The 72,089-nt window shown below is 44.0% G+C and overlaps 2 protein-coding genes across 2 annotated transcripts in view; both read right to left on the bottom strand.

Annotated features, from left to right (window-relative positions):
- The window catches only part of LOC140065729 (nicotinamide N-methyltransferase-like), a 21,867-nt gene extending 1,388 nt beyond the window's left edge, over nucleotides 1-20,479 (bottom strand). The window contains exons 1-3 of the mRNA XM_072113302.1: nucleotides 20,329-20,479; nucleotides 7,260-7,467; nucleotides 1-55 (exon numbers count right to left, since the gene is read on the bottom strand). The exon at nucleotides 1-55 is cut by the window's left edge and continues 1,388 nt beyond it. Coding sequence (XP_071969403.1) covers nucleotides 1-55; nucleotides 7,260-7,467; nucleotides 20,329-20,479 — 414 coding nt within the window. The remainder of the gene's footprint in view (nucleotides 56-7,259; nucleotides 7,468-20,328) is intronic.
- A 21,419-nt stretch (nucleotides 20,480-41,898) lies between these two features.
- Nucleotides 41,899-57,317, bottom strand: LOC140065728 (nicotinamide N-methyltransferase-like). The gene is made up of 3 exons (XM_072113301.1): nucleotides 57,167-57,317; nucleotides 42,932-43,139; nucleotides 41,899-42,381 (listed from the first exon to the last, which is right to left on the bottom strand). Exons 1-3 carry the CDS (start codon nucleotides 57,315-57,317, stop codon nucleotides 41,958-41,960), a joined length of 783 nt encoding a protein of 260 aa, XP_071969402.1. The 3' UTR covers nucleotides 41,899-41,957.
- Between the last annotated feature and the right edge of the window lie 14,772 nt (nucleotides 57,318-72,089).

Raw genomic sequence — 72,089 nt, 5'->3', positions numbered from 1 at the left:
CACAACATGTTGAAGCGCAGATCGCACTTTTCCTTCTTTGTCTTCTAACTGCTTACTGAAAGGAATGGGAAAAAGTCATCACCTACCAGTCAACAACAATAGGAGAGCATGAAAGCTCAGCAGTTCCCTGTGGAAATTTGGTTTCTAGTAATGATGAAAAGTAGTATTTGAATTGAGACAGGGTTGGTTAATCAAAAGACATCTACCACCAGGATGAAGGATTGTAAACCAAACACATTAAAATACTGGACTTTGTCCCCTCTGGCAGGATCTGCCCCTGGTAGTAGATTTCTTTTAAGTTTTAAGCTTACATTATATCCATTCAAAATGCAATTTATTATAACATACAATAGAATGTTATAGATGAGAAGGTTAGGAGACACTTAACATTGCTTTTTTAACTTTTTGTGCCATTAAAAACGTTTTGTGTGTGACAAAATGTTGCATCTTGTTTTCCTCAACTTTTTTGAGGTCAAAAAGTTGCACAGGACCGTTCAATCGGCTTAAACAAGGAAGCATTAGCCAACTGATTTATGAATCATTCAGCTAGTGCACAGCTGGATTTATGATTTAAGACTTTTTAAAAAGTTGCATTAAAAAATCACAAAGTTGCTCCAATTGTGGGCGTGTCAACTTGAGCAATCTTCTCAGTTTGATAACTAGTATTGATTATGCCCCAAAGTGTACATTGTGATGTGCCAACATATTGGTCACCACGGCAGTGGACAGCTACCCATCCAGTAGGAATAACATCAGTGCCAGGCAGTGATTTGCTGATGATGATGTTCAGGTTGTCTCCTAGTGACCACAGTTGGACAGTTACATCACTAGGGCTCACCCACTTTGTACGTTAGTCTTAGGTTACTATGACTTTTTTTTAGTCTTCTACACCATTCCACCCTATGTTTCCTGCTGTATTCAACATATACTGAGCATACATAGTCAAAAAGGATACCTCTATCTGTCAGTATAATATATCTATGGAAGCATTCAGCGCAGGGGTGGATTAAGCTGACCATGGGCCCTGGGCTGTATGAAGACTGTGCCACCCAAAAAAAAAATACTCTTCAAGTATTGTGGCAATAACAGTTTTTTACTGTCATACAGAATCAGAACCATGTTTACAACATATATATGGTACCAGAACCAAATTTACTTTATAGATATGGAAACAAAAAACAAGCTTATTACATAGATACATCACCAAAAGCAAAATTACTGCATAGTTATGTTCTTAGAACCAAGATTGCTACATGTATGCGTTCCCAGAACTAAGATTACTATATGGATACAAGACCAGCACCAAGAATACTACATATTCTTGGTGAGTTAAGTTATCAGAACTAAGATTACTACATATAAAATACAAAAGAACAAAGCTTACTCCATACATACATTACCAGAACCAGATACAGTTACAGAGCCCAGCTTTCCAATTTCTGACATGGTTTGTGGGGGGAATTGTAGTGGTTATTTCTATAAGTTTGTAATAAACCACTATTAGAAAAAGTTATCAGGATTAATAAGTGAACGAGAGTGGGAGTAAAAAATGTTTTAATATATGGGAAATTAGAGAAAGTATACAATATTTGAAAAACAACTCTAAGATGGTTTAGGTAACTATTTGCAAGATTAGTGGAGGTCACAGAGCCACACTTCTGTAAGAGGGTGTCAATTTTTCAGATACAGATTTTGATGTCCAAATCAGGAGAGGAGTGAAAATAGAGGAAGAGTAGCTCCTCTTATTTATATGTCCTCACCCATTATCATCCACATTTGGCTTCAAAAACTGAATCTAAAAAAATAAACATGTGGCGCCTGCCTTGCGTTTAGGTGGGCGTGTCTGCGTTTGTTAACCAGCGCCAAGTGTCTTACATTGCTTAAATTCTAAACATTTTTAAACACAAAACAAACGTCACATGTGACCATAGCCTCAGGCTACGTGTACAGCCCGTTTGGGCGGAGCCCATACGAGCCAATGTTACCACAACATTCAATTCCCAAAGGAGGGAAATAAATTACTTGACCCAATTTTTTTATGTAGCACCAATAGCCGCACGGCTAGAGACCAAAACTACCCTATCCACCAGGGATTTGGTGACTGGTTAAAATATAACCTTTATTGTATTTACATTAAGTGCCGGGGCCCCAGGGAGCTGGAGGGGCCCACTCGGGCCCCCGGATCAATTGTACCAGTGTCGCTACAAGACACTGGTACAATTGATCACAATCCGGATCAATTAATTTTCTTCCTCTTCGCTTCACTTGTCGGGAGGGCAGCATAGAAGCAGAATCTAAAACTCACCTGTCCTGGTTTCCACGAAGCGGCGCTCAGCATGGTATGCGACGGCTCTGAAACCGGCGCACATGGTGATGTCTTCAGATTTCCCGGAAGGGGGGGTCAGTGTGTCCGCACAGGGAGGGGGGAGGGAGGGGGTCAGTGTGCCCGCAGGGGCAGGGAGGGGGTCAGTGTGCCTGCAGGGGGAGGGCGAAGGGAGGGGATCAGTGTGCCCGCGAGGGGGGGTTAGTGTGCCCGCAGGGGTAGCGGGGGTCAGTGTGCCTGCAGGGGGAGGGGGGAGGTCAGTGTGCCTACAGGCCCAGGCTGAAGACAGATCGCAGCTGCAGGCGCTGCTCCAGGGGAACCATAAAAGGTGAGTTCTTTTATCTTTCCCGGAAGGGGGGGGTCAGTGTGTCTGCACAGGGAGGGGGGAGGGAGGGGGTCAGTGTGCCCGCAGGGGGAGGGGGTCAGTGTGCCTGCAGGGGGAGGGGGGAGGGCGGAGGGAGGGGATCAGTGTGCCCGCGAGGGGGGGTGAGTGTGCCCGCAGGGGGAGGGGGGGTCAGTGTGCCTGCAGGGGGAGGTCAGTGTGCCTACAGGGGGAGGGGGGTCAGTGTGTACGCAGGGGGAGGAGGGGAAGTGTGGCCACTGGAGGGGGGCCCACTAAGGCTCTGTCGCCCAGGGGCCCACTAAAACCTGGAGCCGGCCCTGCAGACAGGAACTGAAAATGTTAGTAATTGGGAAGTGTAAGATTTTATCCTGTACAACACAATGGGCCATATTTATCATACGCCAACGCGAGTGCGCCGGTGTAGGGACAGTATTGGCCCACTCCCATCCGGCCATACCATCCCTCACGCCCCACTGCCGTGAAGGTGGCAGAGAGGGCAAAATAATGCAAGAGCTAGCAATAAACTAGCATTTGCGATTGTTTGACCTCTTAACGACCTGGCCCTTTTTTGTTTTTTCATTTCCATTTTTCACTCCCCATCTTTAAAAATCTATAACTTTATTTATTTTTATACTGCGTATCAAATGGCACTTCATAGTGAAGGTATTGAATATTCCATGCTGTGTACTGGGAAGCGGGAAAAAAATTCCAAATGCAGTGAAAATGGTGAAAAAGCGCATTTCTGCCGTTTGCAAATGCATTTGCGTAGAAAATGGCACTTTTTTGACATTTCGAAAACTATTAAAAATTCAATAAAAAGTGATCAAACGATCATACAGTTCTAAAAATGATAGCATTGAAAACATCATCAAAAGTTGCAAAGAATGACACCACTCACACCAAAGTATGAAAAAGTTATTAGCCCAGAAGATGGCAAAATCCAAAAATAAATTTTGTACAGGAGGTTTTCATTTTTTTTAATGTATGAAAACATAAAACCTATACAAATTTGGTATACCGGTGATCGTACCGAACCAAAGAATAAAGTAGACATGTAATTTGGGGCGCACAGTGAAGAAACGTCTGGCATCATAGTGAGTGCATGGCCAGCGTGCACATACCTGCCACTGCCGGAAGTAAGAAGAGGTCCTGCGGGGATCATTGGAAAGGTGAGTATTGAGCTTACTGTTTTATATACTGGGGCAGAGGATGGCTGTATACTGGGGACAGGCTAAATGAATATATACTGAGGGTGCACTAACCAGCTATATATTGGGGTGGGCTGGCTGGCTATATACTGGGGCAGGTGCCGTCTACATACTGGGGCAAAGGCTGGCTATATACTGGGGCAGGTGCTGGCTTTATACTGGGGCAGGCTAGCTGGCTATATACTGGAGGCAGTGTCTGGATATATACTGGGTGCAGGGGCTGACAATTCACTGGAGCAGGGGACTGGCTACATACTGGGGCAGAGGGCTGGCTACATACTGGGGGCTGGCTATATACTGGGGAAGGGGGTTGGCTATATCCTGGGGGCTGGCTATAAACTTGGGGTTGACTGGCTACATACTAGGGGCCTTGCTTTATAATGGGGGCAGGGGAAGGAGACCAGCTATATTCTGGAGCAGGGAACTGTCTAAATACTTGGGCAGGGGGCTGGCTATATATTGGGGGCATTGGCTGGCTATTTACTGGTGGCATGGGCTGGCTATATACTGGTGGCATGGGCTGGCTATATACTGATGGCATGGGCTGGCCATACACTGGTGGCATGAGTTAGCTATACACTGGTGGCATGAGCTGGCTGTACACTGGTGACATGGGCTGGCTATACAGTGGAGCAAGGGCTGGCTATACAATGGGGCAATGGCTGGCTTTATACTGGGGCAATGGATGGCTATATACTAAAAAGCAGAGGACTGGCTATCTATATACTGGTGGCAGGGGGCTGGCTAGCCATATCCTAGGGCAGGGGGTTGGACAGCTATATACTGGGCGGCAGGGGGCTGGATAGTTATACACTGGGGGGGCTTGCCATATCCTGGGGAAGGGGGCTGGATAGCTATACTGGCAGGGGGCAGTGGGCTGGCTAGATTTATACTGGGTGGCAGGGGCTGGCTAGCTATATACTGGGGGGCTGGCTAACATTATACTGGGGCAAGGAGCTGACTAGCTATATATTGGTGGCTTGGACTGGCTATTTACTGGGGCAGGGGCTGGCTATATACTGGGTCAGGGAGCTGGCTAGCTATATACTGGAGCAGGGGCTGGCTAGCTATATACGGGGGGAAAGGGCTGGCTATGTACTAGGAGCTGGCTGGCTATATGCTGGTGGCATGGACTGGCTGTACACTGGGGACATGGGCTGGCTAAACACAGGGGCAATGGCTACCATTTGATTTGATGCATTATGAACCAAACATACCTTGAGATCTTGTTAAATACACTGGGGGAAGGGCTGGTTATACACTGAGGCAGGGGATGCTGGGAGCTGCAGGGTTATATAGCAGAGCCGGAAATGCCAGCGCCAATTAGGAGGAAGCTGGCCCTTTAAATCACAGAGTACCGCCACACGCGCGCCCTATAGAACGGGGGCGCACGCGGGGCCTAGTCCTGGACGGGAGTGAGTGTCAGGACATAGAAGACCAGGACCAGAGCCAGACCAGGAGTGTGGAGAGGTAAGTGCGGGTCCGGGGCAGCTGAGCATGTACTCGTGTGTACTCGGGTGTACTCGCGATCTGCGACATGGATCACGGGGGCAGCCGTGACATAGGTCCGGACCGCGGGAGCTGCACGGCACAGCGGAACACAGGTGCACCCGCGATCCGAGACATGGATCCCAGGGTCACCTGTGACAGTACCCCCCTTTAGGGCCCCTCTTCTCTTCTTCTTCAGCTCCCTCTTCTTCTTAACACTAGCCCATGCATTATGAACCAAAGATACCTTGTGATGCAAAATCATATCTTGTTTAATACACTGGAGAAGGGCTAGCTATACACTGGGGCAAGGGCTGGCTATACACTGGGGCAAGAGCTGGCTATATACTAGGAAGCAGGGGGCTGGCTAGCTATATACTGGGGGCAGGGAGCTAGCCATATACTGGTGCATGGGCTAGCTATGCACTGGAACAAGGACTGGCTATACACTGGGGCAAGGGCTGGCTACATACTGGGTCAAGGGCTGACTATTTACTGTGGCAGGGGCTAGCTATATACTGGAGCAGGGGCTGGCTATATACTGGGGGCAAATGGCTGACTATATACTGGTGGCATGGGTTGGCTATATACTGGTGGCATGGACTGGCTATATACTGGTGACATGGGCTAGCTAAACACTGGAGGAAGGGCTGGCTACACACTGGGGCAAGAGCTGGCTATACACTGGGGCAAGGGCTTGCTATATAGTAGGGCAAGGGCTGTTGTGGCAGTATTCAGAATCATATATAATTATTATATAATTAACATTGTAAGGAACAAAGGTCGCATAGTGGGATAAACTTATTGTGCATTTTTTAAGATGTATTGTTCTGTAATTTTATGGTGTTGTGAATGATATAAAAGAGGCAGGACATGAGACGCCAGCAACACCCCGGAAGAAGCTCTGTAGGCGGAACCCAGGGTCGGGTGGACATGTGTGACTGGCGTCCTGCTTATGTCTAGATATGCGCATTTTTACAAATATTTTGTGAGTATACTTTTAAATAAAATTTTAAACTATAAAGAAAATACTACACTATCCATATTCTTATCAGAAATCTGTGGAGACGTGGAATATTCATTGAAAAGGATCGATGCATCAAGCAATATACTTTGTTGGATTCATAAAGAATTTATAAAGGATTGTCGGAGCTCCGGTCAGAGTAATTTCTCTCTTTCTTTTATTTTACTTGTAGGACTGTTTGTGAACCGGTCCTGAGCCGTTGTTAGCTCCTAGGAGCCAAGTGTGCAACACATTGGGGCAGATTTACTTACCCGGTCCGTTCGCGATCCAGCGATGCGTTCTCTGCGGTGGATTCGGGTCCGGCCGGGATTCATTAAGGCAGTTCCTCCGACGTCCACCAGGTGGCGCTGCTGCGCTGAAGAGCATCGGAATGCACTCAAATACACCGGCCTATCCTCCATGAAGGTAAGTGCAAGCTCCGCGACACTTTCGGTTTTTTAAATGCGGTGTTTTTTCCGAATCCGTCGGGTTTACGTTCGGCCACGCCCCCCTATTTCCGTTGCATGCATGCCAGCGCCGATGCGCCAAAATCCGATCGAGTGCGCCAAAAACCTGGGGCAATACACGGAAAATCTGCGCAAATCGGAAATATTCGGGTAACACGTCGGGAAATGCGAATCGGGCCCTTAGTAAAGACCCCCATTAAGATTGTTATATAGTATTCAGAATGTTGGAATTTTTAAAATCAGCATTACATAGGCTATTGGAATCTTCACCAGCTTAAAATTACATCCCTGATGACAGGTTTGTTTTAAATAGAAGTGAGAGAAGACTCTTCCTTAATATTTTCTTTAAATGCTTTCACATCATTGCACAATAAAGGCAATGACAAAAGTAAAGGGGTCTCTTCTATTATTTCCTAAAATACTTAACCATTTTCCTTCTATCTCTGCATGAAGTTGTGCAGCATGTCCCCAGTGAAATGCTCCTGTACGAGTGTCCACCCATCTCTTCAGCTCCAGGATGCATCTGTCTTGGACCTTCAAGACTATGATGTGTTTAAAAAACTCACAGGCTGCATACAGATGATGAACAATGGAGCTAATGCTGAGGTCTATCAAGATATCTCCTTTAATATGACCTGTACAAGAAAAAAAAATCACGCTAAAACATATAAGTACTGTACATGTTCTGTCACCATGGCTTAGAGAACAGTGCTATACATGTCTGCTGCTGGCACACCAGTGAGTAAATGAGTAAAAATAGCAAAATTTAAAGCTTATTTCATAAATTGTATAATGTATAGCACAGAATAAAAATGTGAATGTGATCATTTTAAAAGAACACTGATCAAATTAGAGAACAATGGGGCAGATTTACTTACCCGGTCCATTCGCGATCCAGCGGTGCGTTCTCTGCGGTGGATACGGGTCCGGCCGGGATTCACTAAGGCAGTTCCTCAACCGCCCACCAGGTGTCGCTGCTGCGCTGAAGAGCATCGGAACGCACTGGAGTTCACTGTCCTATCGTGGGTGAAGGTAAGCGTGTGTCGAGCGTCACTTTTTTTTTTAAATGCGGCAGTTTTTCCGAATCTGTCGGTTTTTTTTTACGGCCACGCCCCCCCGATTTCCGTTACGTGCATGCCGGCGCCGATGCGCCACAATACGATCGCGTGTACCGAAATCCCGGGGCAATACAGGGAAAATCGGCACAAAACGGAATCGGGCCCTTAGTAAATGACCCCCACTGTTATTGGTGTTATTCTGGCAGCTGGTGCTAATTTCCTTAAAGGGAACCTACCACCACGAATCTATCTATAAAGGTTGAACGGTTGGTAGGTGGATCAATAGGACGTGAGGATAGCACTTTTAAGGGCTAATCCTCACATCCCTGCACTTTTTTGGTAACTTTTATTATCAGTAATAGCTGAGGCTACATGGCGTTGCTACTCCACGCCCCAGCAGCATCTTTACTCCTCCTACCCACAATCTTCGGCGCGCAGCTCCTCATAGCTGCGTGCCCTCGTCCGACGAACCAGCCTTCTGCGCATGCCTGCACGATCAGTGCTCCGAAGCCGGAGCTGCACAGGCACGGGCCTGCCGTTCTGCGCATGTGTAAACGGCAGGTTCGTCGGACGAGGAAGATTGTGGGTAGGAGGAGTAAAGATGCTACTGGGGCGTGGAGTAGCCTCAGTAGCCGTATTACAAAATTTGCATATAAAGCTAATAAAAGCTATCAAAAAGTGCGGGGACGTGAGGATTAGCCCTTAAAAGGGCTATCCTCATATCCTATTGATCCACCTACCACCCGATCTACCTTTATAGGTAGATTTATGGTGGTAGGTTCCCTTTAAAAGGGTATTCCCATTAAAACAAGTTTCTTATATGTACTCAGGATAACAAAATAACACATTGGGGCAGACTTACTTACCCGGTCCTGTCGCTGTCCCCGAGGTGTGTTGTCCGACGAGGATGAAGTCTGGCGCGATTCTTCAAGATCGTGCGTCCATTTTCCTGCATGTGTCGTTTCCCCGCTGAGGTCCACCGGAGTTCACCTTCTTCTTCCCGGTGTATGTGAGTGCATTGTCTTGCGACACAATTTGAATAGTAAATCCCACGCTTAGTCCAAATCAGTCGGGTTGTCCATTGGCCACGCCCCCCAATTTGTGTTGCATGCAAGATTGCGCCAAAATCCCCACTTAAATGCGGCGCAAATCAGAAGTAGTCAGGAAACCTGATGAAAATGCGCCATGCGGATCCTTAGTAAATGTGCCTCATTCTCTAATTCACTGTTATTAACAAAAATACAGAATTTCAGAGATAAAAGTCCAACCTGTCTCTTTCAGTCCTGATGTACATTATTTCATTTGCCCCTAGACACAACCCTGTAACTTCTGACTTTAGGGCCGGGCCGCCATCTTGGATTTAAGTGTGAGGCCGTGCTTGCTGAGTTTCTGTGTCTTTCTGCTCTGGGCCTGTAGCCACGCCCCCTGCACAGAGCTCACAGACACACCCTGATCACTTCCTGCCAGCACATCGTGAGCAGAGAGAGTAGCTTCAAACTGCAAACTACAAGGAGATAAGTTATCAGGGGGAAGGGGAGGCAAGCACATATCTGTGAGAACACAGATGTAGCAGGGCTGGCAGTGTAAAAGTCGGTCAGCTTCTGTCTATCAGCCCCTGTCTGCCATGCTTCTGTGTAATAGGCATCTCATGCATCTCTCATCCATCTCATCTATCTCCATCTATGTGTAAGTGTGTTAGTACAATGTCAGAAGCCAGATGAAAGTGTATATACACCTGTACCCTGATAATCCAACTACATTGTCACCCCAACAGAACTAGATGGATCATAAAGTGTCTGTTTAGAGAGTCCCTGCCCACACTCTGGGATTCTCCACTGAGCAACATAGGGAGTGATAGGAGCTAAACAGCAATAAAACTGAGTCAAATTGTAAATTAAGGGGTTAAAATGACCTTTATTGTGTTAATATCACTAGGGGATTGAAATGTGTGAAATTTCTTTCATGGAAAAACCTGTTTAATAATCAAAAATATTTAATACCCTAACAACCTAACTTTCCAGTTTTTACTGACTTTGTAAAAATGGTGTGCCATTCCAAAGTGACTGACACACTTAGGCTCCCCAGATGAAGGCCAAAAGGGTGATCCTTTCAGCCATAGCAAGAGAAGTTGAAAGCAAGGAATTGATTGTAGAGACTGATATTTTCTGTCTCTAATGATGATTAGAGATGAGCGAGCACTAAAATGCTCGGGTACTCGTTATTCGAGACAAACTTTTCCCGATGCTCGAGTGCTCGTCTCGAATAACGAACCCCATTGAAGTCAATGGGAGACTCGAGCATTTTTCAAGGGGACCAAGGGTCTGCACAGGGAAGCCTGGCCAAACACCTGGGAACCTCAGAAAAGGATGGAAACACTACGGAAATGCACAGGAAACAGCAGGGGCAGCATGCATGGATGCCTCTGAGGCTGCTTAATCGCACCATTATGCCAAAATTATGGGCAACAGCATGGCCATGACAGAGTGACCGAATGAGGCTAGAAAGCATCTAAAACATCCAATAATTGACCCTGACACTATAGGGGACGGCACACAGAGGCAGCGGCAGCAGGCTAGAGAGTGTCATGGCGACATACCCTAAATGGACTCAGGTTTCACCAAAGGAGGTGAGCAAGAAGCGCTGAAATGATTTCCTATGTGAACAAAAGGTTGACGGTATATTTAGTCGATAACACAGCATGGTGGCGACATAGTGACCAAGTTCCATAACGTATCTGGTGAAACACCCGAAAAATTAGCCTGACACAGCTCTTTTGATAAAGGGACGACATGGGGAGGCAGCCATGGAGACGACTTCCATGATTAAGAGTGACTACTGGGGCATCCATATTGCTTCTATGATTGAAACTTCAGGTCTCCAGCATGGTGACAGATGGGCCGAGTTCCACTATGTATCTGGTGAAACACCTGAAAATTCTGCCTGACACAGCTCGTTTGATAAGGGGATGATGTGCTGCATATCCTCTCGTGCTACAGCGTCTGTGGTATAGACAGTTGAAAGTTGCACATGGAGACATTGGTGGACGCTGTGGAGGATCGTGGAGGCGAAATGGACAGGAAACAGCAGGGGCAGCATGCATGGATGCCTCTGAGGCTGCCTAATCTTGGGATGGAGCTGGCGGTCCGCTGCCAGGCGAGCTTTTGCCTGTCCAAGCCCCTGTCTCTCGACTCCTCCCCACCCAAAATGGGCCTGGGGGCCAGAAGCGTTTACTTTGAAAAAATTATAATTTTCAAAGCAGGCCGGGTCGTTTGAATATTTCACCTAGGAATAATGGAATAGCATAGTGGTTCTATTTTAATTGTTTTTACGGAAATGGTTCCATAATTAAGAGCGACAGTATGGGGCATCCATATTGCGCTGCTATGATTGCAACTTCAGGTCTCCAGCATGGCGGCGACAGATGGGCCGCGTTCCACTATGTATCTGGTGAAACACCTGAAAATTCTGCCTGACACAGCTTGTTTGATAAGGGGACCATGTATGGAGGCAGTGAACTAGTAGTAGATTAAAGGTGCTGCAGTTAAAACTATGTTAGTTGGATCTTGGGATGGAGCTGGCGCTCCGCTGCCAGGCGAGCTTTCGCCAATCCAAGCCCCTGTCTCTAGGCTACTCCCCAAACAGCACTTCTAAGAACCTTTTGTATAAGATCAAGTGTAGTAGCGTTCTTATAAGTTTGGGTTCTGGCGGGTGAGGGGAATGTAAACAGATGCGCAAGAAGCGCTGAAATAATATCGGTAAATGATAAAAGTTTGCCAGTATATTTTGTGGATTACACAGCAGGGTGGCGACAAAATTAACAAGTTTGATGTGGAAGCCATGAAAACAACCCAAAATTCTGCCTGACACAGCTCGTTTGATAAGGGGACCATGTATGGAGGCAGTGAACTAGTAGTAGTTTAAAGGTGCTGCAGTTAAAACTATGTTAGTTGGATCTTGGGATGGAGCTGGCGCTCTGCTGCCAGGCGAGCTTTCGCCAATCCAAGCCCCTGTCTCTAGGCTACTCCCCAAACAGCACTTCTAAGAACCTTTTGTATAAGATCAAGTGTAGTAGCGTTCTTATAAGTTTGGGATATGGCGGGTGAGGGGAATGTAAACAGATGCGCAAGAAGCGCTGAAATAATATCGGTAAATGATAAAAGTTTGCCAATATATTTTGTGGATTACACAGCAGGGTGGCGACAAAGTTAACAAGTTTGATGTGGAAGCCATGAAAACAACCCAAAATTCTGCCTGACACAGCTCGTTTGATAAGGGGACCATGTATGGAGGCAGTGAACTAGTAGTAGTTTAAAGGTGCTGCAGTTAAAACTATGTTAGTTGGATCTTGAGATGGAGCTGGCGCTCCGCTGCCAGGCGAGCTTTCGCCAATCCAAGCCCCTGTCTCTAGGCTACTCCCCAAACAGCACTTCTAAGAACCTTTTGTATAAGATCAAGTGTAGTAGCGTTCTTATAAGTTTGGGATATGGCGGGTGAGGGGAATGTAAACAGATGCGCAAGAAGCGCTGAAATAATATCGGTAAATGATAAAAGTTTGCCAGTATATTTTGTGGATTACACAGCAGGGTGGCGACAAAGTTAACAAGTTTGAGTGGGGTGTTTAGCATTCATATGCCTGCGCATACTGGTGGTAGTTAAGCTAGTAGTGGTGGAACCCCTGCTGATCCTGGTTTGGCAAAGGTTGCACACCACAGTCCGTCGGTCATCCGGTGTTTCTTTAAAGAACCTCCAGACTTCTGAAAATCTAGCCCTCGCCACGGGAGCTTGACTACGGGGAACATTTGGCGCTGATGCACCAGCTCTGGCCCTGCCTCTCCGTCTGGCCCCACCACTGCCTCTTCCAACCTGTTCTGCTATAGGACTCGCCTCCGTCTCAGAAGCACTGTGTTCACCCGGCCTATCAACCCAGCTTGGGTCTGTCACCTCATCATCCTCCGATCCCTCAGTCTGCTCCCCCCTTGGAATTCCTGCCCTGACAACAACTTCACCACTGTCTGACAACGGTGTCTCCTCATCGTCGGACACCTCTTTACACACTTCTTCCACTACGTCAAGAAGGTCATCATGACCCACAGACTGCGACCGGTGTAAAACCTGGGCATCAGAAAAGAGCTCAGCAGCAACCGGACAAGTGGTCTGTGACTCTGGGAAGGGTCCAGAAAACAGTTCCTCAGAGTATGGCGGTTCAAATGCCAAATTTTCCTGGGAGGGGGCAGACTGGGGGGAAGGAGGCTGAGGTGCAGGAGCTGGAGGAGTGCCTATTTCGGTAACATGGGTGGACTGCGTGGAAGACTGACTGGTGGACAAATTGCTAGAAGCATTGTCGGCAATCCACGACATCACCTGTTCGCACTGTTCTGGCCTCAACAGTGCTCTACCACGAGTCCCAGTAACTTCGGACATGAACCTAGGGAGTGTAGCTCTGCGGCGTTCCCCTGCTCCCTCATCAGCAGGTGGTGTCTCACCCCGCCCAGGACCACGGCCTATGATCCCTGCAGTAGTTGGACGCCCACAACCCCGCCCTCGTCCTCTAACTCTAGCCCTCGGGTTAAACATTTTGAAAATGAAAGTTATAACTGTAAATTTTTTTTTTTTTTTGTGTTTTTTTTTTTTTTTTAATGTTTTTTTGTTTTTAAAACCAAACGATGCTATCCTATTGCTATGGCTATTTTCTAGCCAACTATGAAAGCACACTGCTATGCCAGATGAGATGATGCTGAGTTATCAAAAAATAAACGTAAAATAAAAAGAAACTGGCAGACTGTGCCTAATTGAAATCAAACCCCTAATAAATTGTCCCACTTTGGTGTTTGAGATGGATATGTGTGTCACTAAGAGCTAAACACAACGGTCCCAAGTCTCACTGCAAATTCCTCACAATATGGTACTAGCTGCACTACTAATGCCAGCAAGCCCAGCCACAAGAAAACAAAAAAAAGTAAAATAAAACGTTATTGTAGCCCTAAGAAGGGCTGTTGGGTTCTTGTAGAATCACTCCTGCCTAACACTATTCTAATAGAACAGCCTAACGCTTTCCCTGACCAGCAGCAGCTCTCTCCCTAGCGGCATCCAGACAGAGAATGATCCGAGCAGCGCGGGCAGGGGCTAGTCTATTCCAGGGTCACCTGATCTGGCCAGCCAACCACTGCTATCGACGTGTAAGGGTACCACGTCATGCTGGGTGGAGTGCAGAGTCTCCTGGCTTGTGATTGGCTCTGTTTTCTGGCCGCCAAAAAGCAAAACGGCGGGAGATGCCATTTTCTCGAGCGGGCGAAATACTCGTCCGAGCAACGAGCAGTTTCGAGTACGCTAATGCTCGAACGAGCATCAAGCTCGGACGAGTATGTTCGCTCATCTCTAATGATGATAAGTGCAAATACTAATGAGGGAGATGGCAGGCACACTCTTTCACTTTGTGTGATGCTGGTGGACTATAGTTTTTGTTATGTTTTAATAATTTTAACCCCGTCAGGACTTAGCCTATTTTGGCCTTAAAGAAAATCTACCATTTGATTTGAAGCATTATGATGCAAATGCAACATCCCCCACCGGGACTTAGCCTTTTCTTGTGGCCTGGAGGTAGCCAGACCCAGAATACCAGAGTGGCTGGCGATAGCGGCCTAGGGCACATTAATGTCACGGTGCTTTGGGGGACCGGAGGGCTGTCCTACAGCCTGGCAGGTCTCCAGCAGGTGGTGTGTGCAAGAAATATTGAGGGAGAGGCTGATGTACTGGTTCTCCCTGGGGCAACCCCTGAGTGTCTGGAAGATGAGTCCCTGGGTAATGGCTGGGGAAGCCCGTGGTGGCAGACAGCCGTATCCAGAGATCAGACGGAGGCAACGTTGTGCAAATCAACTCACAGCTCTTTATTGAACAACGGTAGCAGGCAACGGGCCTAAACGGTCAAACTGCAGATTCGGATTCTGGTACTGGAGTGGTCGTGGAGAGTGGTCCGCAGCCTGATATTGGATGCAGGCTGGGATAATTGAGATGGAGCTGTGTCCTGACTTGCCCTGTGTGTCAGGCAGTAGGCCTGAGGCTTTATCAGTTCCTGGGATTAGAATACTGAGGCAGCACTAAAGGTGTGCTCCTACCTCTTCACTCCTTGGAATAAGACCATGTGCTCCCACTGCACAGAGGCTACAGCTGTTCTCCCCCCAGAGTTCTCCCTGCATTATCCCTTGGGTGAGTTGTGCAGGCTCAAGAGATGGATCCTGACAGGTAGAGGGTCCTATTCGCAACTACCCCCTTGCCTATACGTTGGCAGGGGTGTTGCACAAACATACCTTGAGAATGCTTTAGCTACACTGATTCAGGATCATATCTTGGTTAATCCCTGAGGTGAGTGGTTTTACTGATAAAACAATTATAAAATTATGATAATGAAGCTGTGTGGATCCTTTGCCTGTGCTCAGCTTTTACTAGCCCATTAGTTATGCACTGATCAGAGGATGATGTAATCACTTCATTGCTGCACCATCCCCCAGCTGCTGTGTATGAGTTAGCAAGCTCAGGTTGATTATTCATGTCTTGACTACGCTACGTGTGTAATGTGTTTATGTCGGCAGCCAGCCTCACCCAGCTTTCCCAAGGTCCTTAATTTTATGATTATTTTTTGAGCTAAACCTTCTGATTCTGCATCAGTGTAGCTACAGCTTTCTCAATGTATGTTTGGTTAATAATGGTAGGTATCCTTTAACCCCTTAAATACCTGGTCCTTTTTTGCTTATTCATTTCCATTTTTCACTCCCCACCATCAAAAATCTATAACTTTTTTATTTTTACACTTAAAGAGCCCTGTGCAGGCTTGTTTACTGCATTACAAATTGCACTTCATAGTTATGGTATTCAACCATATATCAGACACTGAGCTCAGTGACTTAGTGCTCAGGGTCCGATATATCGCTGAGCTGGTGCTGCTGCAGCTCAATATCTGAGCCGAACCAGCATCGGGACACAAGGGGTTCTTTCTATAACTAATAGCCGGCACCCCAGTGTAACACCCGCGATCAGAGTGAGCTCGATCGCAGGTGTTTAACCCGTTAAATGCCACGGTCAGTGCAACCGCATTTAACATGCCTTTGGGGGAGTTTTAGATGGGTTTTCTCTTTTTATCTTTTGGAAATGTGTACATTTTAGGGCTAGATAAACGTATAACCGACACAATTTGACCATTCTAAATTTCACCTCCATTTTGATGTAATTACTATGAAGATCTCAAGGGGTTAACAATCTTCCTGAAAGCTGTTGCTGATAGTTTGAGGGGGTGCAGATTTTAAAATGGGTTGGTTATATTCCATTCATCCAGCATTCATCCCCAAAATAGTCAATTCTGAAAATACGGAAAATCGATATTCGATTTGTAAAACGCGTGACATCAAAATAAATTATTCAGACATTTCATGTATATTTTTATATATCAGGCATTTTTGGCGATACCTAATGTGTTTATGATTTATACTGTCATACTACAGTATGGCACAGTGACGTAACTAGGAGAGGCCCTGTGTCACTATATGTGGTTTTGCACCCTTTAACATATCCAGGGGATTTTGAGATTGTTTTCTCGTGACATATTGTACTTCAAATTAGGTTAAATTTTAGATGATATCTTTTGTGTTTAGTTATTAAAAAAACTGAAGATTGGCAAAGATTTTGAAAAATTCTTTATTTTCAGACTTCTAAATTCTCTACTTTTGAACAGAAGTAATTCTTAACTTACATTTCCAAAATGAGTGCTTTATGTTGGCATGGCTTTTTAAGATTTCATCTATTTTACTAGAATGTTATGAGGCTCAGGATTTTGGTGCCGTGTTTCATATTTTTGGGAAAATCTCTAAACCCTGTATTTAGATGTACCTGCTCAACTTTTAATTGGCTGTGAAAGGCCTAAATAATAGCTAGACTCATAAATTACCCCATTATGGAAACTACACCCCTCAACATATGAAAAAGCCCTTTTGAGAAGTTTGTTAACCCTTTATGTGTTTTATAGGGGTTAAAACAAAATGGAGGTGCGTTCTACAAATTGTAATATTTTTGAACAATACATTCATCTTGTGCAGAAAATTAAACATTCGCAATGTATTAAATAAAGAGAGGCTCCACAAAGTTTGATACCCAATTTCTCCCGAGTACACTGATACCCCATATGTGGCGGTAACCTGTTGTATGGGCACACGGCCGGGAAAAAAACGGAAGGAGGCACCATTCAGATTTTTTTGGCAGTTTTGCATTGTCAAATTGTACAGGCTATAATTATTTTCTTTTTTAATGTGGACATATAGGGGCTTATTTTTTGCCACATGAGATGCACTTTTCTGGTACTTAATTTTGGGGCATCTATAGCTAAAAGATAATATTTTTTTAACTCTTTGTTGGTGGAGAAAATGAAAATATCATTTTTGCTGAGATTTTTTTTTTGGCCGTTCACCATACCAGATTTTATATTATTTTCCCAATTTTACTCAATAAAACTAATTTGGAGAAAATCTTATTCATTTTAGCATCACCATCTTTTCCAATGCATAACTTTTTTATTTTTCGGCTGACAAATCTGGTTAAGGGACTATTTTTGGGAGTACAGTTGTTCTTCATAGTGGTCTTATTTTGGAGCACGTAACATTTTTTTAAATCATTTTTTATGCATTTTAAAAGGGTTTTAAATAAAAATATGTGGGGTTTGTGTGTATTTCATTCAATTTTACTGAATAAAAGCTAATTTGGAGAAAATCTTGTTCATTTTTGCATCACCATCTTTTTAGATGCATAGCTTTTTTATTTTTTGGCTGCCCAATCTGGTTAAGAGTTGTTCAAGAGTGTTTACCATGTGGGTCCAGTAACGATTCTGTTATATCATACAGATTTGTTTCGGACGCAGCGATACCAAATATGTGGGTTTTTCTGTGTATTTGTGTTTTTTATACTTTATTAAGTGTTTGTATGGGAAAGTGACATTTTTGGGGCTTTTATATTTATTTATTTATTTATTATTTATTTGGATGTTTTAAACTTATTTTTTTAAACAGTTTTTACTTACTAAAACTTGAACTCAAACCAGCGATACTCTGATCGCTCACTCAGCAGACCTCGAGATCGGATCCCCTGGTAAGAAGCATGGAACCACCCTTACACGCCAAGATCATGCTTAACCATGACGTGTAAAAGGTTAACACTTGTGAGCAGAGCTGGCTCCAATCCTGGGTGTTCAGCATAGGGCCAGCTGTAATATACAGCTGACAGCCACTGCTTCTGGTGCCAACTCCGTTTGTGAGCCGGTGCCAGAAGTGGGATGTAATAGCACGTCCCAGTGTGGGAAGTTTCTTCCCCCAGGGACATCCTATTACGTCCAGGTGCGCAAAAGGGTTAAAAAGGTTGATCTCTTTATTAAAATTTTCCACCATATTTTGACACCCATAACTCTTTCATATATGAGTGTGCAGAGTTGTGTAAAGTATCCTTTTTTGCAAGACCATGTTCCCATTATGCGATCCAAAACACACTGGGGCACATTTACTTACCTGTCCCTTGCGCCATCCCCAATCCGGAATGTCCGACGATAAAGAACTCTGCCGCAATTCACTTAGATTGTGCGCCCGATTTCCTGAATGTGTCACTTCCACAATCAGGTCCGCCGGAGTTCAGCATCTTCCTCCCGCTGTATTTAAGTGCATGGCTTGTGACACAATTTAAAGTTAAATCCTGTGGTTTGTCCGAATCCGTCGGATCGTCCAACGGCCTGCCGCCCCCCGCCCCATTTGTGTCGCATGAAAAGTTGGAAAACCCAATCAAAATGTGGCCACGGGACCCTTAGTAAATAAGCCCCACTCACTTTTCCCACAGGGCAATTTAACAAGAAGTAACTTAACTTATTGCTACCTGGTCTGCCCCAGCTTTGAATAGTATCAGCGTCCTGAGGCACCCCAATACCACTGAAAGAAGGTTGTGCCCACTGAACCAGAAGAAGTGTGGGGCCTGAAGCAAGTTCTCCAATAGCTCCAAAACAATTCTTTTTACACCTTCTCACTACTCCTATGATCCCATGCAGCCCAAGATAGGTCACTTTAAAATAGTGCAGCACTACCTGGATCTGTAATGCTGTCATTTCAACCGTATAAACTATGAAACTATGTCTGGCAAACTCTGGGCCTGGGTGACAGCCCGCATGCCTACAGAAAGGTTTTTGAGTGCCACCATTGGCCTCTGTGTCATAGACTCGCCACCACCGCCATAGGGTGTTTGAACCATCTGAATACTTTAATTTACTACAAAACAAGTGGCAAGTGCTTATTCGGGGGATACAAGCTGTTAGGCAAATAGTTGGTATGTAACATTATAAACGTGTGATGAACTTCACAGCCCATGGACAAAAATGTAAAAAGGATATTTTGGGATGATTTGAGCGTTATTAATGGAATTAATGCTCCTGAACTTGTAGTTGGTTTAGTGGCTCAAACCACTCCAACAGGCTCAATTTAAATTTAAAACAATTATAATTCTGTCTCTAATGGTATACGTGATCAAGATAGGTGATCAATTTAATATTGGTGGGTTTTTAAGACTGAGATCCTCACTGAGCAGCTGATTATGGCACACAGGGAACAGAACTGAAAGTCTGGTTCTTTTATCTATGAAGACCTCCACCACTGTGACATTCATGACCTTTCCTATGGATAACTCATTTAAGGGAAATAAATTATGTAAGGGAAACTCATCTCCCAAAACAAGTTAGGTTCTATCCACAGGATAGGAAGTCTCAGTGATCTCAGATCACGAGAACAGGGTCCGGTCGGGTCTGATGTACCCCCGTCAGACACCTTGTCTCTCCCCAAGATGATTGGAGCATCCTGGCTCCCCCGTTAATCTGTATAGAGCAGACGGAGATTGCTGAATGCCATACTTGGCAATCTCAGTCAGTTCCACAGAGATGAATGGGGCAGCTGACCATGCGCAACCAGCTGCTCCGGTCATCTCTGGGAGCGATAAAGGGTCCTATGGGCGAAATCAGGTTAACCTAAAAGGTGGGAAACTCCTTATCTCAGATTTAGATGGCAACTCCATTTTCTAATGAAACTCAATACAGTACTGTGCCATGCTAACAAACCCCTTAAAAGCTTTCTGTGTGTAGGTAACGATACACATATCTACATGCTTCCAACCAAGAGAAAAGGTACAAGTGGACACATTTCTATTTAAGTGTTTCTGGCTAGTGAAGCTTAAAAAGGAGTAAAACAATTACTTTACTTAGCCACAAATAAAACCCTATTTTCTTTGTTATCTATAATAAGTTGTTACTTTTCTCCCTTTTACCTTTCATTTGTTGTTACAGCTCTGTTCATGCCTCAAAAAGCAAGTTTACTAAACACGGTCAGTTGTACAATTATTTTAAACTAGTGAATCACAGAAAATCGAGTTACGTACCCAACTGGAAAGTTTTTTTAAGATTTTCAATAGGAAATATCAAGGAATCCTCTCTGAAGACCATATCAGGCTTATCTGAACAATAACTCTCTAAAAATCCTCTGGAATCACAGCCATGTACATGATAGAGCTTATAGTTAGATGAATCCATTGTCGAATTATGTGGAACAGCTACTTACTGGCGCTTCGTGTATTTATATTGTTACTTGGGATAAGAACTAATTGTAATATCATGAGTTTTTGTATTCATGAGCCGGTCATGGGAACATAATTTCATAAATGGAAGAATCTTCAAATAAACTATTTTGCCTTACTGTTAACTCCTTCATACAGCATTTTTTTTACATTTAGGCCAAGCTTTCTTATTTTCTCTTTTTTTTAATATTGTTCCATCATAACCCTACACATAACCCTATATATTTACTGTAAGAATAGTAGTTTTTTGCATTACCGGTGCCACCAAATTATGAGGAGGGATGCTTGATTTTAATTTGCATGTGAAGGTTGATGAGCGATTACCTTGAGTGGAGGTGAGCGGACTCAGCTTTGTGGACAACGCACCCTCGGGACTTAAAATTTAAATCTAGTAAGCAGCTGGGTAAGGTAATCTAATTTATTTAATTAACTATAAAAGTTGGAAATTTTGTAAAAAACGTTTTATACTATGCTTTACTGTGGGAAACTGGGCACTACTAAAAACAGACCTCTGGTGACAGGTTCCCTTTAAGTACTTATTTTTGGCCAGACTCCAAGTCAATTTGCTCCTATCTTCTTCTTTTAGTCTATTTAGAGGTGACAAGGCACTGTTATTTGCGACAGCGATGGAGCCCCTATTTGATGCCCTGATAAAGTCTCCATACATTCGTGGGTTTTAATAAGGGACACTGCATGAAAAAGTAGCATTATATGCAGACGGCCTGCTTCTTTTCCTTGATGATTAAAAGCTGCAATGGATATTATTCGTAGCTTTGGTCAGCTCTCAGTTTTGACCTTTAATTTGTCGAAGACGATGATACTCCCCTTCTCTCCTCATGTTTGCACTCAATCCATGTTGGACAGTGGTCTATCACTGATATCCTCTTTTAAATATTTAGATATTCAATTACTATGCAATCACTTAATTTTAAGCACTTAATTTTCTTCCTTTATTAAATAAATCCCAGTAAAAGGTCAAGGACTGGTGCAAGATGCTTTTTTTGGTGATTGGACGGGTGTACTTAATTAAAATTATATTGATGCCCCCGCTACTCTTTTGTGTAATTCGCCTATATTGCATGCACCCTATTGTAGCTACATTCTATAGCATCCCAGAAATTCCCAAAGGGGTTAATCCCCTATGTAAAAGACCAATAATGTTGGGGTTGGGCAGCTCTTACAAAATGTGGGGTACATCTGGACCAGATTTTGAGGCACTATCGTCACTTAAAGAAAATCTTCCACCAGGATCAAGGATTGTAAACCAAGCATACTGGCAGAATCCATTGTTCTTTAAGGTTCTTATGCTCTTGTTTTTAAGAATAAAAGCCTTTAAAACATATTCAAATCAGCCCAAAGGGCTTCAGGCTCCATTAAAACCTATGGAGGCAGGAGCCCCTCAGGCTCATTTGTATCATTTTACAATTTTAAAAAGCTAAAAAAAAAAAAAACTGATCCTGCCAGAGGGAAAACATAACAGCAAGTCAGTATGCTTGGTTTACAATACTTGATCCTGGTGGTAGATGTCCTTTAAAAACCTGAAGTTATCGAAATTTATGAACATTACAGGTTGGTCATTGTTCATGTAGATTCACTATACTTATCGATCCCGCATTGGGAAGGGTGAAAAGCCACTGCCTTCTTTTTCAAATGAGAAGGTGTCAATACCGGTCCCACAACAATTTCCTTGACAATGTCCTCGAATTCTCAATGACCAATTTGGGCTGGTTTAATATCAAGTTGTCTTATATCACAGTCACTACCTGTCTAGTGTTGAATAGTATTGCACCATAGTGATGTATGTTAAACCTCAAATGGCCTAAGCCTACAGTCACTGAATGTCTAATCTCAAACTGTCTCATAGACAGTCACTTGCTTACTGTAAACACTGGAATATAAGCCGAATGTGCTGAAAAACCCAACCTTTGCTTATACCTTTGCAAAAAATAAATAAAGTCAATACTCACCTTTCGGACACCCCTGCAGGTCCTATTCTTACCTCCTCTCTTTACTTCTGGCAGCAGCAGGTGAGAGCATACTCTCAGCCACTGCTGACATCATAGTGTGTGTCACCCAGCGCAGGACTTGTTGCAAAGGTGAGTTTTGAGTTTATTTTTTAATGTTCTGGGCATACTTGGCCTGGCTGGCTAGTTACTGTGGGATTGCTGTCTGGCTAAATATTGGGTGCTGACTGATTATAAAGTGGGAGGCATGGGTTGACTGACTATATACTCGGGGCTGGTTGTCTGGCTGTATACTAGGACAGGGGCTGGCTATATACTGCGGGCTGGCTATATTATAGGGATCATGGGATGGATATATATTAGGGGGCAGGGGCAGGCTGCCTATATGCTGGGGGAGCATGGGCAGACTGTATGCTGGGAAGGCATAGGCTGGCTGGCTATATACGAGGGTTATGGTCTGACTGGCTAGATACTGGGGGACTTGGGCTGGTTATTTACTGGGGGAGGAAGACTGGCTATATACTGGGGACATGGAATGAGTGACTATATACTGGGGGCTGACTGGATATATACTGGGGATGGCTTTATACTGCGGGTGGGCTGGCTATATAATGAAGATCATGGGCTAGCTGGCTATATACTAGGGGACATGGGCTGGCTATATGCTGGGCGGCATGGGCTGGCTATATACTGGGTGGCACGGGGCTGGCTATATACTGGGGTGAGCTATATACTTGGGGACATGAGGCTGGCTATTTATATACTGGGGGCAGGTAGCTGGCTAGTTATATCCTGGGGGGCAGGTTACTGCCTAACTATACACTGGAGGCAGGGGACTGGATGGCTATATACTGAGGGACATAAGGCTGGCTAGATATACTTGAGGGCAATGGGCTGGCAAGCTATAAAGTGGGGGGCAGGGCACTGGCTAGCTATATATTGATGGTCAGCGGGCTGGCTAGCCATAGACTGGGGGCTTGAGCTAGCTATATATATGGGGGGCGGGAGGCTGACTAGCTATATACTGGGGGTCATGGGCTGGTACCAATTCATTTCGCACATTAGGCTTATACTCGAGTCAATAGTTTTTCCCATTTTTTTGTGGTAAAATTAGGTACCTCAGCAAATATTCGGGTCAACTTACATTTCTTTACATTTATGGAATAAATATTTGGGAACTCTCATGCAGAGATACCAGGATAGGCCCAAACTTATTTTGTGGGAAAACCCCTTTCTAACATTTCTCTCAAGATTCTGCAATTTCTCCCACACCTCAACCATTATTCTCTCGCTACTTCACAGTCCCATAACATATGACTATGATGCACGTTTTGGAACCCACATCTAGGGCAGATGGATGTATTTTTAATCCCTGTCTTATAGAGAAATAAGGGTGAATAGTATATTCTATGCACAATATTAAATTGAATTAACAAATTATTTTCATTCAAGGATACTCATCTAATATTTCTATATATCCTATTCCAATTACTACTTGCTACACATAGAACATCTACCTCCCATTTTGAAATACTCCTAAATGTCCATCTCTTACTAAATTGCTGTAGAACCAACTTCTAAATCCATGACACCACACCTTTCTTCTTTTTAGCTGGATAACTCAATGCCTGACAGAAAACCACATTTTCCTTCATCTGGAGTGAATCCTTGAATCCTGGAGTGAAGAGTATTCAATGCATTTAAATATATTCAAACTTATTTTTAAATTACACAAAACGTACTAGATAGTACCTCCCACGAAACACTTTGCCAGAGTCCACCACATCCCCAATCCTATTAATATCCCTTTCTTTCATATGTTCTAGTACCCCTATTTCAGAGTTTCAGGGAGATTCACGTTATTCGCAACGTGAAGTCATAAAATCCTCTCCTAAAATTTGTTAAAATTTTCCCAGCATTTAAACGGATTTTCTGATACTGGTAGATCTTTTAAATCACTCACCATATTTTTACCTGCTTCCAAAAGCTAAAAAATATCCCTTTTGTGATATGTGTTCCTTCGTACTAGCAGTTGTATAAAGCCATTACGTTTCTCTTTATAAATACCTGTTAGTGTGCTGCCAAAAAGTAAAGCCCAAGATTTGGGAACCCCAACCCCCCATTTGCATGGGAAGGGTCAGGTATGCCTGCTTTATCCTCACTTTCTTCCTTCCTCAGATTAAACTGTTAAAAAGGACAATACTTTTTCTTAAATATAATTCTTTTTCTTAAATATAAAACTTTTGCCGTCACTATGTAAAGGGTAAAGACCTGTGCCACTTCCTAAAAGAAAGCTTGGGAACCAGCCAAGCTGTCCAGATGGGGTGAGAAAAAAGAGATCAGTGGGCAGCAAGAGACTTATTTAAATGCCGGTATCACTGCCAGCAATTAATGGGTTAAATGTTGCTGGCATTTAAATGTCGCTGGCGATTTTGCCGGTCATTTAAAAGATTAACACCCGTGATTAGTGCCAGCACCGAGTGAAGATGTTAGTGGTGTGTTTGGGTTCTTGGTACCGAAATGAACTTTTGTTCCAGGTTCTGCATAGCTTGTCATCAATATATTTCACCTTTTCCCTTCTCTCTCTATATGAAGTTGTGCAGCATGTCCCCAGTGAAATGCTCCTGTTCGTGTGTATCCACCCATCTCTTCAGCTCCAGGATGCATCTGTCTTGGACCTTCAGCACTATCATGTGTTTAAAAAACTCACAGGCTGAATACAAGTGACGAACCAATGAAGCAAGACTGAGGTCTATCAAGACTTCTCTTTTTATATGACCTGTAAAAAAATAATACTAAAACATCAAATTATTTGATGGTAATGATATTGGAATCCTTTAATTTACCCTTTTTCTATGACTCATAATACTGATAATTTTTGGTCTAAAAATATAAACCTATTCAGTTGTCAAGGGTCTTTTAAAGTCTTTATCTTAGACCATTCCATAAACATGTACATTTTAAAACTGCACACTTCAAGCAAGTTTAGTTTGTTAGCTCTTAAGTTATTCTTAGGAATTAAAACATATCAAGGTGAAATTTTAAAATGTGACTTTTCCCAATTATTTTATTTACAGTAGTAATGCCTAAAATTTACACATTCAAACTTTGTTACACAATTATGAATTTATGTTATGCAAGTTTTGATATAAACTGCCATTTAAATTTGTCAGGAATCAGGGATAGTGAACCCGCTGAACTACCGTGGACGATGACGTAAGCCGATACCTGGGAGCAGAGCCTGCCGCAAAGCGATTTGGACTTACTGCGGCGTGGTACCACCAGGTCGCTCCACAGGCTCATTTTTGTCCATGGTGTTGGCCAAGGCTAATTACAGAGGCAGAACTGTGGTCAGGGACAGGCAGGAGGTCGAGACAGGCAGCACAGAATCGAGGTCAGAGGCAGAGTAGAAGGTCAGGGCAGTCAGCAGAGAAGTATAAACAGGAACTGAAATGGGTTCACAATGGGAATTCAGCAAACAGTCGCAAGGCATAGGGAACAAGCTTTTCATTAACTCACAAAGCACAAAGATCTGGCGGGGCATAAGTGGAAAGGCTGGCTTTTTATCAAGTTACCAGGTTGGCAGCACCAATTAGTGATGCGCAGGCCCTTTAAATCTTGCAGATCCAGAACACGCGCACACTAGGAGGCGGGGACGCACGGGCCGAACCGCAGTAGCCTCCGCTGGATCATGAAGAGGTGAGTGACATTGCTGGCATGGAGGGGAACACAGAGGAGCACGGGTGAGCTTGTGACCCGAGACATGGAACACAAGGGAACCCATGACAATATTGCATACATCAGGGAAGAGAAGGAGTGCCAATGGTTTTGGGAAGTCAGATATTGAAGAAATAGGTTTCGGGTATTTTGAAGTAATATGAGGAAAGAAAACTAGAAGTACGTTTGGAATTTTAACTCCCACGACTGTTATGAAGAATTTGGCAAGACCTATTAAACTGGCTGCACCAGTTTTCTGTCTAACTTTGCACTAGAAAGAACATTTTTGGAGCTTGCTCTTGTTTTTATAAAGTGTCTGCACTAGTTTTTTGTCGTGGCTGCACTGTGTCAACAAGACAGAAAAAATATGCACCTAAAGGAACATTAGTGCTTAGTCGCAGTTTGTGACACATTTAATACAGCAACTTAACAGAATAGTGTTTCAGGCTGTATTTTAAGCCCTTCCCGACATTTGACATAGTACTTAGTACCTAACGGCACAGAAGGGACATCCCGCAACGTGACATACTACTAAATCCCACTTCTGGCACAGGCTGCTGAATAGAGCCGGCACCAGAAGCTGTGGGTGTCAACTGTATATTACAGCTGACACCAGCCTGTAATACCCGCAACCTGAGATTCCTCAGACCGGATTGCTTGTTCAAGCCAACTTGTAAAAAACACTTACTAAAGTTTTTTTTTTATAAAAAATAATTACTAAAATAAGATTCCCCTAAACACCAACATTCCCTATGCACATCTAATAAAGTACAAAAAAACATAAAATCACAACAACAACAACAAAAATTTTTACCATTACCGCATCCTTAACAATCTGTTCATTAAATTAAAAACATTATGGGACTTGATCGGTAAACGCCATAAAAAAGTTATGTGCACCAAAATGGTACCACTGACAAGGACAACTCAATATGTGAAAAATAAGCCTTACACCAGCTCTGTCAACCAAAAAATATTAAAGTTATGTCTCCAAAAAGATGGTGATATGAAAATAAATGAGATTTTCTCTATTTCCTTCAGTGAAATTCTAAAAATGTATTTAAAAAACTTTAAAAATGAGGTATCACCACAATCGTAGTGATCTAAAGAACAAAGAAAAAATATTATTTTATGGGCCCCCAAAGAATAAAAGAAGAAAGGAAACCAGAATTCACCATTTTCTTTTCTTCCATACATTCAAGAGTTAATAAATAGAGATGAGCGAACACACTCGTCCAAGCTTGATGCTCGTTCGAGCATTAGCATACTCGAAACTTCACGTTGCTCGGACGAATATTTTGCCTGCTCGAGAAAATGGCATCTCCCGCCGTTTTGATTTTTGGCGGCCAGAAACAGAGCCAATCACAAGCCAGGAGACTCTGCACTCCACCCAGCATGACGTGGTACACTTACACGTCGATAGCAGTGGTTGGCTGGCCTGATCAGGTGACCCTGGAATAGACTATCCCCTGCCCGCGCTGCTCGCATCATTCTCTGTCTGGATGCTGTTAGGGAGAGAGCTGCTGCTGCTGCAGGGGTAGCGTTAGGGTGTTATATTAGCTTACTGTTAGGCAGGAGTGAGTCTACAAGAACCCAACAGCCCTTGTTAGGGCGAGAATATATATTTTTTTTCTTTGCTTGTGGCTGGGCTTGCTGGCACTAGTAGTGCAGCTAGTACCATATTGTGACGAATTTAGCTCTTAGTGACACACATATCCATCTCAAACACCTAAGTGGGACAATTTATTAGGGGTTTGATTGAATAAGGCACAGTCTGCTGATTTTTTTTTTTACTTTTATTTTTTTTTTCAAAACTAAAAGGCATCATCACAGGCACAGCACTGTGTAGGTTAGAAACTAACCATACAAGAACCCAACCGGCATTCTTAGGGCTATAATAGCGTTTTATATATATACATATATATATATATTTTTTTTTGATTTGCTTGTGTCTGGCCTTGCTGGCACTAGTAGTGCAGCTAGTACCATATTGTGACGAATTTGCAGGGAGACTTGCGAACGTTCTGTTTAGCTCTTAGTGACATACATATCCATCTCAAACACCTAAGTGGGGCAATTTATTAGGGGTTTGATTGAATTAGGCACAGTCTGCTTTTTTTTTTTTTTTTTTTTATAACTCAAAGTCATCAGGCACAGCACAAAATCCAGTTGTGTGCTGTCAGGGTAGGCTAGAAACTAGCCATACGAGAACCCAACAGGCCTTCTAAGGCTACATTCACACTGCCGTTGCCTGACCGTACCGTAGCGGGCAACGGCAGTGCACGGGGAGAGAAGGAGGAGGTGAGCGCAGCTCACCCCCGCCCCTCTCCATAGGAAGTTATGGCGCACGGCGCCGTACTACGGAGAAAGATAGGACATGTCCTATCTTTTTCCGGGGTATGGAGCGGTATGGTGCCGCACGTGTGCTGCACAGTACCGCTCCCGTAGGGTGCCGTGCGCCCATTGGCGTCTATGGGGGACGTATATCGGCCGTACATACGTCGGCCATACATACGTCCCCCATACGTCAGTGTGAATGTAGCCTTAGGGCTACAATAGCGTTATATATTTTATTTTTGGATGATTTGCTTGTGGCTGGCCTTGCTGGCACTAGTAGTGCAGCTAGTACCATATTGTAACGAATTTGCAGTGAGACTTGGGACCGTTGTGTTTAGCTCTTAGTGACACACATATCCATCTCAAACACCAAAGTGGGACAATTTATTAGGGGTTTGATTTCAATTAGGCACAGTCTGCCAGTTTCTTTTTATTTTACGTTTATTTTTTGATAACTCAGCGTCATCTCATCTGGCATAGTCTTGCGAACGTTCTGTTTAGCTCTTAGTGACACACATATCCATCTCAAACACGTAAGTGGGACAATTTATTAGGGGTATGATTGAATTAGGCACAGTCTGCTTTTTCTTTTTTGCCAGCTCTATCCCAAGATTAGGTAACCTCAGAGGCATCCATGCATGCTGCCCCTGCTGTTTCCTGTCCATTTCGCCTCCACGGTCCTCCACAGCATCCACCAATGTTTCCATGCGCAACTTTCAACTGTCTATACCCCAGACGCTGGAGCGCGAGACGAAATACCGCACATCATCCCCTTATCAAACGAGCTGTGCCAGGCAGAATTTTCAGGTGTTTCACCACATATATAGTGGAACTCGGCCCATCTGTCGCTGCCATGCTGGAGACCTGAAGTTTCAATCATAGCAGCGCAATATGGATGCCCCATACTGTCGCTCTTAATCATGGAAGTCGTCTCCATGGCTGCCTTCACATGTCCCCTTATCAAAAGAGCTGTGTCAGGCTCATTTTTCGGGTGTTTCACCAGATACGTTATGGAACTTGGTCACTCTGTCGCCACCATGCTGTGTTATCGACTAAATATACCGTCAACCTTTTGTTCACATAGGAAATTATTTCAGCGCTTCTTGCTCACCTCCTTTGGTTCCTCTCTGCCGCCTTAACCAGGCAATATACTGATACATACAGTGCTACACGTTATTCTCGCCAAAAGGAATTTTTTAAATTGGTTTGAAGCCTGAGTCCATTTGGGGTATATCACCATGCCACTCTCTAGCCTGCAGCTGCTGCCGCTGCCTCTGCATGCCGTCCCCTATAGTGTCAGGGTCAATTACTGCATGTTTTAGATGCTATCTAGCCTCATTCGGTCACTCTGTCATGGCCATGCTGTTGCCCATAATTTTGGCATAATGGTGCGATTAAGCAGCCTCAGAGACATCCATGCATGCTGCCCCTGCTGTTTCCTGTCCATTTCGCCTCCACGATCCTCCACAGCGTCCACTAATGTCTCCATGCCCAACTTTCAACTGTCTATACCCCAGACGCTGGAGCGCGAGAGGAAATACCGCACATCATCCCCTTATCAAACGAGCTATGTCAGGCAGAATTTTCCGGTGTTTCACCAGATACATAATGAAACTCGGCCCATCTGTCGCCGCTATGCTGGAGACCTGAAGTTTCAATCATAGCAGCGCAATATGGATGCCCCATACTGTCGCTCATAATCATGGAAATCGTCACCATGGCTGCCTCCACATGTCGTCCCCTTATCAAACGAGCTGCGTCAGGCTCATTTTTCGGGTGTTTCACCAGATACGTTATGGAACTTGGTCACTATGTCGCCACCATGCTGTGTTATCGACTAAATATACCGTCAACCTTTTGTTCACATAGGATATCATTTCAGCGCTTCTTGCTCACCTCCTTTGGTTCCTCTCTGCCACCTTAACCAGGCAAAATACTGATACATACAGTGCTACACGTTATCATCGCCAAAAGGAATTTTTAAAATTGGTTTGAAGCCTGAGTCCATTTGGGGTATGTCGCCATGCCACTCTCTAGCCTGCCGCTGCTGCCGCTGCCTCTGCATGCCGTCCCCTATAGTGTCAATTACTGCCTGTTTTAGATGCTATCTAGCCTCATTCGGTCACTCTGTCATGGCCATGCTGTTGCCCATAATTTTGGCATAATGGTGCGATTAAGCAGCCTCAGAGGCATCCATGCATGCTGGCCCTGCTGTTTCCTGTCCATTTCCGTGGTGTTTCCATCCTTTTCTGAGGTTCCCAGGTGTTTGGCCAAGCTTCCCTGTGCAGAGCCTTGGTCCCCTTGAAAAATGCTCGTGTCTCCCATTGACTTCAATGGGGCTCGTTATTCGAGACGAGCACTCGAGCATCGGGAAAAGTTCGTCTCGAATAACGAGCACCCAAGCATTTTAGTGCTCGCTCATCTCTATTAATAAAATCTCATTGATAAGCTAAAGACCCACTTAAATGAAGTATTTGTAAAGTGAATCTAATCTTACAGAAAATAAGCCCTTATATGTCCAAATTGCCAAAAAAATAAAGATGGTATAGGCATTAAAAAGTGACAAAGCATAATCTGCTCTGAATGTCACAGCTTCAATTTAATACCATGACATGTGCCCATATAGCAGCTTACCACCGCATATGGGGGATTGGAATACTCACGAGAAATTGGGTATCAAACTTAATGGAGCGTTTGGGTATTTTATCCACTGAGAATGTGTAAATTATTTGAAAAACACATTCATTTAGCCCAAAAAATTAAAATTTAGAAATTGCACCAGATTTTGTTTTAATTGTTTTACAGGGGTTGAAGGGTTAACAAACTTTGTAAAAGTTGTTTTACATATGTTGATGGGTCTAGTTTCTATCAGGGAGTAATTTGTGGGGTTTTCCTATTATTTAGTGACTTGATTTTGTGACTTGACATGATTTTGTGTTTTTTTATGAAAATGTAAAAAATCGGACCTAAAGTTCAAAGCCCCATAACATTCTACAAAAATGAGAGGATGCATAAAAAACAGAAAGCAGACATTTGGTAAATGACAAAGGGGTTATTCGGGTGTTAAAAAATACTGAGTGCTGGGCTGGGATGGGCTAGTTAAACATAAAAAACATGTACTTACCTCGCCTGACGCTGCCGATTTCCCGCGACGCGGTCAGTCTCCTCTGTGCGTTTTTTTTGCAGTTATGGCAGTTATGTGTCGGAAAAGTAGAAAATGTAGAATTTTGAAAATCGAGATTTTTTAAAAAAATTTTCACCATATATCAATGTTTTTCATAAATAAATACATTACACATCACAAAAATTTTTCAACCAACATGAAGTACAAAATGTCAAGAAAAAAGAATTTCACAATCACTTGGATATGTTAAAGCTTTTCAAAGTTTGTGACACATGCCCATTCGAAATGCAAACTACACTAAGTGCAGTTTGCACTGCTTTTGATAAATCTGGGCCACTGTGCAGTTTATCTTCTAGCTGACAGTACAGTGCATGGTTCTCTCAACTCATTTTGCTGCTAACAATAGGATATTTTTATCAATGCATTAAACACAGCCCCTGAGTTACATACAAGATAGATTCTTTAGGTTTGTAGTTACAGAGGTATTATATGGAGCCTAAATAGTTTGATTTTATCGTTCACAAAATGTTATGGCCTCTGTAAAGTATGCAGTTATCACCAAGATGGCTGCCACTGGAAACTACAAGTCCCATGATCCTTTAGTTCTCAGTAACAACTCCTCCCTCTTATGCTTTGCTCCAAGTGATAATCTAATAGACTGTCCTGCTCTATTACCATAGTAATGATATGTAACTGCCATCACTGCACATTATCTCACTGAGATGACGTCTCACCACAACATTGGCCATACTGGATGCACTGCAACCAACCGACTACAGCCAAAAAAGTGATGATCACATGACCTGCCCAGGCAGGTGCAGGACATGTGATGTGAACATGTGACCAGCAGCCATCTTCTGTCCTGTGTCTGCTCCGCACAGAGGAAATTAACAGACTGATTAAAGGGCCAGTAGCATTTTAATTCTTCATTACAGTCTATGTCAGCAGCATTTTCTGCTAAGAGGAGCAAAATTTCAAATAACAACTAATTACATATAAGCATTAGAGATGAGCGAGCACTAAAATGCTCGGGTACTCGTTATTCGAGACAAACTTTTCCCGATGCTCGAGTGCTCGTTTCGAGTAACGAGCCCCATTGAAGTCAATGGGAGACTCGAGCATTTTTCAAGGGGACCAAGGCTCTGCACAGGGAAGCTTGGCCAAACACCTGGGAACCTCAGAAAAGGATGGAAACACCACGGAAATGGACAGGAAACAGCAGGGGCAGCATGCATGAATGCCTCTGAGGCTGCTTAAATGCACCATTATGCCAAAATTATGGGCAACAGCATGGCCATGACAGAGTGACAGAATGAAGCTAGATAGCATCTAAAACATCCAATAATTGACCCTGACACTATAGGGGACGGCATGCAGAGGCAGCGGCAGCAGCGGAAGCCTAGAGAGTGGCATGGCGACATACCCTAAATGGACTCAGGCTTCAAACCAATGGGTAGCAGAGAGGAACCAAAGGAGGTGAGCAAGAAGCGCTCAAATAATATCGGTACATGATAAAAGTTTGCCAGTATATTTTGTGGATTACACAGCAGGGTGGCGACAAAGTTAACATGGAAGCCATAAAAACAATCCAAAATTCTGCCTGACACAGCTCGTTTGATAAGGGGACCATGTATGGAGGCAGTGAACTAGTAGTAGATTAAAGGTGCTGCAGTTAAAACTATGTTAGTTGTTTCTTGGCATGGAGCTGGCGTTCCGCTGCCAGGCGAGCTTTCGCCAATCCAAGCCCCTGTCTCTAGGCTACTCCCCAAACAGCACTTCTAAGAACCTTTTGTATAAGATCAAGTGTAGTAGCGTTCTTATAAGTTTAGGATATGGCGGGTGAGGGGAATGTAAACAGATGCGCAAGAAGCGCTGAAATAATATCCGTAAATGGTAAAAGTTTGCCAGTATATTTTGTGGATTACACAGCAGGGTGGCGACAAAGTTAACAAGTTTGTTGTGGAAGCCATGAAAACAACCCAAAATTCTGCCTGACACAGCACGTTTGATAAGGCGGGCATGTATGGAAGCAGTGAACTAGTAGTAGATTAAAGGTGCTGCAGTTAAAACTATGTTAGTTGGTTCTTGGCATGGAGCTGGCGCTCCGCTGCCAGGCGAGCTTTCGCCAATCCAAGCCCCTGTCTCTAGGCTACTCCCCAAACAGCACTTCTAAGAACCTTTTGTATAAGATCAAGTGTAGTAGCGTTCTTATAAGTTTAGGATATGACGGGTGAGGGGAATGTAAACAGATGCGCAAGAAGCGCTGAAATAATATCCGTAAATGGTAAAAGTTTGCCAGTATATTTTGTGGATTACACAGCAGGGTGGCGACAAAGTTAACAAGTTTGTTGTGGAAGCCATGAAAACAACCCAAAATTCTGCCTGACACAGCACGTTTGATAAGGCGGGCATGTATGGAGGCAGTGAACTAGTAGTAGATTAAAGGTGCTGCAGTTAAAACTATGTTAGTTGGTTCTTGGCATGGAGCTGGCGCTCCGCTGCCAGGCGAGCTTTCGCCAATCCAAGCCCCTGTCTCTAGGCTACTCCCCAAACAGCACTTCTAAGAACCTTTTGTATAAGATCAAGTGTAGTAGCGTTCTTATAAGTTTGGGATATGGCGGGTGAGGGGAATGTAAACAGATGCGCAAGAAGCGCTGAAATAATATCCGTAAATGGTAAAAGTTTGCCAGTGTATTTTGTGGATAACACAGCAGGGTGGCGACAAAGTTAACAACTTTGATGTGGAATCCATGAAAACAACCCAAATTTCGGCCTGACAAACCTCGTTTGATAAAGGGACGATGTATGGAGGCAGCTATATGGACGACTTTTGGAGGTAGCAATGGAGACAACGTGTGGAGGCTGCTATGGAGACAATTCAATTTGGATAGTGCCTGTATGTGGCAGTCCAAAAAATTTTTCAAACCAGAGGAGCAGGTAGGTGGCCCTCCAGAAAAATGGAATAGATTGAGTGCCTGTATGTGGCAGTCCAAAAAAGTTTTTAAACCAGAGGAGCAGGTAGGTGGCCCTCCAGAAAAATGGAATAGATTGAGTGCCTGTATGTGGCAGTCCAAAAAAGTTTTTAAACCAGAGGAGCAAGTAGGTGGCCCTCCAGAAAAATGGAATAGATTGAGTGCCTGTATGTGGCAGTCCAAAAAAGTTTTTAAACCAGAGGAGCAGGTAGGTGGCCCTCCAGAAAAATGGAATAGATTGAGTGCCTGTATGTGGCAGTCCAAAAAATTTTTCAAACCAGAGGAGCAGGTAGGTGGAGCTCCAGAAAAATTGAATAGATTGAGTGCCTGTATGTGGCACTCCCAAAAATTGTTTAAAACAGAGGACCGGGTCGGTGGCCCTCCAGAAAAATTAAATGTATAAAGTACTATAGGTAGAGCCAGTGGGCCCTGTCAAAAAATAGCCAGTTTCCTCTGCTTTACTGTACAAAGAGCAGGAGAAGGAGGAAAATGAGGAGGAGGAGGAGTGGATAAATTATTCAGGTTGAGCTTCCTTCACCTGCTGGAGATTGGAAATTAGGAGAAATCCATGCTTTATTCATCTTGATAAGCGTCAGCCTGTCAGCGCTGTCAGTCGACAGGCGTGTACGCTTATCGGTGATGATGCCACCAGCTGCACTGAAAACCCGCTCGGACAAGACGCTAGCGGCAGGGCAGGCAAGAACCTCCAAGGCGTACAGCGCCAGTTTGTGCCACATGTCCAGCTTTGAAACCCATTAGTTGTAGGGAGCTGTGTGATCATTTAGGACGATGGTATGGTCAGCTACGTACTCCCTCACCATCTTTCTGTAAAGATCAGCCCTACTCTGCCGAGACTGGGGACAGGTGACAGTGTCTTGCTGGGGTGACATAAAGCTGGCAAAAGCCTTGTAAAGCGTACCCTTGCCAGTGCTGGACAAGCTGCCTGCTCGCCTACTCTCCCTCGCTACTTGTCCCGCAGAACTACGCACTCTGCCGCTAGCGCTGTCAGAAGGGAAATACTGTTTCAGCTTGTGCACCAGGGCCTGCTGGTATTCATGCATTCTCACACTCCTTTCCTCTCCAGGGATGAGAGTGGAAAGATTTTGCTTGTACCGTGGGTCCAGGAGAGTGAACACCCAGTAATCGGTGCTGGAATAAATTCTTTGAACGCGAGGGTCACGGGATAGGCAGCCTAGCATGAAATCTGCCATATGCGCCAGAGTACCAACGCGTAAGAATTCGCTCCCCTCACTGGCCTGACTGTCCATTTCCTCCTCCTCCAACTCCTCCAATTCCTCTTCTTCTGCCCATACACGCTCAACAGTGAAGGACTCAACAATGGTCCCCTCTTGTGTCTCGCCAACATTCTCCTCCTCTTCCTCCTCATCCTCCTCCACCTCCACCTCCTCCGATATGCGCTGAGAAACAGACCTAAGGGTGCTTTGGCTATCAACAAGGGAATCTTCTTCCCCGTCTCTTGTGAGGAGCGCAAAGCTTCCGACTTCATGCTGACCAGAGAGTTTTTCAACAGGCCAAGCAGCGGGATGGTGAGGCTGATGATGGCGGCATCGCCACTGACCATCTGTGTTGACTCCTCAAAGTTACTCAGCACCTGACAGATATCAGACATCCACGTCCACTCCTCATTGTAGACTTGAGGAAGCTGACTGACCTGACTACCAGTTCTGGTGGAAGTTGACATCTGGCAGTCTACAATCGCTCGGCACTGCTGGTAAACTCTGGATAACATGGTCAGTGTTGAATTCCACCTCGTGGGCACGTCGCACAACAGTCGGTGAGCGGGCAGTTGGAGGCGGCGCTGCGCTGCCCTGAGAGTGGCAGCATCTGTGCTGGACTTCCTGAAATGCGCACAGACGCTGAACTATCAGATTTAACACATGGGCCAGGCATGGCACATGTGTCAGTCTGCCGAGTTGCAGAGCCGCCACCAGGTTACGGCCGTTGTCACACACAACCATGCCTGGCTTCAGGTTCAGCGGTGCCAGCCACAGATCAGTCTGCGCCGTGATGCCCTGTAATAGTTCTTGGGCGGTGTGCCTTTTATCGCCTAGGCTCAGCAGTTTGAGCACCGCCTGCTGTCGCTTAGCGACGGCACTGCTGCTGTGCCTAGAGCTACCGACTGATGGCGCCATGCCCACGGATGGTCGTTCGGAGGAGGAGGTGGAGGAGGGGTGGGAGGAGGAGGAGGCACAGTAGGCCTCAAACACCTGGACCGAGGTAGGCCACGCAATCCTCGGTGTCGGCAGTATATGACCAGCCGCAGGGTCACACTCGGTCCCAGCCTCCACCAAGTTAACCCAATGTGCCGTCAGAGATATATAGTGGCCCTGCCCGGCAGCACTCGTCCACGTGTCCGTGGTCAGGTGGACCTTGTCAGAAACGGCGTTGGTCAGGGCACGGATTATGTTGTCTGACACGTGCTGGTGCAGGGCTGGGACGGCACATCGGGAAAAGTAGTGGCGGCTGGGGACCGAATACCGAGGGGCGGCCGCCGCCATGAGGCTGCGAAAGGCCTCGGTCTCTACTAGCCTATAGGGCAGCATCTCCAGGCTTAGCAATCTGGAGATGTGCACATTAAGGGCTTGGGCGTGTGGGTGGGTTGCACTATATTTGCGTTTCCGCTCCAGCGTCTTGGGTATGGAGAGCTGAACGCTGGTGGATGCTGTGGAGGATCGTGGAGGCGACGATGGGGTTTTTGTGGCAGGGTCCTGGGCAGGGGGCTGACTATCAGCTGACACAGGGGAAGGAGCAGTGGTGTGCACGGCCGGAGGTGAACGCGCTTGTTGCCACTGAGTGGGGTGTTTAGCATTCATATGCCTGCGCATACTGGTGGTAGTTAAGCTATTAGTGGTGGAACCCCTGCTGATCCTGGTTTGGCAAATGTGGCACACCACAGTCCGTCGGTCATCCGGTGTTTCCTTAAAGAACCTCCAGACTTCTGAAAATCTAGCCCTCGCCGCAGGAGCCCTCGCCACGGGAGCTTCACTAGTTGACACATTTGGCGCTGATGCACCAGCTCTGGCCCTGCCTCTCCGTCTGGCCCCACCACTGCCTCTTCCAACCTGTTCTGGTCGAGGACTCTCCTCCGTCTCAGAAGCACTGTGTTCACCCGGCCTCTCAACCCAGCTTGGGTCTGTCACCTCATCATCCTCCGATCCCTCAGTCTGCTCCCCCCTCGGACTTCCTGCCCTGACAACAACTTCCCCACTGTCAGACAACCGTGTCTCCTCATCGTCGGACACCTCTTTACACACTTCTGCCAGTACGTCAACAAGGTCATCATCACCCACAGACTGCGACTGGTGGAAAACCTGGGCATCGGAAAATTGCTCATCAGCAACCGGACAAGTGGTTTGTGACTGTGGGAAGGGTCCAGAAAACAGTTCCTCAGAGTATGCCGGTTCAAATGGCAAATTTTGCTGGGAGGGGGCAGACTGGGGGGGAGGAGGCTGAGGTGCAGGAGCTGGAGGAGTGCCGATTTCGGTGACATGGGTGGACTGCGTGGAAGACTGACTGGTGGACAAATTGCTCGAAGCATTGTCGGCAATCCACGACATCACCTGTTCGCACTGTTCTGGCCTCAACAGTGCTCTACCACGAGTCCCAGTAACTTCAGACATGAACCTAGGGAGTGTAGCTCTGCGGCGTTCCCCTGCTCCCTCATAAGCAGGTGGTGTCTCACCCCGCCCAGGACCACGGCCTCTGACCCCTGCAGTAGTTGGACGCCCACGTCCCCGCCCTCGTCCTCTACCCCTAGCCCTCGGGTTAAACATTTTGAAAATGAGAGTTATAACTTGAATTTTTTTTTTACCTTTTTTTGTTTTTTTTTGTTTTTTTTTTGTGTTTTTTAGTTTTTAAAACCAAACAATGCTATCCTATTGCTATGGCTATTTTATAGCCAAGTATGAAAGCACACTGCTATGCCAGATGAGATGACGCTGAGTTATGAAAAAAATAAACGTAAAATAAAAAAGGAAATGGCAGACTGTGCCTAATTGAAATACAACCCCGGGCCCTAATAAATTTTCCCACTTCGGTCTTTGCGATGGATATGTGCGTCACTAAAACACAGTGGTCGCAAGTCTGACTCCAAATTGCTCACAATTTACTAGTAGATGCACTGCAACAACTACAGCCACCAGCAGATCAACCAGAAATCAAATATATATAACGCTACTGTAGGCGTAATTAAGCCGTTTGTATTCTCCTATGGCTATTTTCTAGCCAAGTATTACAGCACACTACTATGCCAGATGAGATGACGCTGAGTTATGAAAAAAATAAACGTAAAATAAAAAAGGAAATGGCAGACTGTGCCTAATTGAAATACAACCCCGGGCCCTAATAAATTTTCCCACTTCGGTCTTTGTGATGGATATGTGCGTCACTAAAACACAGTGGTCGCAAGTCTGACTCCAAATTGCTCACAATTTACTAGTAGATGCACTGCAACAACTACAGCCACCAGCAGATCAACCAGAAATCAAATATATATAACGCTACTGTAGGCGTAATTAAGCCGTTTGTATTCTCCTATGGCTATTTTCTAGCCAAGTATTACAGCACACTACTATGCAAGATGAGATGACACTGAGTTATTAAAACAATAAACGTAAAATAAAAAGAAACTGGCAGACTGTGCCTAATTCTACTCAAACCCCTAATAAATTGTCCCACTTTGGTGTTTGAGGTGGATATGTGTGTCACTAAGAGCTAAACACAACGGTAGCAAGTCCCCCTGCAAATTCCTCACAATATGGTACTAGCTGCAAATAAAAAATAAAAAAAATTATAACGTTATTGTAGCCCTAAGAAGGGCTGTTGGGTTCTTTTAGAATCACTCCTGCCTAACAGTAAGCTAATAGAACACCCTAACGCTTTCCCTGACCAGCAGCAGCTCTCTCCCTAGTGGCATCCAGACAGAGAATGATCCGAGCAGCGCGGGCAGCGGCTAGTCTATCCCAGGGTCACCTGATCTGGCCAGCCAACCACTGCTATCTACGTGTAAGGGTACCACGTCATGCTGGGTGGAGTGCAGAGTCTCCTGGCTTGTGATTGGCTCTGTTTCTGGCCGCCAAAAAGCAAAACGGCGGGAGCTGCCATTTTCTCGAGCGGGCGAAATACTCGTCCTAGAAACGAGCAGTTACGAGTACGCTAATGCTCGATCGAGCATCAAGCTCGGACGAGTATGTTCGCTCATCTCTAATTAGCATATATTTTAAGTACCCAATTTGTATATGAATTATGCTGATTCCTGGAATAACCCTTTAACAAAAATGCAGCATTTCACAAATCAGTTGCCCCTAGACACAACTGCTGACTTAGGGTCGGGAATGCCATCTTGATCATCGATGAGAAAAACAGTTGATGGTTCTCACTCTGGAATTTGATGCAGGAGTAAACAGCCAATTTCAGATACATATTGTTACAATGAGCAGAACATGTCTGACCACCCCCCTGCTCTCTCCCTCCTCTCAGGGAGACCTGCTCTGTTCATTGTAACAGCCTTTGAAGATACAGTAATCTCAATAATCCCATCATATCCCTAAAATAGAGAAGGCTACGGAATACTCCTTCTGAATTTTTGCTAAAATTGGATGTGCTTTTTTTTGTCTTTATCATACAAAAACCTCTTAGAGTAACGCAAAAGACACATTTTTTTTGCACAGCAATCTACTTTATTTCATTTGTCAAGGCTATTAGTCCCAGCAGGGTGGCAAGCCTTGCTCCTCAAGTGTTAGCATCTTTTTAAAGTGTTCCCTCAAGGCTAAAAATTGCTCGCAGTTGCAGTTTTTTGTGCTTCCCATAGAATGGATGATAAGAAAACAGCCATTTTTTTTCACTGAAAACAAAGGTTAACCCCTTAAGGACCAGGCCCTTTTTCGTTTTTGCGTTTTTATTTTTCACTCCCCGCCTTCAAAAATCTACAACTTTTTTATTTTTCCATGTACAGAGCTGTGTGATGGCTTATTTTCTGCGTAACACATTGTACTTCGTAGTGATGGTATTTAATATTCCATGCCGGGTACTGGGAAGCGGGAAAAAAATTCTAAATGCAGTGAAAATGATGAAAAAACACATTTGCGCCATTTCTTGTGGGCTTGGTTTTTACAGCTTTTACTGTGCGCCCCAAATGACAGTTCTATTTCATTCATTGGGTCAATACGATCACGGGGATACCAAATTTGTATAGGTTTTATAATGATTTCATACATTTACAAAAATTAAAACCTCCTGTACAGAAAAAAAATTCTTCATTTTGCCGTGTTCTTGCGCTAATAACTTTTTCATACTTTAGTGTACGGAGCTGTGAGTGGTGTAATTTTTTGCAACTTCTGATGACGTTTTCAATGCTTCAATTTTTTGGACTGTACGACCTTTTGATCACTTTTTGTAGAATTTTTTCTATTTTTCAAAATGGCAAAAAAATGCCATTTGCGACTTCGGGCGCTATTTTCCGCTACGGGGTTAAATGCAGTGAAAAACGGTTATTATATTTTGATAGATCGGGCATTTTCGGACGCGGCGATACCTAATGTGTTTATGATTTTTACTGTTTATTTATATTTATATCAGTTCTAGGGAAAGAGGGGTGATTTGAATTTTTATGTTTTATTAATATAATTTTTTTTTTACTTTTTTTTATTTATTTTTTTTACTATTTTTCAGACTCCCTAGGGTACATTAACCCTAGGTTGCCTGATTGATCCTATCATATACTGCCATACTACAGTGTGGCAGTATATGGGGATTTTGCATACCATCTATTACAATGTACAGATCGCACATTGTAATAGATAGCCTCGATCATGATAGCCTCGGATCTTTGTGTGATCCGAGCCTGTCATGACAATGGATCGCCACTCCCCGGTGACGTCACGGGGAGTGACGATCGTAGCTAAGATGGCGGCGCCTACGCGCTGCCGGCTCTTTAATGCCGGCGGCGATCAAAGGGTTAACACCCGCGATCGGTGCAAGCACCGATCGCGGGTGTTAGCGGCGGGCGTTTGCTTCATTATGAAGCAAACGTCTGGTGAGTATGAAGCCCTCTTCATACTGCCCCATGCGCAGCAAGACGTAAGGGTACATCTTATTGCGCTATGGGGTTAATCATATGATTTTAATGGAAGACTTCTTTTAATATTTTTTTTAGCTTCCTTCCTTTATCTTTAATTGAAACCTGTAAAACAAATCACATTCATAATAAATGCAAAAAAGCAGAAAAGTGCCAGTTATTGGAGGAGATAAATGAGGTCCTCTGCACATACAATATACAATCTGATCATGTTTAATACACTTCTACTTCTCCTTGTGAGCTGCAATAAATATTACAGCTTTGTAGTCAATGAGATCACTGACATTTGTTCTCTTTTTAACCTCCCAGCGATCAATAACAAAACCTTCTCCAACTAGAGCTTTCCTTACTAACTCCTCATCATATTTAAAAAGATAAATCCTATCTTTCCCAGCTGTTATGTATGTTGCATTTAAACTCCCAATTATTATGAAGTGTCCCCCAGGTTTTAGCAGCTTTGAGAACTTCCTGAGATATCTGACATAATCATCTTGGTCTTTGCAGATATAATCCAGGAGCCAAGCGCTGATGATACAATCTGCTGGAGGTAAATCTATTGGTTCTGTTATATTTTCTTTCTCCAGGTCACATTTCACAACATGTTGCAGCGCTGATCTCACTTTTCCTTCTTTGTCTTCTATCTTGTCACTGAAAGAAATATAAAAAGTGAAACAAATTTGACTTAGAGTAATGACCTTTGCTGGTGCCATGTAAAGGGTAAAGAAACCATGCTGCGAGCAGAGGCCGAGAGAAGTGGGTGGCTAATGGACATCTAGAGGGTTTCTTTGCCAGCATTTAAATAGTTAAGATTCAAACTGCTGGTGGTTTTGCCTGTGTCTCTTTGAAGGTTAACATCTGTGATCAGGGCCAGCATCGATCACAGGTGTCAGTGGTGAGTTTGGATTACGGGTATCTAAACCAAACTTTTGTTTCAGGGTGCTGTCACACGTTGCGTTTACTGCATGCGTTTAAAAACGCATTGCTACAACTGAAGGGAGATTTGTTTAATTAAACAGCTGTTAACAGCTGCTTTTACAAAACGCAAGCGTTAACAGCTGTTTAATTAGGCAAATCTCCCTTCAGCTGTAGCAATGCGTTTTTAAACGCATGCGGTAAACGTGACATGTGACCGCACCCTCAGGTTCTGCAGATTTTATGAATCTGAACCCTCCTGGGTCCACTCATCAATATAATTCACCTTTTTCCTTCTACGTCTGCATGAAGTTGTGCAGCATGTCCCCAGTGAAATGCTCCTGTACGAGTGTCCACCCATCTCTTCAGCTCCAGGATGCATCTGTCTTGGATCTTCAGGACTATGATGTTTTTAAAAAACTCACAGGCTGAATACAAGTGATGAACCAATGAACCATGGCTGAGGTCTATCAAAATATCTCCTTTAATATGACCTGTAACAAAATAATAATACTGAAACATCAAACTATATAATGGTAATGATATTGCAATCCATTCATTTACCCTTTTTTCCATGACACATAGTACTTATGTATTTTACTACAAAAAGCTGGAAAAAGGTATTGGCCCACAGTTATTAAAGCCCCTGCTGACTTTGCACACTGACCTATCTGACTTTGCACATTCTTTTTAGTGCTAATTATATTTATTTTATTTACGTCTGTGTCGCGTCTGCACTACGTCCAACGTAGCGTTCCGGTGCACAGTGGGACTATGTGACACATTTACCATGCGGTGTCCATCAGAATTGTGTTGCACGCCCTTTGTTAACCCCTTAAGGACGGAGGGTTTTTCGGCTCATTTCTCGCTCTCCAACTTCAAAAATCCATAACTTTTTCATTTTTACGTGTACAGACCTGTGCGTAACAAATTTTAATTTCCCGTAATGTTATTTATTTTAACATGCCGTGTACTGCGAAGCTGAAAAAAAATTCCAAATGTGGCAAAATTTTAAAAAAAACGCACGTTCTTGTGGGCTCAGTTTTTACGACTTTCACTCTTCGCTCCAAATAACACGCCTACTTTATTCTTTGGTTCAGTGCGATCGCGGTGATACCAAATTTATACAGGTTTTATTGTGTTTTAATACATTTTCAAAAATTAAACGAATGTGTACAAAAAAGAAAAAAAAATTTTTGCCATCTTCTGTTGCTAATAACTTTTTCATACTTTGGTGCACGGAGATGTGTGGGGGTCATTTTTTGCGAAATGAAGCGACGTTTTCATTGCTACCATTTTGAGGTCTGTGCGACATTTTGATAATTTTTTATTTCATTTTTTATGTTATGTTAAAAGGTGTAAAAGTCGCATTTCGGACATTTGGGCGCCATTTCCCGCCTCGGAGGTCACCGCCGCCCGTAACCGTTTTTATATTTTGATAGATCGGGCATTTTGGGACGCGGCAATACCTAATATGTTTGTGATTTTTACTGTTTATTATGTTTTATATCAGTTCTAGGGAAAGGGGGGTGATTTGAATTTTTAATATTTTATAAATTTTTTTTATTTTTTAAACTTTTTTTTTTCTTTTTTTTTTCACTATCTTTTAGACCATCTAGGGTACATTAACCCTAGATGGTCAGATCGCTGCTACCATATACTGCAATACTTCTGTATTGCAATATATGGCATTTTTGCAGCACATTCATTACAATGAGCCACTGGCTCATTGTAACGAATCTGCAGATGCCAGATAGTCTCGGGTCAAACGAAGACCCGAGGCTACCATGGCAACCGATCGCCGCCCCCCGATGACGTTCGGGGGCGTGGCGATCGTCTTTTAAATGCCGCCGGCGACTTTGCCGGCGGCAGTGGAGGGGTTATTAGCGGTGGGGGTTTTGTGCAATATGCAAAAACCCCCACCTTTGTATGAAGAGGACTCAGCCCGTGAGCCCTCTTCACACATTCCTTATACCTCTGCGCCGTAGAGCTACGGCGCAGAGCGTTAAGGGGTTAAAGGACATCTACCAACGGATTACTGATGATAAAGTGTCCTTATTAGGTTGTTCAATCTGTCTAGAGGATGGAAGAAACAGTTTTTTAACAAGTTTTCTGGCAGTTTTAAGAACAAAATATTAACTTTGTAAAACCTCACTCCACGCCCCAGCTCTGACATCACCAGCTGGATCCTAATTCCCCGGCTGGGAGCAGAAGGCAGGAGGGGTGCATAAATTAAAAAGCCAGGGAAACCGAGAGGTGCTCGAGTGCTGTCAACCTGTGCGCCTTTGGCTGTTTTACAAAGTTAATATTTTGTTATTAAAAACAGTTCCCCCAATGCTCTAGACAGATTGAGCAGGTACATGAAGAGGGCTCACGGGCTGAGCCATCTCCATAGCCGGTAAGTCTTTGCTGCATATTGCAGGTAACCGTTAACACCAGTGATATCCCATTGATCGCCAGCAAAGCTGCCGGTGGCTTCAAAAAGATGGCTGCGTATGGGGGCCATCATCTTGGTGACGTCAACAGGAAGCAGCGATCGGTCGCCATGATAGGCTCGGGTCTTCTGAAGATTTGATCCTGTCTCGTTTTAACCCATTCATTATAATGTGCGATTTGCACATTTTAATGAATGAGGTGGAAAATACCCATACACTGCCATACTGCGTTTAACCCCTTAACTGAATAATAATAATTTATTGTCCCCGAAAGGGGAGAAAAGAAGATGTCACAACCAGTTTGACCAACACAAACAATACATAAAATATAATACAATAAAACACATTACATAAAATTCAACATAATAAAAGACATCAACAATATAAAATTAGGGACCTAAAAGAGCACTAATACCCCAATTCTGTACACAACCCACTACTCATGTCTAACTCCACGGTCCTGAACTGATACAAACAAGAGTTTAGATCCCAATTGCTAAAAAAATACACATAAAAAATAAACAGCCTTTGTGAAATTAGACAAATTGATAGTGTATGGATGATTTTTTTTATATCTATCTGTCCTGCATTTAATTTCTTTCATTCTTCCACTAAAACCACTTTGCTGCAATTGTAGGTCTGTAACCATGTGTAACCATCTGTAACCAAGTACAAATTTCTAAGTGAAAATAGCGCCCAAAGTCGAAAATGGAACTTTTTTGACATTTTGAAACATATAACAAATTCAATAAAAAGTGATCAAAAGGTTGAACAGTCCTAAAAAATGGTAGCATTGAAAACACCAAATCCACCCCCCCCCCCCCCCAGCTCGGTAAAACGAAGTATGAAAAACGCCACAAGACGGCAAAATAAAAAAAAAAATAATTTGGTACAGGAGGTTTTAATTTTTGTAAATGTATGAAAACATTATAAAACCTATACAAATTTGGTATCCCTGTGATCATACTGACCCAAAGAATAAATGAAACATGTCATTTGGGGCGCACAGTGAAAGCAGTAAAATCCAAGCCCACAAAAAAAACGTTGCAAATGCATTTTTTCACCATTTTTTCTTGCTTCCTGGTACACGTACCATCACTATAAAGTGCAATTTGTTATAGATTTTTGAAGGTTGGGAGTAAAAAAATGGAAATGAAAAAACTAAAAAGGGTCAGGTCGTTAAGGGGAGGACCTGTCACCAGATTTTGACCACCCTGACTAACAATGTCTGCTGGGGGTTACAAGTCCTCCCCATATCACCTAAAATTAGCTGCCAGTGAGGCGCTGTACCTTAATTACAGACGTTTTTCTGATATGCAAATTAACTTTTCTGACTCATGTCTGGTGTTTGTGACTCTTCTCTCTCTCAGGCTGCCAGTGAACCACGCCCATTATTCTAGCTGACAGCTCTGTGTCTCTTCAAATCATTGCCCTGCCTCCTTGTACTGATGGACTGTCTGCTAATATTCAACTAAAAGCTCATGTAAAGCTCTATGTACAGATGGGACAGATCATATTGAAATCATCAAAGCTCAAAATTTTACCAAACAGAAAGTCCTACAATGATATTTCACAGTTCAATCAAATATATATTCAATGAGGGTGAAAGTAGCGCACAGTTTATAACTGTCATTTCCAGTGATCTGTACACAGGCGGGAAGTAAGACATTGCACTAAGAAGGATGGGCGTTCCCTCCTATTGCCCCCTGACCTCAGTATACAATTGGTGTGTGTTGTGGAAGGCTGCGAATCAGCCATTCTATAACCCGCCGCCCTTGGTATATGGGATAAGCTCTGATGGGCGGGAATAGTGGACGTGGGTCTGCTGTTGCACCCGCTTTTATTCTATATGCAGCTACTCACTCGCTGCACCATTTGTATGGTCATACCACTCTGTCTGAGTTAAGGACCACTGTCCCCGTTACTTACATTGTACCTAGCCATATTTCACAAATTCCCTGATGAAAGTTCAGGGCACACTAGGGGCAGTACAGAATTCCTCCTGACCTATTGGCCACCTTTCTTTGCCCACTATGCTCTTTCAGGCCGTTCCTGCATCCGACCGATTCTGCATATAATAATTTATTCTTACTTTCTTCCACTAACACAAATGCTCTTGTTGAAAAGAAGTATGTGATCTATATGTTAGCTTGTTACATATGTGGGACTGTTTTTATATTTTTGTAATATTTTATAGGTAACCTTAAAAGTTATATTGTTTTCCTTTATTCACCCTCTTTGTTGAGATAACCGGGGAAATATGGGGAAATATCATTGAACATGGCTGCGGTGTGGACATTCTGATGAGGACTTTCTGTTTGGCAAAATTAGAGCCTCAGTGATTTTAATTATTTTCCTGGAAATACAGTAAACTGGGTTTAACCTTAGCCTCACTTAGTGCAAATTACAGTGCATAATGTGCTTGTCTACTTTGGGCTCTATGAGGACAGACGGCAACTGAACACCCCAAACTCTCAGATTCCTGCTTCCCTCATTGTTTTCTAGGTGATATGGGACAACCACGAAGACAATACCTCTCACTGCACCGTGCCTACACTCACCAGGCTCGGAAGGATTTTGGCAGTGGTGTAATTTGAGGAGAGGTACACTATGGAGATCTTTGCTAGAGACCCATGTCCAATCCTCAGGATCATAACCCTTCCAATGAACCAAGTATTGGGCAATATGTTGGACCATGTGAGTATCCAATATCTTCTCAGTCACTGGTAGAGGGTTAGTCACTGGTAGCAAAAAAGAAGTGGACAATTTCAGTCGGAAAACACAGGATTAATTATTTCACTAATAGGATATGGCCCAAAAAATCAAGCAGTGAATTTCCAATACAGAACTTTGACACACAAAGACCTAACCCTGCTCTACAGCATGTTTAGTGAGTGAGAAAAAGGACTTACATTTATCCTGGGTGTCGAACATAAAACATCTGCCCTACCATTTGGCCATGGAATACAGAAGAAAAAGAGAGATTCCCAATTGGCCACAAAATTCTCTCTAAAACATAGAGACAGACTGCACCCCCAATTAGAGACAATGGGGGTCATTTACTAAGGGCCCGATTCGCGTTTTCCCGACGTGTTACCCGAATATTTCCGATTTGCGCCGCTTGTACATGAATTGCCCCGGGTTTTTGGCGCACGCGATCGGATTGTGGCGCATCGGGCCGGCATGCGCGCGACAGAAATCGGGGGGGCGTGGCCGAACGAAAACCCGACGTATTCGGAAAAACCGCCGCATTTAAATGCCGAAAATGTGTCGCTTGGGGAGCGCTCACCTTCACCTTCTATGGGATGGTGCATTCCGGGGCGTTAAGATTATTTTCGGCGCTGCAGCGCCACCTGGTGGACGGCGGAGGAACTACCATCTTAAATCCCAGCCGGACCCGAATCCTGTGCAGAGAACGCGCCGCTGGATCGCGAATGGGCCGGGTAAGTAAATGTGCCCCAATATTTTGTAGAGTGCCATGAAGATGGAGAATATGACTGTTAAACAAAGATATTTATAGGTTAGCACTGGGTAGTATTGAGAGGTACTGGATGACACAATTTTGAACATTAAGCACAAACCACCCAAGTTACAGTTTTACCTTAGGAGAAAGGTAAATCAAGAATGAAAAAGAAAAACCTGCCCCAGTAGGGTTCTAGACATATTCTTGCGTTACCTCACATTCTGGGGAAATCAGATTGAAAATCCGTCCATAGTGCTTTACTGATTATGGGGACCATATACAAATGAAATAAGACATTTGCATTACTTCAGAGTAATAACAGGGGTGCAGCAAACATGGTCACAGAGGGTGTAACGTGACTGGACCTGTTGGGGGGAGGGTCCGCAGACCCGGTCACAGTGCTGAGGAATGGAGTTCCAATACTGAGTCCCCTCAACTTAGCGCTGGGAGCTGTCATTGTAGTAATCCATGCGGCTAGGGTATACCACACGGAATACTAAAATACAGGAGCCTTCAATATAATATGTACCAGTGTCGGAAAGACACTGGTATAGCTGATTATGAGCGCAGTGCCAGAGGGTCTTCTCCCTGCAGCGGTGCTGCTTTAAGACACAAGCCACGGATCTGGTCATCAAGTGGCTTGCTTCATGCAGTCACTGTGCCAGGAAGGTATGTGAATAAAGGAGAAACTGCCATGGGCCACCAGAAGGTAAGTGGTTTTCTTATTTTTTGGGGGGGCCAAGTAAAACAAAAAAATAAGAGTATTTATATATGCCTGTAGACCCCTTATGGTCTCTAAAAGATTGCTCCTATAATAAAAAAGCTTCTCCGAGAATAAACAAAATGATACTGTAATATATATACCGTATATACTCAAGTATAAGCCGAGACCCCTAATTTTACCACCAAAACCTGGGAAAACCTGTTGACTCGAGTATAAGCCGAGGGTGTAGTATACAGCCAGCCCCAAGTATTATACAGCAGCCCCATGTAGTATACAGCCAGCCCCCTGTAGTATACAGCCATCCCCATATAGAATGCAGCCAGCCAACCCCATATAGAATACAGCCAGCCCCATATAGAATACAGCCAGCCCCATATAGAATACAGCCAGCCAGCCCCATATAGAATACAGCCAGCCCCATATAGTATACAGCCAGCCAGCCCCATATAGTATACAGCCAGTCAGCCCCCTGTATGTTAAAAAAAAAACGTATACCCCTTCTGGCGATACTCACCCCCTATTCTCGGCGGCGACTCCCGGTCCCTGGCGGCTTCTGTCTACTTTCTTCTCTAGCCGGCGGAGTCGCGTCCATGTGATCTCCCCGTCGGCGGGGATCGACTCCGCCGGCTAGAGAAGGAAGAAGACAGAAGCCGCTGCATGGGATCGAGAGCCACCGCCGGGGATCGGGAGCCGGCACCGAAAATCTGGGGTGAGTATCGCCGGAAGGTGAGTATTAAGTTAATTTTTTTAATGTGCTTAACATCGGGATCAGGAGCCACCGCTGGGGATCGGTAGCCGCCGCTGGGGATCCAGGCACCGGAGGGTGAGTAATACATATAAGCCGAGGTGAGGTTCTTCAGCACATTTTTTGTGTTGAAAAACTCGGCTTATACATGACTATAAACGGTGTATATATATATATGTGTGTATTATATATATATTCGTTTATTTTGGGGGAGCAATATGTATTATTCTCTGCTAATAACCACTTTTTACAGAATGAAAGAAAAAGGGGGATAATAAAACATAACTGTTATTCACTCATATAAAATCAGGAGAAACTAAACATAATCTGAGAGCTTCACCCTTATGCAGAGTCCAGGATCTGATTTTAAATGAGTGAATAAAAGTTATATTTTATTATTCCCCTTTGTATGTGTTTTATTATAACTGTATATACTCGATTATAAGTTGACCCAAGAATTACCTAATTTTGCCACAAAGTACTGAAAACTTATTGACTGGAGTATAAGCCTTGATTGGGAAATGCAGCTGTTACTCTTAAATAAAATGTCCAGCAGCCTCCCCTCACTAATAAAATGTCCAGCAGTGGCTTCTGTCATGGTCTAATAAGAAGCAGGAAACCGTATAAAGAGAGCAGCAAGAACTAGGGAAACAGGGAAGGGAAAACTGTCCCATACTCTAAGGCTAAGCTAGTGCCTGCCGGCCGGTTATGGTCAACTTACCCGGGTTAGCTGCGGACCCGACAACTTCTCTCTCTCTGAACATGAAGACCTTTCCAGATAGTTGGGAAAAGGACTAAAGTATACTAGGGTCTGGTGTACTAAATTTGCGCCCCCCCTAATTAAACAATTGCTACAAGTAAAAACTTGGTGAACAAGCAATCCCAGCATGCACACAAGCACACAACCAAGACTAAGTTCAGTTCAGACTAAGAAGGGCAATAGAGTAGACAGGAATAGTGGGTAAAAATCAGAGCAGGTCCAAAAAGCCCTGAATCAATAAAAGAAAAAATATCCAACAGTATAAGTTTTCATTAGGATGATGAATAAAAACCCTTCTTTATTTTACATTCTTTAAAAACATCTGCATGCCATGGCACTAAAAACGGATAGCTCTCTGACACATTTTGAATCAAGGATAATTCTTAGTCATAGGGTAGGAAATTATTTGACACATGGTAAGATAAGTATACTGTATCGGAAGTTCCGGATTCTGAGATGACACACCTCCAGGTTGATCACCTGATTCATTCACTATAGATCCTATGTTATACAACAACAAAAAACACTCACTAGAAGTAAGTAAAGGTATTCCTACAAAACAGAGCCAGTAATAAGCTGCAGATAAAACAATACCTGGCAAGTACTGAATGAAAAAAACTGCATTAAATGGATCCCGACTAGAGATGAGCGAGCACTAAAATGCTTGGGTGCTCGTTATTCGGTACAAACTTTTCCCGATGCTCGAGTGCTCGTACCGAATAACGAGCCCCATTAAAGTCAATGGGAGACTCGAGCATTTTTTCACTGACAGAACACATTAAAAGAACAGTGTTACAGAACACATTACACATGTTTCCAGATGTTTTACTTGCAAGAATACATTGAAAAAACACTATTCTTCACTTTGCAGGTGTTCGTGCGTGTCTCCCGCTAAGTTCGGAGATGTGCACGAACATCAGCAATGTGAAGAATGGTGTTCTTTCAATGTGTTCTGCACTTAAATGCTCCTGTGTTCACTGTTTTCACTGTTTTTATTCTATTCTTCACTTTGCAGATGTGCGCGCGTGTCTTCCGATAAGTTCGGAGACATGCGCGCACATCTGCAAAGTGCAGAACACATTGAAAGAACACTATTCTTCACATTCCAGATGTTCGTGCACATCTCCGAACTTAGCGGGAGACACGCGCGAACACCTGCAAAGTGAAGAATAGTGTTATTTCAATGTGTTCTTACAAGTAAACCATTGGAAACATGTGTAATGTGTTGAAGAACAGTGTAAACACTGTTCTTCACTGTCTTTTATTAATTTAATGCTCGAACTCGAGCAGGCGAGATACTCGTCCGAGTAACGAGCCAGTCCGAGCATGCTAATACTCGACCGAGCAGTATACTCGGACGAGTATACTCGCTCATCTCTAATCCCGACTACTCCTGATAGGATAATACAAATTACCACAGCTAAGACTTAAAAACACCAGCAGGTAATGCAGAAACACTAGCTACACAGCACAATGGAAGCGATATCTTCGGTGGAGGGTGGCCACCAATTTGTGTGCTGACACCTCAGAAGCCCAGACCAAGAGTTTTCCTCCATGCCATAGCCCTTCCAGACCACCAAATGATGAACACCATGCAGACGGACCACATTTTTAGCTAATTCCTTAGCCAAAATGTTTGCAGTGGGCAACTAGGTAAATGGCACTAGCTGCACTACTAATGCCAGCAAGCCCAGCCACAAGCAAACAAAAAAAGGTAAAATATAACGCTATTGTAGGCCTAAGTAAACCGTTGGGGTTCTCCTATGGCTATTTTCTAGCCTACACTGAAAACACACTGCTTTGCCAGATTACTTTGAGTTATAAAAAGAAATAAACGTAAAAAAAAATAAATCAGCAGACTGTGCCTAATTCAAATCAAACCCCTAATAAATTGCCCCACTTCGGTGTTTGAGGTGGATATGTGTGTCACTAAGAGCTAAACACAATGGTCGCAAGTCTCCCAGCAAATTCCTCACAATATGGTACTAGCTGCACTACTAATGCCAGCAAGCCCAGCCACAAGCAAACAAAAAAAAAGGAAAATATAACGCTATTGTAGGCCTAAGTAAGCCGTTGGGGTTCTCCTATGGCTATTTTCTAGCCTACACTGAAAGCACACTGCTTTGCCAGATAACTTTAAGTTATAAAAAGAAATAAACTTAAAAAAAAATAAATCAGAAGACTCTGCCTAATTCAAATCAAACCCCTAATAAATTGTCCCACTTCGGTGTTTGAGGTGGATATGTGTGTCACTAAGAGCTAAACACAACGGTAGCAAGTCTCCCTGCAAATTCCTCACAATATGGTACTAGCTGCACTACTAATGGCAGCAAGCCCAGCCACAGGCAAACCAAAAAAAAGTAAAATAAAACGTTATTGAAGCCCTAAGAAGGGCTGTTGGGTTCTTGTAGAATCACTCCTGCCTAACACTATTCTAATAGAACACCCTAACGCTTTCCCTGACCAGCAGCAGCTCTCTCCCTAGCGGCATCCAGACAGAGAATGATCCGAGCAGCGCGGGCAGGGGCTAGTCTATTCCGGGGTCACCTGATCTGGCCAGCCAACCACTGCTATCGACGTGTAAGGGTACCACGTCATGCTGGGTGGAGTGCAGAGTCTCCTGGCTTGTGATTGGCTCTGTTTCTGGCCGCCAAAAATCACAACGGCGGGAGATGCCATTTTCTCGAACGGGTGAAGTATTCGTCCGAGCAACGAGCAGTTTCGAGTACGCTAATGCTCGAACGAGTATGTTCGCTCACCTCTAGTTACTACATTAGTTAGATGTCACTACATTAGTCAGAGCTCCTGGCAGCACATGGCATTAGTTTACATTAGTTGCTACATTTACTACATGTTACTACATTAGTTAGATGTTACTACATTAGTCAGAGCTCCTGGCAGCACATGGTATTAGTTTATATTAGTTGCTACATTTACTACATGTTACTACATTAGCAGTGGCGTAACTAGGAGAGACAGGGCCCCCTAGCAGGCTACAGCATGGGGCCCCCCTTCCCACTTAAAAAATATACACATTAGTATACTCACACATGCGAGTTACAATTACATATAAATACAGTGCCATATGTAACATACACACACACAGTGTATACAGACACCATATACACATCACAGATACTGCATATATACATCACAGTATATGTTATATACACATTATGCTGGACAATGTGCAGTACAATAATAGTTTATGGTGCACATCCTCCATTCTTTATTGTGTCATGTCGGATGTCGGGGCCCCCTCACACTGCGGGCCCCATAGCGGCTGCTATAGCTGCTACTGCTGTAGTTACGCCCCTGTACATTAGTTAGATGTAGCTGAGTGCAGGGAAGGGGGGGGGGTGTCTCACATATACATTCTCACTCTGTATTCAGCTCAGTGTGGACAGGAAGTGCCTAGCAATCGGAGTAGTCACTGATAACAAGGGGTAGTCTGTAAAATAGAAGAGAAAGGAGCAAGATTCTGGTAACTAATCCAATTGCAAAAGGGCTTAAAATTGCATGCCCTACAAAATATCAAAAGTTTTTCTTTTAAATGACAGTTACTAAGGGGTGCACCATAGGGAGTTTGTAATATAATATATTTTAAAGCTAATTAAAAATAAAAATGATCCTCAAATAAGTTGATTCTGAAATCTCCTTGGAAATATGGAAAACCTTGTTCAATTTGTAAGCCGTTGGACCCACCGGCCATACGCATGAGGTAGGGTGTTGTTTGTGGGGTCTCCCCTCACCTCTTGGACCTTGTTTATTAGTACAATTGTTTATTTAGTTGTCCGATCTTCCAATTACACACATGCTGTGCTGTATCATTTGAAAGTACTAAGTTTTCTGGGAAGAGCCCTTTAGGGATGTCACAAGCATGTAACTCATTACATGCTTCATATAAGCCAATTACAAACAGGCTGTCCTGGTCTGGTTTCATTGCTCTGAGCTGATGTCACAACCTGGAAGTGCCCACCCACATCAGGAATAGCTGAATCTTAATCTAATGTTTAATATACCAGATATATCTCAGGCCAGGAAGAAGACAACAGCATGATACATATATCATTGGATTTGTTATCAAAGCCTTTCTCCAGCTGTGCTAAAACTATTTTTGTTAGCAACTTTACAGTTACGCTTTAAGTTCATTAGGTGTGCAGAGTGCTATTGAGTCCTTGTGTCAGAACTCGCAAATTGTTCTGAATGGGATCAGGTTTCAAGCTTTTGTGCTTTGACCCATAACTGCCTTTGACAGCTCCCTTTCTGATCTTTCCTTAGGAAAGCTGGGTGTTTGTTTGAGCTTGCTTTGCAGCTGTGTTTTGAGAGATGGACGGCTGAACCAATCAGTACTGGAGACAGTGTCCATTGCTCCATTTATATTCTGTCCAAATCCTTCAGTGGGTGCTGGTTATTTAGTCTGATCTGCGCTATCTAGTACTTCTGCTATCTTGTTGTTTGTCATCCTGTGTATTTGACTTCTCCTTTGCCTACCAGCCATTCTATTGCTATACGATTCAGTACCTTTGCCACCATCTTGTTTTGTGTCGTGTATCTCCCAGTGTTACCCCACTTCCAGTGTATCAGGTTTGTTTGGTTTGCGGCTTGACACTTTTTTCTAGACTAGTGTGAACTCTGATTTATCTCAGTAATCTTGTTACCTGTCCGCGCCAAACGGATCAAATCTTCCCTGTCACCATGTAGGTTCACCCAGGGACCGTTAGTTTGGTTCCTGATAGCGGGTTCACACTTGACAGGGGCGTTGTAGGGTGAGTTCTCCACCACTTACCCAGTCTGACAGCTAGCACCAAGTCTGGTTGTGGTTGTACTGTTGCTGGACAGGTTCATTATACCATGTAAGCCATGTAACGTTGTAATTAGACATTTTACAAATGATGAAAATATAAAATAGACATATGGGCAATGTTAGCAACTAATTTGTAAAACTGCCTGAAAAGGAGATAATTTAGAATTTGGAAAATAGCTAACTTTTTAAAAATGTCACCATATTTTTTTTTTATAAATAAATGCAAAACATTTCAACCAAAATTTATCAACAACATGTGATAAAAAGAATCTCAAAATCCGTTTGGTAAATTAAAGTGTTCAAAAGTAATAACCACACAAAGCAACACATGTCAGATTACAAAAAATGGAGATGAGCCTTCAGCTAAGCACTGGATCCTAAGGAAAGTCATTTTTACATGATGACACATACCAATAAGTTCGGACTTATGTCACCCATCTTAATAATTACATTGATTTTTAATTGTTTCTTTAGCATTATCTGGTCCCTCACCATGTGGGGAGTGCTGAGGGAGGCATGAGTCATCTTATGCTCATTGCCTCCTCCTTACTCATTACCCTCCCCCTCTCCTCTGCAATTCTTGTCTGAAATCCCCCCCACCCTGGGACTCTCCACATTCTGCAGGCAGTGAGGCAGCTAATGTTAAATAAATGAATAAAAAACTGTGAAATAATTTAGATGCACAACAAAGACATTTTTAAAAATGAAAATGCCCAAATCTATTGGAATCTGTCATCATATAAAAATGATCATCATGATTACAGGTTCCCTTCAAGGGGTTAAAGTCTTTATCTAAGACCTTCCCAAAAACATTTAAAAGCTGCAACCCAAGCAATAAACAACTGCATTTAGGGTTTAGTTTATTGACTATTTACATTATTCTCAGGAATTAAAACAAATTGAGGTGAAATTTTGAAATGTTACTTTTTCCAATTATTAATTTCTGTAGTAGCCCTTGTTACATAGTTATACCATAATGTTAGAGTGCCAATTGTTTGGGGGGGGGGGGTCAGATTTTGAAGAAAAAGTTTTCTTGAACAATGCGGTATTTGCAATAATATGAGAAAAGTGGAGACCATTTTTAGCATTTTGGAAACTACCCCTCTCTGAGAACGTAATAGAAGTATAGTTATCATTTAACTCCACCACCACTATAAAGAATTGTCTAACATACTATGTAGTGTATATTTTAGCTGCCTGTGCATCGACTGAACTCATTTTCTTGAGCATAATAGGATATTTTGATCAATGCATTATACATTTTATATGCATTGATCTTTTATTATGGAGGTGCAGGTGGTTATATGTGAACAGTGCACATTATTTTCTGCCTATAATATTCTTTATATAATATATTATAATGTATTGTCTTTGTTTATATTCTCACATGGAAAGGGAGATTTCCCATGAGACTAATTGAATAGAAAATTATGCTAACAAAACCCTTGAAAGGTTTCAATGATCACTTGATACTATATCACAAAACCATATTTTCCCAAAAGAGAATGTTACACATCAAAATATATTTTACCCAACCTCTAGTCAGTTGTTTTCAATTTATTGAAATCATGGAAGCAAGGTACATACCTATTTTGAATGTTTTCCCAAGATTTTCCATAGGGAATTTCAAGGAATCATCAGCAAAGACCATATCAGGTTTGTCTGAAAAGTATCTCTCGAGAATTTGTCTAGCATCTAAACCATGTACATGATAGCGCTTATAGGTACTACAATCCATCATCAAATCTTCAGATGTTTGCTCCCTCTATAGTGTTTAAGGTGTTTATATAGCTACATATGATCGTATCACAAGTTATGAGATTCACAAACCAGTCATGGGAACATAAATTGTCATGGGATTAAATCTTTAAACACAGAAACAGAACCATGAAAAAAAAAGATTCACAGGAACATGTTTTACTGGCATCTGAAAACACATGACTAAGATGCAATACAGACTGAGAAATTGACTAAAGGATACTAAATACACTTAGGCTACATTCACACGGACGTATGAAAATGGCCGTATCCGTACCGTACCGTTTATTTACGGATTACATACGGCCACATTCATTTCAATGGACAATACGTCTGACCATTTATATTGCAGTTGTTAACTCCGTTCCGTAACGTACCGTATACTGGCCGTATAAAAATATAGAGCGTGTCCTATTTTCTCCCGAATATCAGTTCTGTATGCCCTAGAAGTCTATGGGTACGTATAAAATATGGGTTACATACGTGCTGCATACGGATGAAAAACGTCACGTATATACGGCCCGTAAATACGGGACTGGAGAAATCATACGGTCGTGTGAATGTAGCCTTAGACAGTGCTGTCCCTAGATTCTATTGTGCTCTATACCTAAAAATATTAGGTTGCCCCTTCAAACTAGATTTAAAAAGTTGGAATGCTAATTTTTAATTTTCAGATTTTTTCCTTGTAAGAACACATTGAAATAACACTATTCTTCACTTTGCAGGTATTCGCGCGTGTCTTCCGCTAAGTTAGGAGATGTGCATGAACATCTGGAATGTGAAGAATAGTGTTCTTTCAATGTGTTCTGCACTTAAATGCTCCTGTGTTCACTGTTTTCACTATTTTTATTCTATTCTTCACATTGCAGGTGTTCACGCGTGTCTTCCGATAAGTTCGGTAATGTGCGCGCACATCTGCAAAGTGAAGAATAGAATAAAAACAGTGAAATTAGTGAACACAGGACCATTTAAGTGCAGAACACTTAGAAATGGTAGAAATACCCCACCGTGGCAATTTGTGTACATATTGCCGTCATCCCCCTGCAGAAAACAACTTCATGCAAACACAACCCTGCATATTTGAGATAAAACAATTAAAAACAAATATGACACCAGTTAGAACAGGGGTCCCCAAACTTTTTACATAGGGGGCTGTTCACTGTCCCCCTCAGACCGTTGGAGGGCCGGGCTAAAGTTTAAAAATAAATAGCGGTACATGTGACCGCATCCGTAATACACTGGTACCCCCCTCAATTAATTATTTAATATACCTGTACTGCACCCCCTATATTATATATTGGCCCAATTAATTAATTAATATTCTGGGACCTCTCTCCATTAATTATTGAATATGCCTCCCCCCCATTAATTACTAGACGGCCCCTCATAATTAATTATTTCCTATACCCGCACCATTAATTATTTCCTATGCTGCCCCTCCACCATTAATTATTCCCTGTACTGCCCCTCCACCATTAATTATTCCTTATTCTGCCCCTCCACCATTAATTATTCCTTATTCTGCCCCTCACAATTAATTATTTCCTAAGCTGCCCCTCATAATTAATTATTTCCTATTCTGGCCCTCATAATTAATTATTTCCTATGCTGCCCCTCATAATTAATTATTTCCTAAGCTGCCCCTCATAATTAATTATTTCCTATTCTGGCCCTCATAATTAATTATTTCCTATGCTGCCCCTCATAATTAATTATTTCCTATGCTGCCCCTCATAACTAACTATTAGCCCCCAGTCGCCACAATCTTTTTACTGCCCTTTTTAAAAAAAAATAAAAACGCTGTACTCACCTAAGTCTTCTATCTTCTTGCCGCATCCGGGCAGGAAGGGGTGCACGGCCACGTGATGACGTCATCGCGCGGCCGCGCAGCCTAGTTCATGGAGCGATGTGCGCCGGGGTTGTATTCCGGCCACACCGCTCCAGTAATAGTGCTCGAGCGTCTGATTTCGGCCGCAACGAGCACTATACAGTGACGGGCAGGAGCTTCCTGTCCAGACGGACGGAGGCTCCTGCCCGACTGTTGCAGGCCGTGAGGGCCCGGCGCTGGCGCGCCAAGTGTCGGGGGCCGGATCGCATGTGGCCTGCGGGCCGTAGTTTGGGGAGCCCTGAGTTAGAACATAAATCAACCGTACATGCCGATGTTAAAACCCAGTTATTTTTGCAGTCATTATGGCCATTAAGACCCAAACGCCCCATGGCATCCTATTTTATTATGTATCAAGTAAGTGTAGGAAAATAATGAAGAAGTCGGAAATATAATTGGCTCGGAGTGGGAGCATGTTTACTTACTCTTCCCATCCACTACATTAAAACTACAGTCTCTGAGAAGTAGTTTTAGTGACAGATTTATTGAAATTAAATGTTGAACTGACTGGTATAGAAAATAATTTGGGCTGAGCACTATTCACTTGGTGAATAACTAACTTTAGTCAAAAATGGGGCCGACATCCATTGGTCATTGATGCAATGTGAATGATGCATGCTAATACTGTACATGTGTTAAGCTGGAATCCAGCAGGACGTATGTAAGTGTCTTCCATTATATTTCTTAACTAAGTTTGATATATGTTGTTACATATTTAGTTTTTTATTGGATGTGACACATTAATAATACTTGCTTTATTAATATAGCACACACAGATTCTGCAGCGCAATATGTGCAGCGCAATTCAGTGCAAATATGAAGAGAACATGCAAACTGTTTGTAAATGTGGACCTGAATGGGACTGGAACCCAGGACCCAGCGCTGCAAGGCTGTAGTGCTAACCACTGCGCCACCGTGCACAATAAAATATAATAATGTTAGTATTATTATTATTACTACTACAACCTGGATGGTGAGTATTATTATTAGTGAAGAATAAACTTGTAAATAATGAATTCTATGTAAGAAGCCTTCAATAAATCACAATGTAAATGTTTCTATTTCAGGAAGGTGTTCTGGTGTTATTGCATTTCTCCATTATGTCATATTCTGACGCTTATTGCTAAGTGTCATTTTATGCAGGACATGATAACGTTTACAGTGATACTATTTGTGGGACAAAATTCGAACAGAATTTTCTGTTACAAGTTCACCGCCAGGCAGCGGTGGCTTAAGACTGTCATAGTCCCTGGGCTGTAAGCATATTGTAGCCCCTACAAGTCCAGGTTCCCCTACTACATATGGTATTACAATTAAGCTACTTGGAGAATGAACAATGCTTCCTTTCTTTATGCTTTCATTCTGCAGTTTCAGGACCTTTGGAGGACCTTTATGTGTTTTGAGTGCAGAAACAGAAACAGATGTACAAGGATTTCGTGGTTGAAAGTCCTTCTCATTTTAAAATTGGTGTGTGGTTTGGGTGGCCATGGGTCCCTAGAATGCTTGGGCCCAGGGCTACCACCCCAGTGCCTAGATTATCATCCACTACTGCCACCATTTTTACATATTAATAGATTGAGACTTTTGGGACTCTAACATGTTTATGATTTTTATTGTTTATTATTAAATCATTTCTAGATAAAGGAGGGGGGTGAACTTAGGTTTTCCTTTTCTAAAATATTTTTAATTATTTTGTTAACCTAGCGTACTTTATTCTTAGGTGATTTGATCATTCCTACCATATTCTGTAATACAGTTTAATTGAACTAAGTGGTGGATTTACTGTCGATCAGTTATAGTATGCCACCACCACATTGTAACAGATCTCCAAAAATTACATGGCGCATGGGGACAATTGCGTTTGGTGTTCCAAATAACCAAGTTAATTTTATTATGTAGAAAATAAGCCCTGACACAGCTCTGTACACGAAAAAGTGTAAAAGTTATAGATTTTTGATGGTGAGGATTAAAAAAAAGAGCAAATAAAGGCTGCGTCCTTAAGGGGTTAAAATTATGATGCTAATAAGAAACATAGATATGATAAATAATAGTAGGTCATTTATTTAGGTAGTAAGACTGTGAGGGTAGAAGTAAAAGTGGCATAGAAGCCCTGAAATAATCGAAAATGCTAGCACTTGCGATTATTTTCCTCCTTCTGCCACCTCCATGTCAGAGCGCAGCAGCCAGTGACTTCTCACGTGATAGCCCCTTCATGTATCCGGCTGTTCTGGAGGAGTGGCGGGGCTTACATACATACGCATGAGCTCCAGCATATGATAAGTACCCCCCCCCCCCAATATGTTGGACAGCTGAAGATGTTGAATTCTGAACATGGCAAATTTTGGAAAGTTTTACCAAATTCCCCCTTTTTTCATAAATAAATACAAAACATATCAACCACAAATTTAAGTCCTAACATTTCACGTAGAAACTGTCTCAAATCACTTGGGTAGGTTAAAGTCTTCTAAAGTTATTACTGGCTGAAATGACACATGTCAGTTTTGAAAGCTTGGTCATTGAGGCACAAATGAGCTTGGTCTCTAAAGGGTTAAAAAGCTTTATATTGTGTTTTTAAGAATTTTTATTTTTGTATAGGGGCACATTTGTGGAATATTCAATACTATGAATATGTATTTTATTCTACTGTTTGTTCTATTTATGTAGGTTTAGTTTGTTGTACTATTGAAATTATACACACTCATACATGATATGTTCTGTTTGTAGGCCTTACATTTATATGGTGACTGCAGACAGCAGAGAACAGTGGCACACATTTATCAAAAGTAGTGCAATCTGCCTCACTAATATTTAGGGTGCACCAGATTATTGAATACTGGTGCGGGCTCTTCATTAATATGGTGCCCTCTGCACTGCTCAGGTAGTGTGCACCCAGAGGTCGCACTAACATTTTTCCAGAAGGGTAAAAATACTCCTCTCACCATTTTTGAGGAGTATTTCTACCCGAGGAGTATGAAAATTTCAGTAATACACCGCACACATAGCACACACTACACACACTCACCGCTCACAACACAGCACACACTACACACACTCACAACACAGCACACACTGCACACACTACACACACTCACAACACAGCACACACTACACACTGCACACACTCACCGCTCACAACACAGCACACTCTACACACTCACCGCTCACAACACAGCACACACTGCACACACAACATACACTCACCGCTCACAACACAGCACACACTGCACACACTACACACAGCACACACTACACACACTCACAACACTGCACACACTCACTGCTCACAACACAGCACACTCTACACACTCACCGCTCACAACACAGCACACACTGCACACACAACATACACTCACCGCACACAACACAGCACACACAGCACACACTACACACACTCACAACACAGCACACACTGCACACACTCACCGCTCACAACACAGCACACACTACACACACTACACACACTCACAACACAGCACACACTACACACACGCACAACACAGCACACACTTCACACACTCACCGCTCACAACACAGCACACACTACACACACTCACAACACAGCACACACTACACACACTACACACACTCACAACACACTCACAACACAGCACACACTGCACACACTACACACACTCACAGCACAGCACACACTGCACACACTACACACACTCACAACACAGCACACACTGCACACACTCACAACACAGTACACACTGCACACACTCACAACGCAGTACACACTGCACACACTCACCGCTCACAACACAGCACACAGTACACACTGCACACTCTACACACTCACCGCTCACAACACAGCACACACTGCACACACTACATACACTCACCGCTCACAATACAGCACACACTACACACACTCACAGCACACACTCACAACACGGCACACACTACACACACTCACAACATGGCACACACTACACACACTCACAACACAGCACACACTACACACACTACACACACTTACAACACACTCACAACACAGCACACACTGCACACACTACACACACTCACAGCACAGCACACACTGCACACACTACACACACTCACAACACAGCACACACTGCACACACTCACAACACAGTACACACTGCACACACTCACAACTCAGTACACACTGCACACACTCACCGCTCACAACACAGCACACAGTACACACTGCACACTCTACACACTCACCGCTCACAACACAGCACACACTGCACACACTACATACACTCACCGCTCACAACACAGCACACACTACACACACTACACACACTCACAAAACAGCACACACTCACAACACGGCACACACTACACACACTCACAACACGGCACACACTACACACACTCACAACACAGCACACACTACACACACTCACAACACAGCACACACTGCACACACTCACTGCTCACAACACTGCACACAGTACACACACTGCACACAGTACACACTGCACACACTCACCCCTCACAACACTGCACACATTACACACACTCACTGCTGACAACACTGCACACACTACACACACTGCACACAGTACACACTGCACACACTACACACACTTATAGACAGCAGAGAACAGTGGCACACATTTATCAAAAGTAGTGCAATCTGCCTCACTAATATTTAGGGTGCACCAGATTATTGAATACTGGTGCGGGCTCTTCATTAATATGGTGCCATCTGCACTGCTCAGGTAGTGTGCACCCAGAGGTCGCACTAACATTTTTCCAGAAGGGTAAAAATACTCCTCTCACCATTTTTGAGGAGTATTTCTACCCGAGGAGTATGAAAATTTCAGTAATACACCGCACACATAGCAAACTCAAACAGCACACACAGCACACACTGCACACACTACACACACTCACCGCTCACAACACAGCACACACTACACACACTCACAACACAGCACACACTGCACACACTACACACACTCACAACACAGCACACACTGCACACACTACACACTGCACACACTCACCGCTCACAACACAGCACACTCTACACACTCACCGCTCACAACACAGCACACACTGCACACACAACATACACTCACCGCTCACAACACAGCACACACTGCACACACTACACTACACACAGCACACACTACACACACTCACAACACAGCACACACTGCACACACTCACCGCTCACAACACAGCACACTCTACACACTCACCGCTCACAACACAGCACACACTGCACACACAACATACACTCACCGCTCACAACACAGCACACACTGCACACACTACACTACACACTACACACACTACACACACTCACAACACAGCACACACTGCACACACTCACCGCTCACAACACAGCACACACTACACACACTACACACACTCACAACACAGCACACACTACACACACGCACAACACAGCACACACTGCACACACTTCACACACTCACCGCTCACAACACAGCACACACTACACACACTCACAACACAGCACACACTACACACACTACACACACTACACACACTCACAACACACTCACAACACAGCACACACTGCACACACTACACACACTCACAGCACAGCACACACTGCACACACTACACACACTCACAACACAGCACACACTGCACACACTCACAACACAGTACACACTGCACACACTCACAACGCAGTACACACTGCACACACTCACCGCTCACAACACAGCACACAGTACACACTGCACACTCTACACACTCACCGCTCACAACACAGCACACACTGCACACACTACATACACTCACCGCTCACAATACAGCACACACTACACACACTCACAGCACACACTCACAACACGGTACACACTACACACACTCACAACACGGCACACACTACACACACTACACACACTCACAGCACAGCACACACTGCACACACTACACACACTCACAACACAGCACACACTGCACACACTCACAACACAGTACACACTGCACACACTCACAACTCAGTACACACTGCACACACTCAACGCTCACAACACAGCACACAGTACACACTGCACACTCTACACACTCACCGCTCACAGCACAGCACACACTGCACACACTACATGCACTCACCGCTCACAACACAGCACACACTACACACACTACACACACTCACAACACAGCACACACTCACAACACGGCACACACTACACACACTCACAACACGGCACACACTACACACACTCACAACACAGCACACACTACACACACTCACAACACAGCACACACTGCACACACTCACTGCTCACAACACTGCACACACTACACACACTGCACACAGTACACACTGCACACACTACACACACTCACCCCTCACAACACTGCACACATTACACACACTCACTGCTGACAACACTGCACACACTACACACACTGCACACAGTACACACTGCACACACTACACACACTCACCGCTCACAACACTGCACACACTACACACACTGCACACACTCACTGCTCACAACACTGCACACACTACACACACTTACAACACAGCACGCACTATACACACTGCACACAGTACACACTCACCGCTCACAATTGCAAGCCCGGAGGCGTGTAGCCGTTGGGCTAATGACTGCACAAAGGGTGTATTAGTTAGCGGGGTTCTAAGTACAGGAATAGGCCCTCTTTAACTGAAGTGGTTTTTCCCTTTCCTTTCTGTCTCCCTGCGTATCCCAGGGAGGTGGGGGCTACGTGACTAGGGGCGGGCTTGTGTCGTGGGTGGTACAGGAAGTGGGCATAGCTTAAATAGGGGCTGCAGACGTCACTCACCCTCTTTCCGGATTGCGTTTCCCACCCGCCCTCCCTTTGTTTAAGGTACTTTCGGCGTTGCTTTTGTCACAGCTGGCGGTTAGTTGGGTTATTTGGCCTACATGCCCATTGGCTGGCAGGCATACAGGTGGGAGGGGTTTTGTTTCTCTTTGTTTGTTATTTAAATTTGTTACCTGTTCAAATTATGTTTTAAGTAATACAAAAAAATAATATAAAAAAAATAAGAAATGTTTATTACAATAATATATAAAGCTGTGGCCGACCCTCACGTCAACCCACATATGTTCAACTTTAATACAAGTCTATGTGTGTTTTTTATCGGTGAATATTGTCTTTGGGTTAAAGCGGCCTGTGCTCCCGGTGGTTTATGGTTTTAATTTTATTTGGGCAGTCCACAGCACACACTACACACACTCACAACACAGCACGCACTACACATACTGCACACACCACACACTCACCGCTCACAACACAGCACACACAGAACACTACACACACTACACTCACACAGCACACACTCACCCGGCACTGCTCTTAGGTCCCGTCGGGATCACATAAACGCGGGCAGCTGTGGGCAGGTAGAGATGGAGCAGGATGGGGAGCAGCAGCCCCGCTGTCCACAAGTCTCCCGGGGCCTGCACTCTCGCTCCGGGTCTCTCCGGAGCGCTGCTGACACGGATCACTGTGCACCTTTAACATAGAACGTGCAACACAATTCTGTCAAGTAGCCGTAATAAATGTGGTGCATGGTCCGAGTGCATCGGATCGTCCTTTTATGTTTTGTGTTACAATTTTGGGATGTGGCGGACTCCATGCAGCTGTGACACAAAACTGACGCAAACACTTTATAAATACATGTGCAGAAAGTTTGCTCTTTTTTTTCAGTGCAAAGTCAGACAGAAAACTGGTTCAAACGGTTTAATAAATGTGGCCGGGCTTTCTATTACAGAGCTTGCTTAGCCATAGAATAAATGATAAAATCCTAGCCTATTACAGTCAGCGGTATCCTTTGTGTCACCAACATCTCTGCCCCATAATATCGTAGCTGTAACAACACATCAACATAGAGCAAGAAGTGTTTAACCCCATCCGACATTTGAATGTTCAGGAATCTCAAGAAATGAAGGTATTTAGTGCATCCTGACATTCCAGAAATTTGAGCCCATATGATCTGTGCAGGAGGCTGTCTGTACGTAACCATGCTTATGAACCCAGCTGTCCTGAAAGTGTCATTGTAAAACGCCTCCTGAGGTCCTCTTCTTGTTTCTGGTCCACAACCACTTTATTAATACTTTCTTAAAAAGTCATATAAAATCTACAGAATTTTGATAGAGTTCCCAAAGCATTCCAGACAAAAACTGTACTGACAATATGGGTGAAATACACCCTATACTTACATTGCACAGTTGGAGATCACAATTGGTGTACTGTATATACTCAAGTAGAAGCTGAACTTTTCGGCACAATTTTTGTGCTGAAAAAAATACCACTTGGCTTATACTGGGGTACATAAAAAATAAACTTTGTACTTACCTCTCCGAAGCCCCCTGCAGAGAGGACCTCATGATTCCTGCCAGTTGTATACTAGGGGTGGCTGGCTATATACTGGGGAGCAGCTGGCTATATACTGGTGCCTGGCTGAATTTATAATACTGTATGGGCTGGCTGGCAGTATACTAGGGCTGGCAGACTGCATACTGGGGGCTGGCTGTATACTGGGGGTTGGCAGGCTATATACTGGGGTTGGGGCTATATATACTGGGGGCAGGGTGCTGGTTGGCTATATACAGGGAGGCAGGGGCTGGCTAGCCATATACTGGGGCAAGGTGCTGACTAGCTATATACTAGGGGCACTACCAGTTTTTTGGGGGCTGTACATAGGGCCATACAAGTGTTGGTGTCCCTAGCTAATGTACAAACTGTGGATGGTTAAATCCTGGTCACACCCAAATCTAGCTGAATCAGATTACTTAAAATAGGATTGTTTTCCACTGATGCCCCAACGTGCATTTCATATTTTGAGGAGAGCAGATTTAATGAATAAACTGAGTAAAAGGAATTGACTTAAAAGATTAACTGAAAAGAATAATATAACAAAATATCTCTTGCCCCCCTCTTCTTGGTCTGAAGGAACCTTCGAAGAACACTGTGGTCCAGGTTGTTGTCCCAAACCCCTTCCAGTCGATAAGAAAGAACCACTTCCCTCTAACCGACTTCATGTCCATGATCTCCTTTATTTCGAAGATATTGTTGAACTCAGCTTCAGGAGAAGGTGGAACTAGTTGTCTAAAGAAGCAATTCAAGATTACGGGTTTTAGAAGAGAGATGAGGAAGGACGTCGGTATGCACATTGTGGGAGAAAGGTGAAGCTTGCAAGCTACGGGATTGATGCGCTTCAGCACCTCGAATGGACCCAGAACCAAGGACCGAGTTTATAGCTAGTTATCTTTAGCTGGGCATATCTGAAGGACAGCAACACTTTATCACCCGCATAGAAGACTGGGGAGGCCTACGTTTTTTGTCGGCCAGGGTTTTGATGTGGGCAGATACCTAAAGTAGAGTCTACTCCCAGATGGATTTGAGGACTCGTACCAATTCTTCAATGGCAGGGACATCAGAAGGCACGGAGAGAGGAAGAGATGGGCGTGGATGACGTCTATAAAACGACAAAGAAAGAAGCGGCACTGGCAGACGCAGAGTCCAAAGACAAAGTGCCGTAGATAGCAGCCCACAGTCTGATGTCCCAGATGGACATGAGATCTGGAACCAATTCTTTCACGGCAGGAACATCAGAAGGAACTGAAAGAGGAAGAGGTAAGCATGGGTGTTGTCCATAGACAATGCAGAAAGGGAGCGGAGCTGGCAGATTCAGAGTCCAAGGAATTGTAGGAAAATTCTGCCCATGGCAACTGGGTGGACCAGACGTCCTGTCGGGTGGAGACAAAATGGCGGAGATGGCAACCCAGAGTCTGAATAACTCTCTCCACTTGCCCATTAGACTGTGGATGATGGGTAGAAGAGAAGTTCAGCTTTACTTGAAATTGGTTGCATAAAGAATGCCAGAATCTAAAAAACACACTGGACCCCTCGGTCAGAAACAATGTGCTGAGGAATTCAATGAAGCCTCTAGATGTGGAGGAAGAATAAGCTGGAAAGATGAGGAGCTGACGGCAGATCAGTCACAGGAACAAAATGAGACATTTGAGAGAAATGGTCTGTGACCACCCAGATGTTGGTCGGAAGAACTGTAACAAAGTTCATGGCCACGTGAGTTCACAGGCAGCTGGGTATAGTCAGTGGCAAGAGCAGACCTGCTGGCTTGAGACATGATGACTTATTTCGGGCACAGAAAGCGCAGGAACTCACAAAGTTTTATACATCCTTGACCAGACCAGGCCCACATTAGAAATGAGAGATGAGAGCGGCAGATCTTTGCACCCCAGGGTGCCCAGGCACACAAGAGCAATGTCCCCAAAATAGTAGATCCACAGGAGCGGCAACAACAAGACATCCAGGAAGAATGATATGTGAGATGCTGGTTCATCCCCTATTACATCAGAGGCATGAGAGATGGCATCTGCTTTGACATTCTTCTCTGGATCAGGAAGTCAAAGCAAGAGGCGAACAACAACTAGCCTGTCCTGGATTGAGGCGTTGCGCGGTCTGGAGATAAAGGAGATTTTTGTGGTCACTATAGATACAGACTGGATGATGACATCCTTCCAGAAGATCCCACGGCACTCTTCTAAGGAAAGTTTTATGGCCAAAACTTTCTGAGGCTGAGAAGGTTTTTGAAAAGAAGCCGCAAGTCAGATTTCGTCCTTTGGGTTCTTTCTGGCTGAGAACGGCTGCAGCTCCTAATGAGGAGGCAGCAACCTCTAGCAGGGACGTTTTTTCTGTATCAGGTCCAGTGAGGACAGGAGCAGAGGCAAAGGTAAATTTCAGCTTTCCCACTAGGCGAGGCCACTGAAATACCGCAGACAATTTTGTGCAATCCATCTGTAGACCCTTGCCTGAGATGATATACCCAAGGAAAGGAAGTCTCTTTTGGTGAAATTGACACTTCTCGAGCCTGACATATAGGAGATTGGCCGTTAGGCACCTAAGAACTTCTAGTACACAAACCTGATAGAACTTGATGTCCGTAGAGAACACCAGGATATTGCCCAGGTAGACCATGGCATGACAAGTTACTCAAAGTGTCCATCACGAGTATTGAAGGCGGCCTTCCATTCATCACCTTCGTGGATGCAGAAAAGAGTATACGCCCCAAGTAGGTCTAATTTGGTGAAGACCTTGTCGAACCGTAATCAGAGGCAGTGGGTAGCAGTTCTTCATCGTAACTTTGTTAAGACCGCAATAGTCTATACATGGACGGAGTGAATCATCCTTGGCCTTGAAGAAGAACCCAGCACCGACAGGGAAAGACGACTTTTGTTTGAACCCCTTCTGCAGATTCTCCTTCACATAGGCTAACATAGCTGCGGTTTCCAGCACAGAAAGTGCATACACCCGACCCCGTGGAGGAGATTAATCCGGCAACAGTTCAATAGGGCAGTCATAGGGACAGTGCAGTAGCAGAGTAACCGATTACTTCTCCAAGAAGACTTCCGAAAAGTCCATACAAGAAGCAGGGAGACCCACCAGAGGATGACGGAGAAGATATGGTGGACCCAGGATGAAGTCCTATCAGACAGTGTGACGGCAATTCCAGTCCCCAACGAAGAATTTCCCCAGTCTGCCAGTGGAGCACAGCCACAGAAGGCTCAGTAGAAAAGAGGACGTAGATTGAGGTAGCACATAAAATGACAGTCTTTCCTTGTGTAACCCCCCTACTTGCAGGCAAAGGGGTTCGGTGTGGTAATAGACCGGATTGCAGAGGATTTGCCAACTAACAGATGAGATGACCAGCGGCTTCTCAAGGCGGACCACAGGAGGAAGATGCTGGGAGACCAGGGTAGCATCCGTGAAGTTTCCTGCAGAATTGGAATCCAGTAAGGCAGAAGAAGTAAACTGGCTTCTAGTCCCAGAGCTGAGAAGGGCAGGTATATTCAGGCGTGGAGAAGCTTTGCTCTCACCTAGGGACGCTTCTCCCAGGAACCCTCAGTGTGTGCTTTTCCACACGCTATGGACAGAGTGGAAAAGTCCAGAGGAAGTGCACTGGACTGAACTGGCACAAGAGAGACAAAGATTCTCCTGTTGGCGTCTGGAGGCTGTGGTGGTCTTTGGCAATCTGGAGCCAAGTGGGCCAGATCCTGTGCAGACAGCGCATCTTCGTTAGGGCTTTACAGTCCTTTCTTAAAGGTGGCGGCCAAGGCTGCTTCATTCCAGGAGTGCTTGGAGGCCAAAGTGAGGGATTGAACTGCATAGTCGCCAACTGAAAAGTCCCCTTGGCGCAAATTCAGCAGGGTGGTCTCAGCAGAAGATGCCCTGGCTGGTTTCTTGGAGATGGACCGGAATTCCACGAGGAACACAGTGATGTTGGCAGTGACCAGCTTGTTGCTGTCCCAGAGAGGGGTGATGAAGCCCCAGCACGACTTGGTGTCTCTGTCATATTTGGATGGCATAGACAAACGCATTCTGGGTTCTGCTGAAGTTGCTGCAGCGCAAGGTGCCACATGGACTGGTCACTGCTGCTGGGTGGCTAATAGCTGCTGCATCATGGCTGTGAGCTGGTTAAGCTGCTGGGCCTGCATGGTAATCTGCTGGGACTGCTGAGCCACGATGGTGACAAGGTCGGCCTCCACAAGCAGTGGTACCTTGGTAGTACCGCGAGCGATGATGTAAGCCAACACCTGGAAGCAGAGTCTAAGTGGCACCCAGAATTCACCAGAGCCCGTCGCTAAACGGGTTGGGATACCACCAGGTCACTCCACAGACGTGATTTTGCCTGCAGTGACGGCCAAGAAGAGGTACAAAATCGGCAGGCAGAATCAGAGTCTTGATCAGGCAGAATATCAGGACAGGTGAATCTGGTTGATCTGCTGGTGGCTGTCCTTGCTGCAGTGCATATACTAGCCAATTGTGAGGAATTTGGAGTGAGACTTGCGACCGCTGTGTTTAGCGCTTAGTGACGCACATATCCATCGC

The sequence above is a fragment of the Engystomops pustulosus genome, chromosome 6 (genome assembly GCF_040894005.1).
Source record: "Engystomops pustulosus chromosome 6, aEngPut4.maternal, whole genome shotgun sequence".
NCBI classification, from domain to species: domain Eukaryota; kingdom Metazoa; phylum Chordata; class Amphibia; order Anura; family Leptodactylidae; genus Engystomops; species Engystomops pustulosus.
This window is presented reverse-complemented; position numbering and strand designations above follow the sequence as displayed.

Coding starts and splice junctions, on each gene's coding strand:
- LOC140065728 (XM_072113301.1), bottom strand. CDS start 57,317: ATGGATTGTAGTACCTATAAGCGCTATCATGTACATGGTTTAGATGCT. Junction 43,140..57,166: donor TGGGAAAACATTCAAAATAG/GTATGTACCTTG, acceptor ATTTTGTTACAG/GTCATATTAAAGGAGATATT. Junction 42,382..42,931: donor GCAGACGTAGAAGGAAAAAG/GTGAATTATATT, acceptor TATTTCTTTCAG/TGACAAGATAGAAGACAAAG.